Below are 72089 nucleotides of genomic sequence, written 5' to 3'. Positions count from 1 at the left end.
GCAATTTTATCATGGTTTGAATCTTCTACAGGAAGACGCAGTCTTTCTACATGAAGACGCAGATTTTCTACAGGAAAGTGCAGACTTTCTACAGGAAGCCCGAACTTTCTACAGGAAGCTCTGTTTTCTACAGGAAACTTCTTGTAGAAGTTTGGGACAACCTAGAATTAATTTTAAAAGGAGATCTAGCGACTATGGATCGGTTTGGACGCATGCAAGCCTCTGTTGGCACCCTTGCACATTGCTGTTACCTTGCTCCACCATCCTTGTCGACATGCAACCAAGTTCCCTGCACCAACAAAGCAGATCGATGAGTTCTCGAGGGAAAAGCCATTTTCAAAGATAAACAAGTGCTGAGATCTCATACCACAGGCATCAGAAGCTCCGGGAGCGTGATCGAAAGGCCAGATCCTCCGTTGTGCAACATGCACCCAAGGAGGAAGAACTGTTACGAGACACCCCGCGGGAATCCTGTAACAGTTAAACCTGCTAGAGTGGATACCATTCACAGCACCGCCATCTGCAATGAAACGCGGGCGCACGCAACCAAAGCATCCACTCCATCGTCGGCAACCTGTAACCATGAGCCTCCGGGTCTGTGTAAGTTCGCATGCAGCAGGTAGATCCACTCACCATCGTCCAAAAACTGGAAAAATCGTGTGCAGCCACGCAGGTAAGTGTCTCGACCCTTCCTTCCATCAAATCGCATGAATTTTACTTTGTATTGTTTGCACAGCGTAAAAGTGAATGGTTGAGCGGCCGTATGGCCAGTCGACTGGCCACGTCGGCTAGTTATGGTATAGTTGGATGTTTGGGTGGCGGCCACGACAAAGAGAATGAGCAGCACGCACGTGAGAACACTCCCGTCAGAAGCAGTGAGTTTAACAGAAAGAGGCGGCGGCAGATCTGTGGGAATGGATGCGGCAGCAAGTGAATACGCAGGCGAATGATGGATGACGTCACCCAACGGTCCGGCGGGGACATGTTATAGACATTTTTGTGCCTTACAGCATGAAGCATGAAATGTCGATAATCTAAGGGATCCAAAGTCCCTAAACATGTTCTTCCTACCCCTAGAGGAACAAGGTCAGCAAACCACAGCACTGAAAATCAGTTCTCCACCTGAAAACACTCAAAAACAAGCTAATTCTGGATCATGTCAACTGCTCCACTGAGCATCTGCGCTGAATGTCAACTGCTCCACTCTGTACCTGCGCTGAATGTCAACTCTAATGAAGGCTACCTGCGCTGGGAAGGATTGGCCAAGTGGCACAGTCATTCTGCAAGGTGTCAAATGCCCAGGAAGCTTCCAAAATGACACTTGGATCAGGGAATTCGCCTTGTGATGAGTAAGAGGATCTAGATCTCCAAGTGGAAGCAAGAACCTCCAAGTGGACTCAAGAACTGAAGAATAACTGAAGTGGGAGAGGACACTAGTCAGCTTCATGCCAGCCTCAAGCTGACTCATCCTTTCTCCAAAACTCCTATATATAGAGCTCTCTCATGAGGTCTAAGGGGTTGGAATCTAGTGAATGTAAGGAAGTGTTGTTGGTTTGAGTATAGAACTATTGGGTGATTTGCTTGAAGGAGGTGAAGAGGAGATTTCTTTCTGCTGGGAGGTGTTGCTGGATTGGGCCTCTTATGGTTGTAACACTCTCAGAACTTTACTTCTTCCATTAATAAAGCATTTGAGGTTCTTCTATATGCATGTGTCTCTGTGGCGTATTGATGCTTGTATATTTGATTTATTCTAATCCTTGAATCGATTATGGATGTATGCTTCTTGTAGTTTCCTTTTCTTGTGCTTTTGCAGGATCTTTGTGTAGCTGGGCCAGTGAAAGAGCAAGGAGCTGGGAGCAAGCAGCAGAGAGGGAAGATTGGATCAATCATTAGCGGAAGATAACGGTTAGTGGATCTCTTTCTCCTCTCTCTTACATCTCATAAAGAAGTAATCTTGAATAGCTTTGCTTTGATTGTTGCTGAGGTACTATCACCCTTAGAGTGGGATAGGATCATTCCGTATTGGATACTTTTCCCAACAACAAATTGGCGACTCCGCTGGGGATCGTATCTTGTTGGTTATTTGTGTTTTTTGCTATTCATTTCATAAACACAGGGAGTACCGAATCGAACTGCATTTGGATCTTTCAAATGCAAAGTAGAGGGCAGCTACTCTAGCTCAGTTTCTGGGCAAGTTTATGATTTGAAGAGCTGATCCACAAGGACTCTAATAAGCTCTTAGTGATATCTTTTCATCCTCCTTGTCATCCCTTAGTGTGTCCTTGACTGATAGCTTCTGATTTGGCCAAAAACTGTGAATTTTTGAGCAATCTGTGACCCGGAAACCAAGAGAAACGAAAGTTTCGTTCTTCAGTGCAAGCTGTGTGAAGGCTGTCTGCATTTCAGCACAGTTCCCGAAGGGGCTACCTGCGCTGAAGGTCAAACTGCCTGTGTTCCACCTGCACTGGACCAGTCTTGCCTTGTGCTACTGGGGTTTCCTGCTGTTTCTTGCCCTGTTTTCACTCTTGTTTTTGCTGCCTGTTACCAGTCAATGTGCCTATCTGAAACCAACTTTCCTTGCCACTATTCCGCCTCGGTTTTATAAAGAAACTGTGTTTGTTCTTTGTGTATTTCTTGTATCATTTACAGTTTCCCATAACGAAAGTAAACTAGTCTTGCTGTGACCTCTTAGATCTTGACCTATGATAAAGTGTCGTTTTGATCTTAAGAGTTAGTTTATTTGCTGTTCATGGCTGATTGAGCTTTTGCCTTCGTCTTTTGGTTTGAATTTATATATTTCTAGTGTCGAAACAAGTAAATCTTAAGGTGTCTTTTGATTTTGGACAAGCTTGTTTGCTTTCACTTGAAATTGAATTCAAAGTTATACAATAGCTTTCTTTTTGTGTCGCACAAACATTAAGAAAGAGAAAAGAAACACTTGCATTGTGCATGTGCATTATGACAGTTTGCATGTTGATTTAGGAAAGAATGCATTAGTGTGTGCTCTATGATCTGTGTGAAAAGATGTTATCTTTCTTTTCCCTCAGTAGTTAAGATTTTCAAAGTTGAAAGATTGAAAAGCTTGCTTATCATCTTAGACTGCATTTAGGAGTGTTATCATACATCTCGTGGTGATCCATAAAGGCAAACTGCTAAACAAGATCAACCTTAAAATAAATTGAATTTACATAACAACGCATTGAAACATAACGCAAACACATAGAGGTCTAAGCTAGAGACGTGTTCCGGCGTCGTTAAACGTGATATCTTAGCGTTGAGTGGTTGGGTGATTCCTCCACGGTGAAGCGATAAGTATCAATACGGACTTGTGCTCCCACGTACTGTCGCGTATATATTGGGAGACCCCTATAGGAATAAAGCCTTTATCCAATAGGAAACCGTGTCGGCCGCCCTACTGATCGCAATGCAGTGAACACAGCATTCACGAAGATTGACCACTCGTACCGTAAAACGTATTCTGTGGTTTTGTGAAAAGTTTGGCACACCCTCTGCCTAGAACTCCAGAGCAGTTTCTTTTGGCCTTTTTCAAACTCTATAACTGAAAAAGTCCATCCGAGCATTTGTCACTTCGGGCTCGTTAAAACATCGAAGGAGACTAGAGTCATCTTTAACTTTTTCTCGACTCTTAAAAAGTGAAAAAGCAAGTTGTGTCTAAAAGCGTCGGTATAAAATTTATTTTAAACGGAACATAATCACCTCCTATTCCCGCGTTGATCTTAGGTTGAGAACATGGAACGCCCCAACCAAGGAATTCCACATGATGGAAATCCTAGTCCATTCTCCTCTTGGGGAGAAGTTGGCGCGCCCCACATGGCCACATTGTCGCTTCCAGGACTGACAATTGGCCTACCTATTTGGCTATTCTCAACCAATGTAGTTCAGACCACCATGGTTCCTGAACAGTCGAGTAAACAGTTAGATGAATCCAGAGCTACCCACCAGCCTTCTACTTCATATAACTCTTCCTCTAATCCTTCATCTTCACAAGGTAGAGCAGGCAAAAGCCAAGCTCCCATGGAGAAGAAGGAGAAGGAGAAGAAGGAGAAGAAGAAGAAGGAGCCTAAGGCGACTGGGGGCAAGCAAAAGACATCTGACAAAAATCCACACACAGCACAGACCGGGCCTAAATTGCCATGTGTCATATGTAGAGGAGACCAATTCCATAGAGATTGTCCCTGTATTCCCCGGATACTAAGGGACTGGTCACCTCGTTTGCACAATTCGGGAGCATCAACCTCTGATAGCCATGTTGAATGCTTACCGTCAACCAGCGAAAGTGAAGGTTCAAAATAAAGAGGGGGAGCAAGATCCCCCTGCAAACTGTGTAAAGGCGATCACGCCATCCACCATTGTCCCTTCTTAGACGAAGCAAAGAGAGTTTTGGAAGATCGCCCGGTTTCACCGTTGAGACTTCCTCCTGGATACAAAAAACTCGTGCCAAGTCCTTCGTTGGTTGAAAATACAGCCGGCCCGCTCAAGTGGTCAGCTGAAGCGTCAGTCATTGAAAATGAACCTACTGAATCCAGACCAGACGAAAGTCTAAAGGTCGATACGGCAGTTGACCGGGTTCTTCCTTCAGAGGTTTCATCCTCAAATGACACCGTCACTGAAGATTCGTCTTCGAATGACACCCTCACTGAAGAGAATAAGGATGACACCATCCAGATTCTTTTCATCAACACAGATTCTGATGAGCATCAGGGCAATGCGCCCATTCCTTTATCGCAGGAAGGAACATCGTCAGGGTCATATCCGGCCGTGTATTCGATCCCACCACCAAGCAACCTGGTTGTGTCCTTTGATTGGAACCAACTAGGCAGACCCCGGTTACCAGCCAGTATACCATTCAGAATCATAGTCCAAATTTATAGAATGGTAATGGCTGGAACTATCATTGATGAAGGGGCATCTGTGAGTATCCTTTCCTCTATTGCTTGGAAAGCACTGGGTTCCCCGGCTCTTTTGCCTGAGATGAGAAATCTCTCGGGTTTTGATAAAGGAACCAGTCGACCGTTAGGGATCCTCCCCAATGTGCCTGTTACATTGAAAGGGAAGACCGTTCAAATGAACGTGATGGTCATTCAAGGACCCTTGGATTATAACCTACTCCTTGGACGAGACTATATATATTGCATGGGAGCTATAGTCTCCTCACTCTTTAGAGTAATGTGTTTTCCACACAAAGGAAGAATGGTCAAGCTCGTAGACCAACTTTCATTTCCAGGATCACGCATCGCAAATAGTCAAATACCAACCCTGAATGGTCTATTCACCCAAGAAATGTCTCCCCCCCCAGTCCTCCTTCCCGATGAGTGCGAGTGATTCGGAAAGATGGGACTGGAACCCAGGGGGCATGCATCCTGGTCTGCTTCGGGCAGAGGAAACCTTGGGTATAAAGTAGAATTTCCGCGAAGGAATATGACTAGTCCGTACCCCGTCCGTGGAAGGAAGAGGGGTTGTTCTAGAACAGGATTCTTTTGATAAGGTTACTTGTCTGACAAAGGTCATTCACCATTGTCTACTTCGGTAGACAGTGCCGAGGAAGTGTTTTCGTTTGATGGTGTTAACAAAACAATCTTTGGGTAACCAGAAAGAGGCAAGCCTCACCCTTTAAAACAAATGTTTTATCGGATAAGTAGGGGCAGCCTTGAAATTGTACTTTATATCTGGGGGCATGCAAACCTTTTGGAGTGCAAGCTAGGAGCGGTTATTTATCTGTTTTTGGGATTAGCCATTTCCGAACTTGCATAAAGAAAGGATGAGAGGGAGCATAGCTTATGTGAGGTGCAAGCTCTATAAAAATTGGAATCTTGCAGGAGACATTTCTTATCTTATGACTGGTATATCGAGCAGTTTTACCGCGGAATCTATGCTCGTTAAAAAATAGAAAAGCGAGATCCGAGCAGTTTTAGCACATAGTTCATGCTCGTTAAAAAATAAACATAAGATCGAGCAGTTTTACCGTGGAATTTATGCTCGTTAAAAAATAGAAAAGCGTGAGCAAGAGTTTCCTCCAGAGTTTAAGCTCATTTAAAAATGAACCTATTCCGGTAAATAACCATTGTGATCGTAAATTTATTAGCCATAAAAAGCCTTGGTCGTGTTTGCACTTGCGACCTCCATTCCATTTGGCCGATCGTTCACCCCCATATGATTGTTTACCCATTTTGAGGAACAGCTGTGAAGAGTGATTTCATTTAGCCATCCTTGTGACACTGCCGTGATTGGAAAATTCCAACCTGTACCTGGAATCTGCTGCTATCCCTGTTTATCACTCGTTCCTCAAAAGACAAGTCTTCTTTGAGCTCTTTTCTGCTGACTCATAAAATATGAAAAGTTTGCCGAGTTTTGGCCTTCCAGCTCGTTAAAATGACCGGAAGAGCTATCCCTCCTCTAGATTTTAATCTTTTTGGACCTGAGGGATTATTGCACAAAAAGGTCGAGCGCTTGTTTTATTCGGCTCGTTAAAAGTTATCGAAAACTCATCCCTTCTGTATTGTTTTATACTTTTTCGGACTTAAGGGATTAGATGACGAAAAAGGAATTTTGGAGTTAACTTTCTGTACCTTTTCAGACTCTCTAAAAATCAAAAGGACCGAGTTTTCCTTGTCGTTAGACTCGTTAAAATGATTAAATAGCGACAAACTTGTCTTTAGATGAGAACGAGTTTCCCTATCGCTAGGCTCGTTAAAACATAGCGATGGGCTTGCCCGAAGGGCAGGTTATAGAACAAGCATATGTTATCCTCCTCAAGCTTGACAAAAATAAAGAGGTACTGGTCAGAAATGACTGGGGAAAAATTGGGAGAACCTCGAAGCTTTAATGGTAGCAAGTCGCTCTTGAACATGACACTTTGTCCTCCATATCACATCGGGTTGGGTTGTTTCATTCACCGGTCTCATCACCATGGTCCTCGCCAAACCATCCACATTTGGGGTAATGCTACCGATCCATCACATCAGTGTCGTTATATGTTCAAGAGATGTTGTTCAGAAAGAGTCAACCGTGTCCCATCCACTGCCATACATTATCCTTCATCCACCCATGATCGCCACCCTGAATCATATTTCACAGATTGTTTTCATCTCCACTAAAATCATTAGCTCCGTTCCGTGTCACTGATGTGGGATTCATCAAGGCCCTCCTTTGATGGATCGCTTCTTGTCGACTTCAGCTCATTATCCAGGAAGTTGATCTAGGGACAAACCCCCCAGTACTTTGAAGCTTGCATGCCTCAATGGCAAGTTTCTCACTTCCGGCGACAGGTATACATCAATGACCTTTGACCAGAAGATTTTGCGTGGTGTTTGACGCCAAGTCCTTTATTCACACCACGTGAATTGTACTGCAGTACCTTGAGGGTCATTGTCATTATTGGTGATTCCTCTCGCGCTTGTTAACGGTTTACATTATTGACCGGTAATCAAGCGATGTCTTTCCATGTTCGACTTCAGCGCAATTCTCACATGGATCGACTTGTACTTAGAGTGAAGATCGAACGAGTTTTGAAGACCCCGGATCTAGTTTCATCCATCCGAGCTGCGATATATATTCAGGAAATATAAAGACATTTGATATGTACATCATTGCAGCAGATGATCATCCTACTCAAAGGATGATAATTTCAGCAGAGAATTAGCAGTCTACCGTCAGACGATCGTCTGTTCTATGTACCAAAATGAATTTATAAAGCTGAGCATGGGAATGCCCGCCTCAGCTAGATCATGAAAGAAGAATGAAAAATAATGTATTGTATTGTATTTTATTACAGGGCACCTCTCAGCGATTGAATGAACTTCGGATCCTCCTGATAAAGCATTTCACCCGATAAACGACCTCATACTTTAGGGGGCAACTGTTATAGACATTTTTGTGCCTTACAGCATGAAGCATGAAATGTCGATAATCTAAGGGATCCAAAGTCCCTAAACATGTTGTTCCTACCCCTAGAGGAACAAGGTCAGCAAACCACAGCACTGAAAATCAGTTCTCCACCTGAAAACACTCAAAAACAAGCTAATTCTGGATCATGTCAACTGCTCCACTGAGCATCTGCGCTGAATGTCAACTGCTCCACTCTGTACCTGCGCTGAATGTCAACTCTAATGAAGGCTACCTGCGCTGGGCGAGATTGGCCAAGTGGCACAGTCATTCTGCAAGGTGTCAAATGCCCAGGAAGCTTCCAAAATGACACTTGGATCAGGGAATTCGCCTTGTGATGAGTAAGAGGATCTAGATCTCCAATGGAAGCAAGAACCTCCAAGTGGACTCAAGAACTGAAGAATAACTGAAGTGGGAGAGGACACTAGTCAGCTTCATGCCAGCCTCAAGCTGACTCATCCTTTCTCCAAAACTCCTATATATAGAGCTCTCTCATGAGGTCTAAGGGGCTGGAATCTGGTGAATGTAAGGAAGTGCTGTTGGTTTGAGTATAGAACTATTGGGTGATTTGCTTGAAGGAGGTGAAGAGGAGATTTCTTTCTGCTGGGAGGTGTTGCTGGATTGGGCCTCTTATGGTTGTAACACTCTCAGAACTTTACTTCTTCCATTAATAAAGCATTTGAGGTTCTTCTATATGCATGTGTCTCTGTGGCGTATTGATGCTTGTATATTTGATTTATTCTAATCCTTGAATCGATTATGGATGTATGCTTCTTGTAGTTTCCTTTTCTTGTGCTTTTGCAGGATCTTTGTGTAGCTGGGCCAGTGAAAGAGCAAGGAGCTGGGAGCAAGCAGCAGAGAGGGAAGATTGGATCAATCATTAGCGGAAGATAACGGTTAGTGGATCTCTTTCTCCTCTCTCTTACATCTCATAAAGAAGTAACCTTGAATAGCTTTGCTTTGATTGTTGCTGAGGTACTATCACCCTTAGAGTGGGATAGGGTCATTCCGTATTGGATACTTTTCCCAACAACAGGACAGCTCACCCCCCGCGCCACGGATTGCGCCGATTCAAAATCTAATCGGCTAGATTGTGCGCATGCCTTTATCAACCACCACTTCAAACTCGAGTGGCTATTTTGATCTCCTCTGCACTTTGATACGCCGAGCTTTTGGCTACCAGAACGCCGGTGAAGCACACCTCGAGCGCAGGCCAACTACAGTCCTCCCCGAAATTTGCACACTGCTCCTACAGGAACACAGTTTCTACAGGAACGCAGTCTCTACAGGAACGCAGTCTTCTACAGGGAAGCGGGTGCCTCATGTAAAAAGGTGGCCAATTAAAGAGGTAACCCTGAACTCTTCATGCAACTGGTTAGTAAGAGTGGCAAGATCATCGTCCACAGTCTGGTCATAAAGATATCGGTGAAATTGTTGTTTGTTGTGCCTATACTGTCGTTCTACAGGATGTCAGTGTAATTAGACTGTGTTGAATTTTGTGGATTATGTGCATGCTCTGTCTCAATAGACCAAATCTCTTTCGCATTTGCCACCTTTAGTTAAAACAACCGTGTTCATCATGCCGGGTGGGTTTATAAGACGGGAACCCACTGATTCAACCAAATTAAGGGAAAACCAGGAAGTGGTAGAGCTCTTCACACGAGCACAATGGATGTCTTTTTGTGATAAGCTACAGGGTTACGATGATGAAGTGGCCGAAGAATTCTTGCAGGCTCTAAGGCCGAAATCCCAGACACTGGCCACAGTGAACTTCAGAGGTCTAAGCCTCAAGCTCACCCCGCAACATATCAGTCGGATCACAGAACTTCCTATGGGTTTGCCGTGGGATAAGGAAGAAAGAAAGCTGAGCCAGCAGGCAAAGAAAGAATTCTTTCCACCTGAGGAGGAATTCTCAGAGGACAAAAATGGGGTGCGAAGAACGAGTCTGTTGCCACCATGGAATGAAGTCAGTTTGCAAATCATGAAATATATCACTTGTGAAGGCCGTTTTAGCATCGTGTATGCATATCACTTTCGGTTGCTCACTGAATTGAGGCACCGGATTGATCTTCCTGTAGAACAAAAACTGAGCATCCCTTATTTCCTATTGTAGTCTATAATGGAGTGTGCCACAAAGCTAAAAGAGGGCATACCAGATCAGATAGCCCACCATGGGTTGATCAAGCTTCTTGTGGAGGATGCACTGCATTCATATAAGGTTCCCCTCTCATGGGAATCCTTCCGGAATTTGACAAAAGATGGAGACATTAAAATGTTGATCGAAGAAACGGGTTCCTCCAACAGTGAGGAACAAGAAGCAGTGGCCGAGGGACAGAGAGAAAAATGCCAAAAGACCCCGACCACAGTGCAGAAGAAAGAACAAAGGAAGAAGCATGAGGAAAAGGAGGACAAAGAAAAAGGTGGCACACCTATCTTGTCAGCAAGAGAAAAGAGGCTGAAGAGCAGAATGGACAAAGCTGAGGTGGTCCACGTCAGCCCAAGTACCTCAACAGCACCTGCAACCAAAGCAAAAAGCAAAACTCAGGCAGGTAAGCAAGCAAAGGTGGAGACACCTGTGTCTACAGGAAAGCAGAAACAGGCTTCTACAGGAAGCCCGAAAATCATTGAGAAACAGGCTCCTACAGGAAGCCTGAAGACAGAGAAAGGGTCTTCTACAGGAAGCCCGAAGATTACCAAAGCAGGGGCTTCTACAGGAAGCCCGAGAGTGGCTAAAACCGGGTCTTCTACAGGAAGCCCAAAATCGGGAAAGAAAGGATCTTCTACAGGAGGCCCGGAAGTGGGCAAAGCAGGGTCTTCTACAGGAAGCCCAAAATCTGAAAAGGAGGGGCCCTCTACAAGGAGCTCTGAGAGAGCAAAACGCAAGAAAGAGAAGGCTGGTATTCTCGAAAAGGAGGCAGCAGCAGCGCTGGCCGCCCTCAGTACACCTCCAAAGCCGAAGGAGAAGAGAGAGAGGGAGACCCCTCTACCATCTGAAGCCAGGAGAAGTAAGAGGATAAACACGGGCAAGCCACAGCCTCCACCCAGCAGCCAAACCATTTTAGGGGATGTCCCTACTTCACCCAGTGCAAGAACCCCCTCTAAAACATCAGCCACCCCCGAGAGGGGAAGCCCAAAAATAACTTCCTGGACACGAAAAATAGGCCAATCGCCTTCCGAAGCCTGGCTCAAGGAAATGGAAAAGGGGGAAGAAGCGCCACCCTCGTCACCACCAGGGGCAGAAAAGGCAGGGCCACCAAAAACAGGAAAGGAAGAGCATGCTTCGGGCTCTAGTTCTCGGCCAAAGACGAGGAGCCAGAGCAAAGTTGCTCAAGGATGAGCAAATAGTTTAGCTGGGGGGTGATGATGAGCCCCAATTTTTGGTACAATTTGGGCTCATTTGGCCTACTTGCTTTGCTCAAACCATTCATCTTTTATTGCTTATGCATTCATTTCTCGGTTTATTCGTGTTGTTTGTAGGAAGAAGGGTAGGCATTCTATCTACGTGACTAATACATGATGATTTCAGGGTTTTGGCATCAAAAGGGAGCAAAGACCACGAGAAAGGAGACAAGGAGACAGTAAGGTGGCACTGCTGGTTTTTAGGAGAGGATGTCCACAGTCTTGGGGACCTTCCTCGTGATTCCCACCATAGCTCTGAGCTCCAACCAATCTCCCCACCGAGCTTAGAGGCATCCAACCGTTCTACAGGAACAGCAGTTACAACTGTTCTACATGATCAGCAGTTTAACCTTCAGTTGGACAACCGAGCTCCACAAATCAAGGAAACCTGTTGGATTATCATTTTGCATAAATACTGAGGCCATAGCCTTTGATAGGAGCTTTTTGAACTTTTGCATTACTCTTGTAATTTCGAAGTACGAGCTACAGCTCGGTGTTGGTTCTTTTTGTAAGCCAGTTTTGGCATGACATCAGATTTTTGGTTATGAATAAAGGCAGGCAGATTTCGATCTCATTCTGAGTTTCTAAGGGAGCTATAGCTCTCAGGTTAGGGCCCAACCTGAGAGAAATAGACCTCCTCTGTGTTGTAATGTTATTTGCCTTTCGTTCCAGCACTTCGTTTCTTTACTTTGACATGCAATTCGAATTTACAGTCTGCTGATTTAGTTTTTATGAGATTGAATAGGATTAGTTTATGGTGAATTTGCTTCCAGTTTCTTAGGTTAGAAGAGGATAGTTAAAATTCATTGGAGCTCCAGAAAAAGGTTGTTAGAGATCACTGCCATCTCTGCTTAGGGATTGGGGTGCAGTCCATATCAACCACCAAAAAGAAACGCAGTTCTTTTCACGTCCATGCAAGCTGCAACAGTTACTTTAGTCGTAGATCCATCCATGCACTTTGGTCTTGATCATTACTTCTTCATTCCACTTCCATGCACGATTTTCTTTCACAAATTGCACTGCTGTTCATTGGTTCAAAATAGCACAGTTAACATAGGTTAAAGAGTTCTCGTTTTCGGTGACATTCATAGACAATTTGTTTCATCTACACTGCTCCACACCATTCCATTACCTTCCTCTTCTTGTCAACCACACCTGAAGCCACTCAACCGACCTCTGTTCAGCTCGTTTACCTTCCAGCTCTTCCATTACTCACGTAGCTCCATTTACTTAACCTTTCGTTGATCCCATCCTTCCAACCATCAACCCACTGCATGCACTCTTTCTCCATCTGACTTCTCTGCTCCTGAGCCATCACCAGTTCCATCTCCATCTCACCTATCCTCCCACACCACTCCATCACTTCACCATCTCCCAAAACTCCCACGGTCGAACATCCTGTAGAATTTCACAGACTTCCTGTAGAACCCCTGAGTTTCCTGTAGGATCCCCTGCAGACTTCCTGTAGAAGCCTGCAAACTCGGTTGCTGAGCATCCGAACGTGGTAGACTTCTGTGGACTGATGCTAGAGACCCTCTAGGACCTCTCCTAGCCATCCTGACCTTGCCCATGCTTTCCTTCCATTCGAACCGCTCCTGCACAGTCAAACCCTAATCAAAAGCATCATCACAATAAATCCAACCACTTAATGAAAAAATACAAAAACATGTCTTTTCAGATGCAAGTAGCTTAGATGCATGTATTTCAGCTCACTGCAAGTAATGGCATCATTGGTAGAAGTTTCATTCACAGTTTTGCATTGTAAGGGCCTAGCTAGTCAAATTAGGGTTTACTAGGGTTTTCATGCTTCGTTGGCTTTCAGTTTCTTTCTGCAAATAGATTAGCCTCCTTTGAGTTAGCTTTCGTCCATCACTCATAAAGCTTCTTCTGTGAGCATATAGAAGTTGGCTTGAGCCCTAGCGGACTTGTGCCAGCTGACCAAGTGACAGCTGCGACAAGAGCTAGTACTTGTGCATACAGCACCATCGCTTCCAAGTTTGTACGAACTACCGGGTTGATAAAATTAGAGATAGGAAGTTCCAGGAGTTGTAGCATTATTGCTACAATACTGGAGCCCACCAATATATTCCGTCCGCAACCCAGCTATTTATCGCATGTTCCTAAGGGTTAAGATTTTGGAAAGACAATTTGATTTAATTCAATACCAACATATTTCCAGAAACTTAAACACATTAACCGACTCATTAGCAAACTATGTGTTAGATAGACATTTGCGACATTTATAAAAAGAAACACATCATCAATGTTGTACATATGGATCACATAACTCAACCAGAATAAAACCCCGAAAATCAATATATATATATATATATATATATATAGATATAGATATATATATATATATATATATATATATATATATATATATATATAAGCTGTTTATGGTTTACATATAATGTTCTGTAACCAAGACAAAATCGGTCACATGACCCAAAAACTCAAAATGCTAGGGGGCACCCTAGTCTAGTGATGCTCATGATAGCACGTCACGGCCTGTGCGATCATGCGTAAGAGACGAGTCCATCGTCTAGGCACACCAGTAGTATGCCACTGCAACTGTAAAGGTAACTCGTCGATCCTCACATTTGGAATACCAAGAGTAAGGCTCTCAACCTGCTCCTGCACAGCTGTAAGGATCTCGGCCACATCAAGGTCACGAAGAATAACCCTCCCAGCAGTCTCCCCTGCTGGGGCAGCGGCTGGCGCTCTCGGGCGAACTGCTGGACGAACAGGACCAACATCTGCATGCACACATGAGTTTGATTAAAGTCTTGATAGAATAAAGCACAAGGACATTATAAATAAAAACAGTAAACAGTGATATGGTCGAAGATTTTACCAATAGCGCCCCACTGCTCGCCATCCGGCAGTACCAAATCCGGATCACCCCGGAAGTCCATGCCAACATATGGATACTCAGAATAGACCATCTCCTGACGCTCAAACCACCTGAAGAAGGTATCAGTGAAAGAAATCTGAGATTGACCGGCATGCCTAGACATGTGATCAACCCATCTCTGCATGCGTGGTTCAGTAAGAGAAGGCAAGTCGAGTGCAATGTACTGTGGCTGCATCAGTGGTATCTTCTCCAAAGCAAAGGCGGTCAAAATAGAACCAAACCCAAAGTTCTTCAGCTTCCCGTCCTTTACCTTGGTTAACTGACTTTTCATCTGAAGAAGTACTACATCACACCAGTTGAATATTTTCGGTTGGAGGCACTCCAAGGCATGCTGCACATAGGATCTGTTGGCTACGTGAAGAGACGCGCTACCAGCCATCCTACCAATAGTATACAAGATAGACCTGAGGGACCTGTCAGCAACCTCACGGATAACGATCTTGCCGTCTTTACTCGGCTGAGATCCTTCCCTGCAATACTGGCGGACATAATCTCTCGTAGAGTCACTCCCTCGGGCCGAACCTGACAAAGAAATGGGGGCACCCCGCCTCGACAAGCCAGTCAAGAAGTAAATGTCTACTGTGGTCAAGGGGATAGATTTGCCCCTAATCTGAAATACTTGGTTGATAGGATCCCAAGCGTCGAGCAAATACTGCAGTAGGGAGATCTGTTGTCTCATACTAGAGATACGGAAAAACTTCAGCAGGCCACAGTTTCGCAGCGCGTTCACCGTGACAGGATCATGTAGGGCAATCATGTCCTCTTCTTCATGTTCTCGTTCTCGCCATGTAAGGGTCATTTTGCTCCAATATCTCTGAAAAACAAACATGAGAGGAGTTAGATCCTGGATTTGATGAGAAACTGGCAAAAATTTCATCAAAAACTGTGCAACAAAACTCTTTTTCTGCGCCCAGTGCACCTGCCCAGTGTTCCACCTGTGTTGAAGGTCAAACTGCCTTCATACAGCTTGACATTCAGCGCAGGTTTCGAGTGAACTGGGTGCGCTAATGGCAGAGCGACCCCATCAAACCCCAGGGGCTCAGGAAAACAGGAAATCAAGCACAGAATGCAGAAAGGAAACCATGGAATTAAAGAGCTCAAGTTTAGCTCCTACCTGGTCCAGACGGCGCCGAGAATCGTCCACAGAATCTCCCGAAATCAGCTGATGAAAATCAAGGGGGAAGAGGCACCTCCAAAGCTCCAAAAAACCAAGTTCAAATGAAATGGTAAAATGAGAGGTAAAAACACTTTTTAATTGCTTTTTACGTAGTTCAAAGCAAAATATTAGGGTTTTAATCTCATTTTCAAGAAAATGTTATTCATTTCTAACTAGTTTGATGCAGCAATTGAAGTTACAGTACTATCTTTGAAAAGGGCAAAGCTAGTTATGGTAAAAAATCAAAATTAGACCATGTTATCGAGCAGTTTTAGCACATAGTTCATGCTCGTTAAAAAATAAACATAAGATTGAGCAGTGTTTTTCCGCGTTTAAGCTCGTTAAAAAATGAACTATCTTCCGGTAAATAACCACCGTGAATGTAACATTATCAGCCATTAAAGCCTTGGTCGTGTTTGCACCGTCACCTCCACTTTTCCATTGGCCGATCATTCACCTCCATATGATTGTTTACCCATTTTGAGGAACAGCTGCGAAGAGTGATTTCACTAGCCATCCTTGTGACACTGCCGTGCTTGGAAAATTCCAACCCTTACCTGGAATCAGCTGCTAACCCGTTTCATCACTCGTTCCTCAAAAGACGAGTCTTCTTTAAGCTCTTTTCATCTGACTCGTAAAATATGAAAAGATTGCCGAGTTTTGGCCTTCCAGCTCGTTAAAGCGAACGGAAGTGCTATCCCTCCTCTAGATTTTAATCTTTTTGGACCTGAGGGATTATTGCACAAAAAGATCGAGCGCTTGTTTTGTTCGGCTTGTTAAAACTATCGAAAATTCATCCCTTCTGTATTGTTTTATACTTTTTCGGACTTAAGGGATTAGATGACGAAAAAGGACTTTCGGAGTTAACTTTACGTACCTTTTCAGACTCTCTAAAAATGAAAAGGACCGGGTTATCCTTGTCGTTAGACTCGTTAAAAACATTAAATAGCGACAAACTTGTCTTTAGACGAGAACGAGTTTCACTATCACTAGGCTCGTTAAAACATAGCGATGGGTTTGCCCGAAGGGAAAATTATAGAACAAGCATATTTTATCCTCCTCAAGCTTGACAAAAATAAAGAGGTACTGGTCAGCAATGACTGGGGAAAAATTGTGAAGAAACTCAAAGAACTTTATTGGTAGCAAGTCGCTCTTGAACATGACACTTCCACTCCGTGCCTGAGTCGGGTTGGGTTGCTTCATTCACCGGTCACATCACCATGGTCTCGCCAATACCATCCATCTTTGGGGTAAATGCTACCAATCCATCACACAAGTGTCGCCGATATGTTCAAGAGAAGTCATCCAGAGAAGTCAACCGTGTCCCATCCACTACCATACATTATCCTTCATCCTTTCATGACCACCACCCTGAACCATATATCATCAGATCATTTTCACCTCCATCAAAATCATTTGCTCCGTTCCGTGTCACTAATGTGGGATACATTAAGGCCCTCCTTTGACGGATCGCTTCTTGTCGACATCAGCTCATTATCCAAGAAGTTGATCTAGGAACACCCCCTTCAGTACTTTGAAGCTTGCATGCCTCAATGGCAAGTTTCTCACTTCCGGCGACAGGTATACATCAATGACCTTCGACCGAAAGATTTTGCGTCGTGTTCGACGCCAAGTCCTTTATTCACACCACGTGAATTGTACTGCAGTACCTTGAGGGTCATTATCATTATCGGTGATTCCTCTCGCGCTTGTTAACGGTTTACCTCATTGACCAGTAATCAAGCGATGTCTTTCCATGTTCGACTTCAGAACATTTCTCACATGGATCGACTTGTACTTAGAGTGAAGATCGGACAAGATTGAAGACCCCGGATCTAGTTTCATCCATCCGGGTTGCGATATATATTCAGGAAAGATAAAGACATTGACATGTACATCATTGCAGCAGATAATCATCCTACCAAAAGGATGATGATTTCATCAAAATCATCAGTCTACCATCAGACGATTGTCTGTTCTATGTACAGAAAAATGAATTTATGAAGCTGAGCATGGGAATACCCGCCTCAGCTAGATCATGAAAGCAGTATGAAAATAATGTATTGTATTGTATCTTATTATAGGTCTCCTCCCGACATTGGAAGAACTTCGGATCCTCCTAATAAAGCATTTCACCCGATAAATGGCCTCATACTTTAGGGGGCAACTGTTATAGACATTTTTGTGCCTTACAGCATTGAGCATGAAATGTCCATAATTCAAGGGATCCAAAGTCCCTAAAGATGTTGTTACAGCTCCTAAAGGAACAAGGTCAACCAATGACAGCTTCTCCCAGAAGTTCTCCACCAAAAACCACTCAGAAACAGTCAATTCAGGATCAATTCAGAGGCTCCACTAGCTGTCTGCGCTGAAATGCAGAGATTACACTGGCTAAGTGCACTGCAACGCAGGTAGAAGCACTACCAGGGTGTGCTGAGAGGGAAATGACAAATGGCAAGTTCATTCAACGAGGTGGAAAGACCCTGGAAACTTCCAGAATCTTCCTCAATGACACTTGCCTCAATGAATTCGACTAGTGATGAGTAAGAGGTTCTCAACCTCCAAGTGGAAGCAAGAACTGACAGAGAGAAGCCACAAGTCAAAACATGAGCTGACTCATCCTCTCTGCTCACATCTATATATGGATCTCTCACCCAGAGGTTCAGGAGGCTGGAATTTTGTACTTTGCAGAGAATTGCTGTTGGTTTCAGATTGAGATTAGTACATTGGGTGATTTATGCTTTGTTGGAGGAGAGAAAGGGATTCCATTGCTGGGAGGTAGACGCTGGATCGGGCCTCACTTGGTTGTATCTCCTCTTGGACTTTATTACTCTATCAATAAACTATTTGAGTTTCTCCTACATGTTGTATATCAATGATGTTTTGTTATGCTTACATGTTTAGCTTAATCTGATCTTGAGATTTTTATGAATGTATATCTGTATCTTCTTGTAGTTTCTCTCTCTTGTGACCTTGCAGGAATTCTGTGAAGCTGGGCCGGTGAGAGAGCTGGGAGCTGGGAACTACTGAAGAGAGGAGCGATTGGATCGACAAACTAGCAGAAGATACAGGTTAGTTAGATCCTTCTTCCTCACTTGCATTTCATAAAGAAGAATACTCGAATAAGTTTACCTGTTTGTTGCTAAGGCACTATCACCTCTTAGAGTGGGATAGGGGCATTCCGAATTGGATACTTTTCCCAACAACAACATTGAAGAGTGGCTAATCAATAAAGTTAAGGATGAATTAAAGGGATGTCAATGATCCATGCACCACCACATGAAACTAGCATAAGAAATAGTCAAGACAATGAAAGTAAAACTTCCCAAGGATAAAATAAAGTTTCTTGTAATTTTTGTTGATACTTGATAAATTAATATTGATTTATCTAGCATGAGATCTTTTTTTGTTGTAGATTTGGGTGTGGATTACAACTTGGTAGTAGGAGATAAGTGGTATAATTGGAAGCCAAAATTAAACCATTAGATAGGAAAATTGAAGAGCTTAAGATTGAATTTCTTAAGTACAATATATGTCACATGGAAAAATTTATTCCTACTCCCACTCTGATGATAGAACCCACCTCCATGACTCCACCTATAGCACCATAGAAAAAGATTTATGAATAGGAGAAAAATAGGACAAATTTCAATAAGACCACTAAGAGAAACATGGAGTTTGTAATTACATATTTTTTTTTGGAAAAGCTTGACTTCTTTATGTGGCCCAAGAAGTGGGTAGAGTGTTACATAACACCATTTTCAAGGCCATTTGCATCATTCATTTATATAGCAACACTAAGGTAAAAAGATTCAAAATTTATAATGGAGTGTTTGCCTTGTTATTTGACTTATGTTCATTGAATAATTGAGAAGGATATAACCACTAAAAGCATTCCTTTGAGTCTTCAAGTGAGGAGATCGTTGGATCCTAGGAAAAGAACATAAAGGTATTGAGAAAGGTTCATAGCTTGTTGGATGACTTGGAAAAAAGAGAATCGAGCTTATTGAGAGCTTAAATGTTTCTATTACTTAACTTCGCAGTCCTAATGTTTTCAAAGATGGAGCTCTAATAGTTGAGAGGGATTGAAAAACAACTATTGATGTTAAGAAGAAATATTTTGGAAAAGAGCATGAAGGAAAGGAAAAGAGAACCAATATACATATGAATTTGGATCACTATGATGGTTGTAGAAAGTAATAGATGAAGAACTAGTTAGTAATTTATTAGGGATAATGCATTCAAAGTAAAAGAGGACTATATGCAATTTTTTGTTAAAAGTATTATTATTATGGACTCTCGCAAAGAACATGTCCTATAGATGTTGGCCCAATGGTTAAATCCTAGTCCCACTTGAGTTTCCTTGGAACAACCCTTATCCCCCGTCGAAGCCACATCAACCTTTGCCAAAAATGTTGTTTTTTTTCTACATTGGTAATGTTATTTAGTTCAATGTAGTTTGTTTCAAACCACACCAAAATATATATCAAGATAATATAATCTTAGTATGGCCTACAATTGAAGTTGAAGACTATATTCCAAAACCTTTTGCAAATTTCTAATATGTTGACTTTGAGTAAAGACTTGGAGTATTGGTGAGATGTAGGAATTCAATCTTATACATGTCATTCTTCCAGTGGTCTCATGTAAATAGCTAATTTCAACTAGGATGCACTTTCTTCTCATTGTCTAAATAATGTTTATTTTGCTTTCTTTCAAGGATATATGTGTTGAACCATTTTTGGAAAATCAAAGTCATTTTGTGGATTCCTCCATTTAATATATAAGACCACCTATTGGAGCTAACTTTCCTTTAAGTCTTGAAACATGCTCATGTCATTGAAATGCATGTTATGTCTTTAGTTATTCTTCTACGAGCATAGATTTATGAAAAATTTAACAATAAATGTGTATGGATTTAGGTACCTAATAGTTTACTACATTAGCAACTCCTCTCTTCTCTACTAGGGAGATTTATGTTTTAACTATTTTAACTAGTTCTAATTTAATGATTCCATGTATTAATCAAGATTTATCAGTTTTCTAATGCATTTATTAACAATTTTGTGGAATTGGAAATAACAATGTAGAATTCATTGCTTTATTACTTTAAGAACTACTTATGTGTATGAGCGAGTACCGATGTCCAAAAACTAAAGGAGTAAATTCTTAACTAGACATATTAATCTAGGGTTTTGTTTGTCTCCTTGGGCATTATAATGAAAGCTTAATTTGACTTGAAGTTTTCAATTAGATATACCAAGAGATATAAATAATGAATGTATAAAAATAATGAATAGTGACTTACAATTGGTGCCCACGCATAAATAAATGTGATGGAAGAACCTTGTGGCTTTTCATTCAAAATGTATGTCTTTTTTGTAGTGTCTTTGCAATTTGATTATGTTTAATTAAGGTACATAACATTGCCTACCCCTTTAGAGTTGCTTTGTACTCAAAGACAGGGTAATGATAAATATTGTTGGTGAAACTCTTATGTTTTTTGGAGATGAGGATATTGATATGGCTCAACATTAATAGGTGTTTAATTTAGTTTTACCTCAATTATTTGTTATAAGGCTTGTTTCTGATGGAAAATTCATGGGTAAGCCTTAAAATACCCTCTCATATTTTTGGGTTAACCTTTGAATTTCTAGGTGTTAGGAGTAGACTATTTTTGATACTAATAATCCATATAATGAGATTATACCACATATGTTGGTGCCCCTTTTTGAATGAATTTCTCTATTTTTTATGAAGATATAATTTGGTTGGTGTTGGTGCAAATTAATTGCTTGGAATAAACAAACAATTTTGCTCAACATTAAAATATCAACTTGGGTAAGTATTTTTGTTTCAAGGCTATCATGCACTATTTTTGCAAGCCACATTTCTTATCAAACAAATTGTACTTTTTTGGTGTAGTTAATTATTTAAGTGAAAGAAATCTATGGAAGGAAGTGAATCAAGAAATTCCAACGATGGAACGTAGTCATCCCTATTAATCTTGTATTATGTAATTAAGCATGAACTAGGATTAAATAGACTCAAAATCTTATGCTACAACAATAACACAAATATAAAACTAAGTGACAAGTCACCAAATCAAATCCACATCTAGCACTATACTGGCATAGGCCAGGTAAAATAAAATTGGCTATCTGAATTAAAACTAACACTTTGCTAAACAAGGTCGTGAGATACATGGACTAATCCATATCCTACCCTATTTAACATGGACCATAAGAGTGTGAATCAACCACGTGAATTATATAGAAAAAATGAATTTAGTTAAACCTAAATGAAAACAAACCCCTTACATAACATATAACGCTATTAAAATTCGCATATTAACTGAATAAAAATGAAATGCAATTATATGTAACTGACATAAGTAATGAATTTACTAGTTAAATAACAAAACTGTTACTATCAATTGCATGAAATCACTATGATCCCACGATAATATCAAATAACACAAATTATTGTAGTCTAAATATTATATTAAAATACCAATTAACATGAATTATTTCATTCCAATTATATATATCAAATTGTAGTCTAACTAACAATAATGATAATTACACAACAATAAATGTTCATATAGTGGGTCGTGCTCTAAAATAGAGTATCACTTAGTCATGCATATTGCAATTTAATGGTTATATTCTATACAATTCAAAGATTAAACGATAAGAATTGATTCTTTTTCTTTTAGCAGGAAGCCGATTTATACATTGTGCAAATGTTCCCAAATTAAATAGATGTGTTCGCATTGAATCATAGATTTAGGTTATTTTACATCATTGTTGAAAGTTACAAAGAAACTTTTGACTTTTCCACAAAATAAAGTGCATGGTTGTGCCTTTCTATCTTCAAATGGTCAACTTGAATCACCCAGCGTGGATCTTGAATGGTAGATGAAAAAGGTGACATGGACTATTTAGGAATCCACATCCATAACTTCATTGTTCATTGTGACTATCACTCTGCAACTTCTATACGCAAAATATGTTTTGTAGCTTCTGTGTTAGATTACCAAATCTGCAGCTTCTACAGTTGATGCATGTTTGAAATCTTTTGCAATAGGATCCTGAAGTGTGGTTCTACAATCACTCAAGGAAATTATCAAAAAGCACATGATTATCCTATCCATACATCCAAATGCTTAAAAAGATGCAAATAATAAAATTCAAAGTTACCTAGTGTCAAACTTGGAAACATGTGTCAAAAAAGTTAGACTTGATATTGAAAATGAGGCAAATAATAAGAAAAAATTATAAGAAACGTGAAAATTTCATGACCCAACATCACCCCCTATTTGAAGGGGTTGTCTTTCCTCATGCAAAAAAGGACTATTTTAATCTATCATCGGAGGACAAGGAGTCAGGGGGTAGAGGTTTAGAATGAAGACTTCTCCAATCGCAAGTCGAGTGCCTACTTCTTCTTGATTGTAAAATCCCAACGAGGAATGCATGATGACCTTGAAATTCGCTTTTGTTTCCACAGGGTGCCAAAAGATAGGAAAATGAAATCTCAACCCAATCCAATTAATGTTGTCAAACTTAAGACAATCAACATATGTCAATACTTTGTGATTCTACTCCTCAGTCAGGAATGCGGGAAAGGTTCTTTGTGCTTCTACTCCTTAGTCATGAAACTTTTTCTCTTCTTAAAGCAATATATCACCTTTAGTCTATTCAGGCTAATAAGACACAACTAAACTTTGGGATTCTTTAAAAGAAGAAACAAACGCGGGATTACAAAGCATCTTCTCAGTGGCCTTAATAATCTCTCCTAGTGTTGGTTTTCCTCTCACTCACAAGGGTTAATTTTTCTCTATATACTCGAATAGGGTCATTACATCCATCCACCTCAACTAATTTATTAAGAATGTTGTGAATGCTTGGAGTTGAGTGTCTCCTTCATGTTAATTGGGGTCCCAATCACACAATTCATCAAGGAGAAAATTATGTTGATATAACTCATAGAGGAGGTTCTTATCTTCTTCTTCACTATTGAAATATAGCTATAATAATTGGCCTTTATTATTAACATAGCTAGGGTTGTCTACTATTAGAGCCTTGAGTTGAAGGAAAATCTTGTGTTCCTTAAGGTATATTGAATACACTAGCGAGGGGAGTCTATTGGTCAACAACATATAAGCTATATGGCACATGCAGTGCTTGTTCTATTCAAGTTGTTGAGTAATGTGATTCATTTTACATACCTCAAAATGAGCCTTTCATAGTTTCCACTTATCCATTCATTATTGTGAATCAATTTCATCTTATTGTAACATCAACTCATTTACATGTTTTTTCAGAGTATCAATTTTACCATTTCAATTAGCCAACTTTTGCTCCAACCTATCAATTCCAAGGGATCTTCTTATTATCTCTATTGGAGGGCCCTCTCCCTATATATACTTTAGGTCATCTAGTTCCTCCATCTATATATTGGTGGGATATCTTCATCATTCACTGTCAAACTTCTTTTCCACTTCCACTTCCTCCTCATCTACATCGTCCTCTTCCACCATCACATCCTCCTATGTGTTCTCATTGACTAGGTCATCATCGTGTGAAGTTGATGGTGAAAAATTATTTTTATCAACAATGGATTGAACAAGAGAGTCCAACCCTTTCTTGGCTTCATAGACTTGTAATGTCAAATGTTTTAAGGCCAATTTTTGGCACAATTTTTGGCTTATCCTTTTCAAATTTTCAATGTTCTTTCTCATATTTTTGGAACCTATCTTAATATCATATGCAAAATGTGAAGACCATTTCTTGTCAAACAAAACCCTTTGTGTGCAACTAAATTTATTACAATTCTCGAGCAATGTAGCTACTAAGACATCATCTTTTGGAGTAATTTCTTCCTTATCTTGTTCCACCTCCTCATCTTCTCTCCCTTTCTTCTTCCTCATTTAACCTCCACCTTTTTCAAAGGGGAGAGTGAATAATACTCTATCTAAGCCTAGAAAAACCTCATATCCCTATAGAGTCACTAGTTAGGGTTTTTGAAATCTAAATGGGCTTCACTCTGTCTGAAAAAAGGGAGCCTTATTGTGTATTTGTATATTTTTACCGGTCTTGAAGTTTATGGTTTTATTTTGTAATGCTCTATGATGAAGGCTTTTATCCCATAAAATAGACCCAAACCCCCTAGGTTTCATGCAAGTCACTCTCAACCATAATTTATGGGTTTTGAAATCTAAATGGGCTTCACTCTTTCTGAAAAATGGGAGCCTTATTATGTATATGTATATTTTTACTTGTCTTGAAGTTTATGGTTTTATTTTGTAACGCTCTGTGATGAAGGGTTTTATCCCATAAAATATACCCAAACCCACTAGGTTTCATGCAAGTCATTCTCAACCATAATTTATTAACCTGTAATGTGTCAAACTCGTATAAAGGTTATTTACTTGTATAGACTTTGTACTCTTTGATTCCAACGAATGCATAAGGAAAAATATAATGCTAACATAACTTTGATGTCTCATGTGTGCTAAGAGTTTGAAATGGTGCCCATACAACAACTTGAATCTTCCCTCACAAGTGAGATATCACTATATGTATAGGGCATCCTCTAACCATGGTGCCATGAGTGAGGTCCTTAGTGTACCTTTCTTGTCACCTTGTAGCTCCTTGTCACCTATTGTGAATTCTTGCTAAAGAATAACTAAATATATGTTATTCTTTTGAACCAATTTTATCTTGTTGAAGGCATGCCCATAACCCTAGCATTATTCTATTTTATCATTTGGATAGTTACCCCTCACATTGTGGTAGCGAAGAGGTTGAGTGACTAGGAGAATTCCAATGTCATGTATTTATTGAAATTATGGAGTTGATGAAAATATTACATCTAATCTGCTTCTAAAAATATTCTTGCCACCTTTGGGTTCCTATGGATGACAGAGGTATATGTGGGTTCATTGTGTATGGGTGGTCCTTCCATGGTTGCCTATGAACAAGGGAATGCTTGGATAGTACATTTTCTTGCAGAGTGTTTGGCTTGGGTTAGAAAATTCTCCAAGGTATTCAAAAAGGATCAAGTTGGTTGGCATCATTAAATATTTAACTAATAAGATGAACATGTCATTACATAATCAAGGGGATGTGATAAGAGTCTGAATTATGATTGTCCCAAAGTGTGTGCATGGAATATGATTATTCAGATAAGGGTTGTGACATTTGTTATTTCATGTGACTACCATTCACAAGTTTCTCATTATAATAGGAATTGGCCACACATGACTATGATTTTTAATCAAACTTATGTGTGCCTTTCCATACTTGGTCATTAAGCTTCAAAATTTTGCAAATTAGGTATTGTCTCCTCACTTGAACAATATGCCAATTGTGGAAAGAGAGAAAAATCAGGTCCTACCCCCCAAAGGGTGAAGTATTTTTGTCTCCTTGATATATGGAAAGGGGTAGTTTGACACTGGTACCTTTGATAACATATTGGACAATTTGAAATGTGTTGTGGCTACTTCAACAATCCTCCCTAATTCCTCTCGGTGCCTTGTTCCTAGAGGGAATTGAGAGGATCACATCTTCAATTAAGTTCAGAAGTCACCTTACCACTACTTATAAATTATGAGCAACCCTCTATTGAATTGGAATAATGGAGGAAAACTTATGATTCAAACTAAGTCTTGTTGGCCATTCTAACAGTACAAAGACATTCTCCAACTCTTAGTATATTGAGGTGACCCTTAGAGAAGTCTTAAACTTAAGTTTTCTTGCAATTTTTGGTCATTTTATTTCTCTTGTAGTGCTACACTTATCCCTTATCTAGTGTTATATCCCTCCACTAAGCCTTATATTAACACTACAACCTCCAAAAAGGCCCTTTTTTGTCATGTTTTCTCAAATTTTTGTGTGTTTAGGCCATTGTAACATTGTACTAACCCTCATCCCAACAATATAGCATTGCACGAGACCTTAATCCAATTCTATAGTCAAGTTTTCATCCTCCCCAATCTCTATAGCTCTCTCTTGATCCTCTTCTTAGTTATGCAATCCAAACAAGTCACTCTTAAGATCATTTTATGGCCTCCTCCTTCACTGTAGTTTTGCAGTAGTCCAGTGCTACAGTGCTACACTAAGCATCATTATAATGCTACAACACCTCCTTGAGCTCTAGGACTGAGTCACGATGATTCCCCAAAGTTTTTTCTCTCACTTATGATGCCTTTCTTCAATCCTTCCTTATGGAACAATGGCTAAAATGAAGGTGGAATTCAAGTGAAAAAAGGATAAATTTACAAGTAACTGAAGATCACGAAAACTATTTTATCCTAGCCTTGTAGCCCTAGACTATTATTCCCCATAGTTTCCCACAAATTTCCCACCAAAACATATATGGTTTCATTCCCAAAACCAACCCAATACTCTTATGCTCAGATTTTGGATTATATCTTGACCAACTCTTTATGTTCAAGATTGCATACATAAATAAATTTTTACTTGCCCAAAAACCCTAGTTGTATCCAAGTAATATAGAGGAGATTCTCCATGGGAAAATGCATTTCCATCCAGTTGATATTACAAATGTTTTAACTGTGATTATTAAGAGTGTTTCTTATTTATCCATGAAACCAAGCCCCTTAGTTCTCTACATTTAGAACTTGTAAGATAATATGTATAATGGGTGCCTATTGCTTTGATTGACTATGCAAGAGATTTCAATCTAGCTTCTACTACTTTGGAGGGTAACCATTAAACTACAAGGAGTATTATATGTTATAAGTTAGCTAGAAGAATTTCATAATATTAACAATATCACTCCATAATGAGAAGATCAAAATGAATGATTGTTATCAATTGGGACCCAAGGAAGAGGCAATATCACCAAACAAATAATAGGAAGAGATATTGAAAGCAAAGGGAGTTGCTTTCAATACCTTCATTAATAATCTTGATAGAGGTAATGTAGTATACCTAGGGGGGATCATATGGGGTATAGAGGGAGGTACCCAAGGGAATAATGTGATGTAATGGACCATAGTTAATAAATAAATTGGTTAACCCACATTATGTAAAGGACCACAAGTAGTTAGAGAATAATATGATAAGCCCATTGTATTAGATGTATGGTATTAAGAGAGCCATGGTAATTACCCATGGTATTGTATGTATAAAGCCTATATATAGGTTAGAGACTCCCCATTGAGAGTTGTTGAGTATTGTTTTGTATTGAGAGGCATTAGCTTGTGGAGTGATCTCCTTCCTTAAGAAGTAGTTGTATGGTGTTACCTTACCTCAAGGGTTTGATTCATAAAGTGAAGAAATTTTATCTTATTTGTGTATTGGCTCTTGAAATTTCTTTGACAATAATTTTAATATTTTTGCAGTTACACTACAAGCGGTATCAGAGTTCTTTCTTGGGCAAAGTGAGAAGAAATATTTTTTTCATTTTTTGCAAGAATTTTTTGGGTGACGAGTTTACAAATTAGATTTGAAATTTTTGGTAAAAAAAAGTGCAAAAAAAATTAGGATATCTAAATTCCTTGCGAAAAAATACCCAAATTCAAAAAAAAAAATAGTCGAATCGTGGTCCGAATGAGGGAGATATCGCTGATTTAAAATCAGTTGTTTTGCAGAAATTTTTCTAACAACAATTCGTGGATGATGAATCTTCGATAATTTTTTGCAGTTTTTGTGCATACTTTCAGAAAAATAATTGTAGATCTGAGGTTCTCTTGAAAAATCACCCCATTTCAAAAAAAAAATTGGTTGAATTAGAGTCCAAATGAGGGAGATATTGTCGATTTTAAATCAGCTCTTTTTTTTCAGAAATTTTTGTGACTGCCAGACAATTGCATCGCAGATCTGAGTTTCCAGCATGTCCAGATCATGATTTCAATCACATTCGAAAATGCAGAATGGTCGTTTCATTTCCGAAAATAGGTTATAATAAGGATTCTGATCCATTTTAAATTTGCTGCATAAAATAGGTAATTTTTTTCAGAACCCTCATTCTACTTCATGGATTCTACTGAGCTAATTTTTACTGAAAAATATGATGGTCCTATTGTCGAAGAATTCCTAAAATGGGCAAAGTCACACTACCATATGTGGATATTGGAAACATATCTAAAATTCAAATATGAGGCTCTAAAATGGTGGACCTCACTTGCCTCTAAGATGGCACCCCTTTCTGATGAAGACTACGAAAAAGTCCTCTTGGACAAGTGGTCTGATGTTGGAAAGAAGGACACTAAGAGCCATAAAGGTTTATTCTCTACCAATATTTCTATATTACAGGTTCAAGGATGTATTATGAAAGAGAAGATAGTTGTGTCTATCAATCCTAGTTTCCAATATAATTTTGTCAATGTGAATTTGGCAAAAAAACTGTAAGTTCCAACAAAACATATTCAAAACACACAGGTTGATAATGGGGATGTTCAAATTTATAAATATTTGAATATTTCTATGAATAAGTATGTGTTGCATTCTAATTTTTATACTCCATATATGGACAATGTGGATGTTGTTTTGGGATACCCTTGGATGGAATCCGTTGGTACTATCAATATTAATGTGAAAAATAAATACTTGAAGCTCTAGTATAAAAAGAAGAAAATTACATTGCAGGATATTTCCATCAATAAACAGGTAGAGTCCAAGGAGGCCCAAGCAGAAAAATCTACATTTACTGACACATCAGATGAGGAGTTCATGGTGGAAGTAATAATGGAAGACAAGAAACAAAATCAGGTACCACAGAAGGAACCCGATACCACTCAGGCTCCATCAGGTGGGGACTTGAAGGAAGCTACACCATCAATTAACGCTCCAGTATATCGCCACCCGCACCACCTAGGAAGAGAACAAACAACAAGGTGGCAAAGAATTAGAAGCAAGGACGACAACACCTGGAAGGCACACATAGAGGTGTGATGATCCACCCACAACATATCAATGCATAGGAACCACAAGTACCAACTTCCATCTCAAGCAAGAGAGGCACCGACCAGATCGAGTGTTCACCTTTCTCTCGGATGGCTAGATGCACATGCATGGTGCTAATGGACTAATTTTTTAGTAGATCTTATTATTTCTGTTCTTCTCGTGTTTTGGGGACAAAGCATGCTTAAGGGGGGTGGAATGTAGTATACCTAGGGGGGATCATAAGGGGTATATAGGGAGACACCCAAGGGAATAATGTGATGTAATGGGTCATAGTTAATAAATAAATTGGTCTACCCACATTATGAAAGGGACCACATGTAGTTAGACAATAATGTGATAAGCCCATTGAATTGGATGTAAGGTATTGAGAGACCCATGGTAATTACCCATGGTATTGTATGTATGAATCCTATATAGATGCTAGAGACTCCAAATCAAGAGATGTTAAGGATTGTTGTATTGACAAGCATATGGTTTGTGGATTTTTCTCCTTCCTTAAGGAGTGATTATATCGTGTTACTCTACCTCAAGGGTTATCTGACGATATCAATAAAGAAGCATTTTCATTCTAGCAATCATCTCTTATGTTATGTTTTTGGCATGTTTGTAAGTTTATTTTACTTTTAGGTCAGATCTACTACATGCAACCTATATATTCTATTGAGTAGAAAATAAGCCTAGACTCATTCTTATTTTCACAAAAGAAGGATATGTTAGTGCTCTCCCAGGACATAGCAATGTACCACATGTTCATGGAGAGTTTTCTACTCAGCAAAATCAAATTGATTGCATCATATTGTGAAGTCTAGGTGGTATAGTACATCATGATGTTACCAATTCAATATCTAATCAAGTTGTAACAACATTTTGTTGATTTTTTGTAGCTATGGTCGGTCTTCATAATTTACAATTTGTACTTGTAAAATATAAATTATATTTTGTGAGAAAAAGTTCTTGTTGGTACTCTCAGACTTCTCCAGCCCCCTCAGCAATTCATCCACCTGTAAAATTTAGTCTTTAATCCCTAAGCCTGCTACTCTTCATTTTCCCATTACACAGAAGCAGATCCCCAAAGTTCTCAGCATCAGCAAGAGGAAGCAACTTCACTGGCATCCTAACAGGAACACTATAACAGTCAAGAAGAGAGATCAAAGCAAACAACTAGAAGGCCATCAAAACAAAAAGCACAGAAGCTCTCAATCAAAGAATAGAGATCCAAAGAGTAATATATTGGACAGTCCAACAAAGATGTCTTGCAACCCCTTAGAAAAAGTGGAAAATAACGAGAGTTGTGCAATGTGTCGTGCTAACAAATTCATGATAGGTCGATTTATACAAACTCTCAAAGATCTTCATTCAGAGATGAAGAATATAAACAACTATAAACAAATTGAAATTGAGAAGCAAAGAGAAGAGATTGAAGAGATGAAGGACAAATGCAAGCATATGGAGGATGCAATAGACTACATCAACTCTTTGAATCAAAGCCAGCAAGGAGAAAATTCCTCCAGATACAGCATGAAAAAGGGACAGCAACCAGAGAAGTCAGTGAACCAATTTTGGTGAACAACATGCATCCATCCATCAATGCTATGTAAATTTTGTTTGCTGCTTGGGAATTTTGTGAGACAGTATGCTTTTTTTAATTTTCAGTTCTTTAGAAACAAGGTCTCACAAGCTGAGGTAGGGACTGTGTTCCCATCTTGTACCTCTGGTAAAGACCATTTGCTTTCGGAATGTAATAGGACTTAGTCCTTCTTTTGTTCGTTTTATAATACAAAAGTAATTGACCGTGAAATTTTTTTTTATTGATTTTATTATTTTATAAGGCATGTTCTTCAAGGCCATTTTCAAAAGAAAGAAATTGAATTTTTAAATTGAATTTTGGACACCATAAGATGCCAAGTCGGCCTACTTAGTGACCAAATTTAGCTTATCCCCATGAGGCACCAATTTGGACTCCTTCCTATGCACATATATAAAATACAAATTATCCTTCTAAAGGCACAATATGAACACACATAGAAGAGATCATATGATATGATCTCTAGCAAAGAAATAAGAAGAAAAGGAGTCTGGAATTGATGAGAGAAGTCAGTCAAGACAAAGTCGAGACATCTGCAACTTTTCCCTGTGAACTAAGCCAAGCTTATTATCTTTGTGGAAAGGAAGTGAAGGTATGTAACATTATCTTTGTGGAAAGAGAGTGAAGGTCTCTAGCATATCTCTGTAGAAGAAAGTGAATATCTATGGCATATCTCTATGAACACAAGCCAAGGTCTATAATATATCTTCTATGGTGAGGGCCAAATATATCTTCTGTGGAGAGGGCCAAATATATTCTATGGAGAAGACTGAATACTTATGGAAAAGAAGCCTACCATCCAGTCATAATTGTTTTTGGATTGAAGTTGTGTTCAAGCTTGATTTTTTCTTGACCAAGCTACTCAAGGATGATCTAGTGGAAAAGTGTTTCCAGGAAAACTAGTGTCTTTTCGATCTGCTAGTCCCACTAGGATTGACAGCTATCCTAGAAACAAACAATCAAAGCAATTTTTGATTTCCTTTATGTATGATAGATAAGAGAGAAGCAAAGGGACCAACCTGGATCTTCCGCTTGACTCCTTGCTTGATTTCTCTCCCCCTTGATAGAGCTTGCAACTCCTCTCCTACTTGTCTCGCTTAGAGAATACTTGTAGAAACAAAGTAACAAAACACCATCAAAGCATCTCGATCTATTATATCATAAACAATGCAGAATCAGAAATACATTGAGCATACAATGGCATTCATAAATAACAAGATTCACAAGTACACGATTGTATGGAGGAAAACTCAAAGAATTTTATTAAAGTAGAAGGGAGAATTACAACCCAGCTGTCTGATCCAGCATCATCCTCGTAGCATCAAAGCCCTCTTCACCTCATGAAAAGCAAGATCACCCAACAATACATTGCTCCTTCTCAAAGACAAACTATCAGCACTTCCTTACAAATTACAAACTTTCCGCCTATAGATCTCTTAGATGAGGGATCCATTTATAGATGTTTGCAAAGGTGTGAATCATCTCTGGGTTTTTGATTAGTGTCATTCCACTTGTAGTTCTTGGTTCCACTTGGAGATTTCTTGGATATCTTACTCATCCCTAGGCGAATTCAGAGAGGCAAGTGTCATAGAGAAAGTTTCTAGAAGATTCCATGAGCATCCACTTAGCAAATTGTCTTGGACATTTGTCCATCCTCGCTCATCGCACCCTACAAAAGGCCTCATTAGTATGCATCACACCTGCCTAGTGTAGCAGTCAGTATGCATCGCACCTTGACAGTGGAGCAATCAATATGATCCTGTTTTGGCCAGTTCTTAGTGGTTTTTCAGGTGGAACTTCTGGGGAATGATGTAATCAGTTGACCATGATCCTTTAGGGTATAAGACAACACTTTTATGGGTTAAAGAGCCCTTGGTTTATCGACATATAAGATTGGGGTTGCAGTGCCCAAATATGTCTATAACAGTTTCCCCCTAAAGCATGAAGTCGTAAATCTTTTGATGTAAGGTGAAATGCTTTATCATGAGGATCTGAGGTATTCGAACTGGAAGGTGACCTATATAAGATACAATACAATACATCATCATCATATTATTTTCATGATCTAGCTGAGGCGGGCATTCCTATGCTCAGCTTTATAAATTCATTTTCATGTACATAGAACAGATAATCGTCTGCAGTTGCAGACTGATGATTCTTCATATGGAGAGTCATCATCCCTTAGCTTGGATGATCATCTGTGTAGCTTATGTGTACATTTGATGTCTTTATATTCCTGAATATATCGCAGCCCGGATGGATGAAACTAGATCTGGGGTCTTCAAACTCATTCAATCTTCGCCTAATGTACAAGTCGATCCATGTGAAGAGATGTTCTGAGGTCAAACATGGAAATACATCGCCTGATTACCAGCCAATAATGTAAGCTATTAATAGGCGCGAGAGGAATCAACGATAATGATAATGACCCTCAAGGTACTACATTACAATTCATGTGGTGTAAATATATGATCCGATTTGAACACCACGCAAAATCTTTCGGTTGAAGGGCATTGATGTAAACCTGTCGCCGGAAGTGAGAAACTTGCCATTGAGGCATGCAAGCTTCAAAGTACTGAAAGGGTTGTTTCTAAGTCAACTTCTTGGATAATGAGCTGATGTCGACAAGAAGTGACCCGTCGTAGGAGGGCCTTAATGTATCCCACATCTACGACATGAAATGAAGCAAATGATTTTCTGGAGGTGAAAACAATCTGATGATACAAGGTTCAGGAATGGCGGTCATGAAAAATGGAGAGTGAAGGTATTGCAGTGGATGAGGCATTAACTGGATGGTGAATTCTCTAAATGACTTCTCTTGAACATATCGGCGACACTGAGATGGATTGGTAGCATTAACCCCAAAAATGGATGGCATGGAGGACCAATGGTGATATGACCGGCGAACGGAATAACCCAACCCGACTCAATCATGGTGATGGAGTGAAAGTGTCATGTTCAAGAGTGACCTGCTACCAATAAAGTTCTTCAAGTTTTCTTCCCTTTTTCCCCAGTCATTGCTGACCAGTACCTCTTTATTTTTGTCAAGCTTGAGGAGGATAACATATGCTTGTTCTATAATTTTCTCTTCAGGCAAACTTGTCGCTATGTTTTAGCGAGCCTAGCGACTGTGAAACTCGTTCTTGTCTAGGTGGACAAGTTTGTCGCTATTGTTTTAACGAGTTTAACAAGAAGGATAGCTTGGTCCTTTTCATGTTTAGATAGTTTGAAAAGGGACAAAAAGTAAACTCTAGTAGTTCTTTTTCGTAGCATAATCCCTTAAGTCCGAAAAAGAATAAAATAATACGAAAGGGATGAATTTTCGATAACTTTAGCGAGCCAAAAAGACAAGCGCTCGAACTTTTTCATGAGATAATCCCTCAGGTCCGAAAAGTTTAAAATGTATGGGAGGGATGGCACTTCCAATCACTTTAGAGAGCTGGAAAGGCCAATAACTCAACAACCTTTTCATATTTAGCGAGTCTGGAAAGAGTTTAAAGTAGAATCATTTTTTGAGGAACAAGTGGCGTTTAGGGTAGCAACTGGTTCCGGGTAATCTTAGAACTTCTCAAAACATGGTGATGTGAAGAGGGTGGCTAACAGTACCACTCATCACATCTGTTCCTCAAAAAGGTAAACAATCAAGTGGAAGCGTATGATCGGCCAAAAGAATGGAGGTGATGGCGAGAACACAACCAAGGTTCAAAAGGCTGATAGAATGGCAATCACAAAGATTATTTACCGAAGGTGGGTTCATTTTTTAATGAGCTTGAACTTTGGGGGAACATATGCTCAGCGGTGGGTTTATTTTTTAATGAGCTTGAACCTTGTGGAAACATTTCTCATTGTTCCTTTTTATGTAAGCTAGGAACAACCAAACTAAAAAGCTAAAAAAACTAGAAAGCTAAGGAACTACTGAGGTTAGGTAGGATGGTTTCGTCTGCGGAACAGTTTAAACACTTCCTTTGCTTCGTCTGCAGCGTAGAAAAAGGTGAATGGTGGATCAGACCAATCACCTAACCTAAGAAGTTGAAAAAACTAAAAAGCTAAAAAATGAAATTGGTCGTTTTTTGCTTGCATAAAAAGGTTTGCATGCCCCCAGGCATCAAGAAAAGGAGAGTCTCCAGGTAACCATATGGAAGTCACTACGGTTAAGCAGGATTTTTTTTTGTCATAGGAGCCGACGAAACACTCCCTTGGCTTTGTCCATCAAATAGACAAAGGTGAATGGTGTGAGATAACACTTCCAATCACATAACCTACAGGGGAACCTATCTTTTCAGCTGGGTTCGTCTCAAAATAGACAAGGGTGCATGCCCCCTAAGCTTCATTACATTCACCGGACTACTCGCGGTAATTAGGTGGATGGAATGAAGGTTGAAGAGACACTCTTGACACAAAAGGACCATTTAGGGATGATGTTTGACTTGAAGCTGTGTTTGAATCGGGAAATGAAAGTTGGTCAACAGTGATAATTTTGCCTTCATGCGGGAAACACATCACTCAAAAGAGTGTTGAAACAATAGCTTCCATGTTGTCAACATAGTCACGTCTAAGGAGTATATTGTAATCTAATGGTCCTTGGACTACCATTACGTTCAAGTGAATGGTTTTCCTTCTCAAAGTTATGAGTAACTTAGGGAAGATCCCTAACGGTCGACTAGTTCCTTTGTTAAAGCTTGACAAATTCTATGTAACAGGCATAAGCGATGGCGAACCAAGCACTTTCCAAGCAGTTGAGGAAAGGATACTCACCGAAGCCCCTTCATTTATGATAGTTCCAGACACGACCATTTTGTACACTTGTACTATGATCCGGAATGGTACATTAGAAGGAAGGCGGGATATCGCTAGTCGATTCCAATCGAAGGAAGCGACTAGACTGCTTGGAGGGGGTATCGAATAAACTGTTGAATTGACCCCTTGAGTAGCGGGAACTGGGGGGTTCTCTTCCTGTTGTGAAGGAATGGGCGGATTGCCCCCAAGTTCATCGAACTCTGAAGTGACAAAAAGAATTTGAACAGTATTGTTCTCACTCTCTTTAGGAATGGTATCATCTAAAGGTGGATCTTCTGAAGGTAAAACTGGGTCGATTTCCATCTCGACCTGTTGACTTTGGTCCGGTATGGACTCAGAAGATTCACTTTCAACGATAGGTGTTTCGATCGACGGTTGAATTATGCCAGTCGGATTTTCAACCAGTAAAGGACTTGAGGTGAGTTTCTTATATCCAGATGGAAGTCGCTGCAGTGAAGCAGGACGGTTATGCAAGACTCTTTTGGCCTCATCCAAAAAAGGACAACGGGGAAGGTGATGGTCCCCTTCACATAATCCACATGGAATTTTGACCTTTCCTTTCTGTCCATGAACTTCATTTTCACTAGTTGATGGTGTGCTATCAACATGATCACCAGAGGTTGATGACACCGGATGGTGCGAACGGGGAGACCATTCTCTCAAGATCCACGGAAGGTAAGGACAATCTCGATGAAAATGGTTTCCTCTACAAATTACACAAGGATATTTGGGAGATTTAGTGTGTGGATTTTCACCAGATGATTCATGGTTGCCCCCTTACTTAACTGACTTCTTCTTCTTCTTCTCCTTCCCTTTCTTCTTCTCACCAAGCGAAGAGGAAGAAGGGGAGGGAGAAACAAACGAAGAAGAAGGTGAAGGGTCAACTCTAGTATTAACTGGTTACTGATTCGATTGCTGAGGAATTACGGTATTTTGAACGATAGAGGTTGAGAATAGCCATACCGGCAGGCAAATTGTGATTCCCGGAAGGGACAATGTGGCCATATACGGAGCACCAATATCTCCCCAAGAGGAGAAAGGACTAGGATTCCCCTCAAAATGGATTCCTTGATTGGTAGACTCCATTATCTCAGCCTAAGATCAACAAAGGAACAGGGATGTTATTCCAAATTTAATAAATTTCAATGACGCTTTGACACAACTTTTCTTTTTCAATTTTTAAGAGTCGAGAAAAAGCTAAAGATGACTTTAGTCCCCTTTGATTTTTAATGAGCCTGAAGTGACAAGTGCTCAGATGGACCTTTTCTTTTAAGGAGTCAAAAAGGAACAAAAGTGACTACTCTGGAAATCTAGACAGAGGGATTACCAAACCAATCGCAAAACTGCAATATACACCTTGGTGGTAAATTAAAGAGAAATTACCAAGGACTTCTGTACGGCAGTCAATCTTCCAGAATGCTGTGTTCGATGCATTACAATCGATAGGGCGGCAGACACGACTTCTTATAGATAAAGGATATAAGCCTATTGTGGTCTCCCAATATATACTCGATGGTACAGGGAGCACAAGTCCGTGCTATCACTTGTCGTATCAAAGAGGAGGAATCACCCAACCTTCGATGAAAACGATAGTTACTAGATCTTACGACGCCAGAACACGTCTCTAGCCTAGACCTCTAGATGTGCTGCGTTAGGTTCCAAAGCGTTGTTAAGTTCATTGAAATTTATTTTAGAGTTGATCTTGTTTAGAACTTTTCCTTTCAAGGTTCACCGCATGATGTAGATGTAAAAGTCCTAAATATGCAATCTAAAATGATAAACAATCGTTGTTTTTTTTTTTTTTTTAGCAATGAAAATCCTGGCTACTAAGGAAAGAAGACTACAATTCATTCAAATAGAGAGCAAAGAGCACACACTAAATGCACTTTTGCTAAATCATTTTTCACACACAGTCTAAATGCAAATGCAAATGCAAATGCATGTATTTGTTTTCCATTCCCCTTAATGTGAAGAATGCGAAAAAGGAAAACTAAGTATAGATCTGAAATATTTTCTTCAAAGCAACATTTTGACAATTTCTTTTTCAAAATGAAAGGAAGACTTAAACGACACTTTTCGATTTTGAATAGAAGATGCTTTTGACACTTCAAATATCAAAAAATCAAATCAAATACATGACAAAAAGTTTAATCGACTATCTAGAGAAGGAAGACTTTACAACAGTCCTCTTTTCGACACAAAACGACAGTTACGACACTTTTGTACCAAAACGGCAGATCGATTCAAGAAAATTTTCGAAAAAGGATCATAAATGATGGAAAAATACATAAAAACATTTACTAATCTTAATCAATGGAGGCTGGTCTATGTAATGCAAGGAGGCTTCAACAATGAGATACTGTTCATAAGTGGCAAAAAACAATTAAACAGAGCTGAAAACAAGGACAAAAAGCCCAAATTTCAAGGAGAGAAATAGGATTACTTAGTCATTGCACCTGTGCTTCACAAAAACAGGGATGCATCTCACCTGCTGCACTTGGGAAGTGCGATGCATACTGGCTTCCAGTGATAAACAGTGCGATGGGCCAGGGAGCGCAACTAAGGTGGGTTTTTGCTCAAAGTTGTAGTTGATTTCAGTGATTTAAGCTGAGCTATGATGGACAGTAAAGAGAAAAGTACAGAGGAATGATCTTGGGAGGTTACTGAGCTACCACAAGGGCGTTTAGAATTCTTGCAAGTCAAATGTTTAGTTCATAAACTAAACCGGAGATTGACTGAAGAAACATTCATCTACTATGCACTTGCAGAGCAAGAGCAGTTCGAAGGCTATCTGGCTAACTTCGGGCTCCATCTATAGTTTATAAAGAAAACAACAATAACAAACAAACAAACTATTCACTCCCCAGTGAGTCGCCATTTTGTTTCTGGGAAAACTAGTGTCTTTTCGATTTGCTAGTCTCACTAGGATTGGCAGCTATCCTAGAAACAACAATCAAAGCAATTTGCAATTTCCTTTATGTATGATAGATAAGAGAAAAGCAAAGAGACCAACCTGGATCTTCCGCTTGAATCCTTGCTTGATTTCTCTCCCCCTTAATACAGCTTGCAACTCCTCTCCTACCTGTCCCGCTTAGAGAATACTTGTAGAAACAAAGTAACAAAACACCATCAAAGCATCTTGATCTATTATATCATAAACAATGCAGAATCAGAAATACATTGAGCATACAATGGCATTCATAAATAACAAGATTCACAAGTACATGATTGTATGGAGGAAAACTTAAAGAACTTCATTAAATTATAAGGGAGAATTACAACCCAGCTGTCTGATCCAGCATCATCCTCATAGCATCAAAGCCCTCTTCACCTCATGAACAACAAGATCACCCAACAATACATTGCTCCTTCTCAAAGACAAACTATCAGCACTTCCTTACAAATTACAAACTTTCCGCCTCTAGAGCTCTCAGATGAGGGATCCATTTATAGATGTTTGCAAAGGTGTGAGTCATCTCTGGATTTTTGATTAGTGTCATTCCACTCATAGTTCTTGGTTCCACTTAGAGATTTCTTGGATCTCTTACTCATCCCTGGGCGAATTCAGAGAGGCAAGTGTCATAGAGAAAGTTTCTAGAAGATTCCATGAGCATCCACTTAGAAAATTGTCTTGGACATTTGTCCATCCTCACTCATCACATCCTACAGAAGGCCTCATCAGTATGCATCACACCTGCCTAGTGTAGCAGTCAGTATGCATCGCACCCTAATGGTGGAGCAGTCAGTATGGTCTTGTTTTGGCCAGTTCTGAGTGGTTTTTCAGGTGGAACTTCTGGGGAATGATGTAATCAGTTGACCATGATCCTTTAGGGTATAAAACAACAATTTTAGGGGTTAAAGATCCCTTGTTTTATCAACATATAAGATTGGGGTTGCAGTGCCCAAATATGTCTATAACAAAAAGGAAAAGGAGGTATGACTTGGAATCTTCGTGATTGTCTTGTGGAAGCATCTTTCTAGTTATTGTGGCAATTAAAATTGACTTTGATATCTCTCTTATTGAATTGAATATTTCTCTAAGAAGAAGGTTGTTGGGTTTCCCCCATAGTGGGTTTTCCCAAGGTAAACACCATGTCTCTCTTATGCATTGTGATATCTACTACTTCATTGTATTTATGGTTGAGTTTATGAATGTGTAATTGCTTAATGATACATTGAAAAGTGCTAAATAAATACTCACATCATTGGAATTAATTATTAAGTTCACAAATAAAGTTCTTAAATAAATTGCACTAAAAAATACAACATGGTATCAAAGCTTTGGTGAAGGAAGGATCTCTGAGATCACTCTTGAAGAAAACTCATAGGGATCACTATTGTTGAGTCCTTATTGTTGATCTACATCCATGGATTTTATGAAATCAGAGGACAAGTTAGAAGGGGCTTCAAATTTCAGAGCTTGGAAAGTTAGGATTGATATTATTCTTCCAAAGAAAAAAGTCTTGGATATTGTGAAGGGAAGATTGTCGAACTGGAAGATACTATAGGAAAGGAGAAGTTCAATGAAGATGACATCACTACCATGAATCTTATTGTGGATTCCATTAAAGATAACCTGATTCCCTACATTCCAAAGCTTGAATTTTCAAAGGCAATGTATGATGCCCTAAAAAAGCTATTTATAGTCAATAACATTGGTCAACTCATGAGTTTGAATAATGAAATTCACGATATAAGTATGACAAATGAAAACAATGTGGCTTCATATTTTGTAATAATCTCTCAAATAAGAGACAAAATTCAAGAAATTGATGAAAACATTTCTAAGAAGGAAATTGTGACTACATCGCTCAATGGACTACCTAGATCATGGGATGCATTTTGTAGAGCTAGAAAAAGGGTCTCTTTCACCTCTAATTACCTCACATTAATATGTCAATCTGGGAGCATTTGGTTATTTCAAAGAGTGACTCAATCTGAGGCTATTTGTCAGAGTAATGCTAGTAGTACAACGTTCTACAAAAATACAAGAGTAAACGATGCTTGTCTATGACTAAGTTACTTCAAACGACTAAAGCACACACTCTTAAAGCTAGGCAACTTTATCAGTCAAGGGTTCGACAGCAATAGCCCATCCCTTTGGAAACTGATGGAAAGGAAATTAGAGCATGGACCATGGGTCTAGGAGCGAGGCAGTAAATGCCGAAGCTCACTATAGCCACAGATCGTCTCTCACACCAAATGCGAGTAAATGAAACAGCAGATAAAAATGGAACGGCAAATAGGAAATTGAACAGCAAATCTAGAATGGAACAGCAATGCTTAAAATGGAACAGCAATTCTGAAATGGAACAGCAATCGTATAACTAAACCTCGCGAGCAATAATCAAACTTTATCCTGTCAACTCAAATGCACTCATTGTAATCGAAACTCCAATCTTTCATTCTCCAAGCAAATCACGCAACCAACTAATGGAACAGCATTAATTACTAATTATGGAACAGCATGTGGAAATCATACACACACAACTCTCTGGAAAAGTAATCTGATTTAACACCAATCATCAACAGGAATTACAACTGTGTTTCAAAATGGAACAGCATGAATCCTGAATCATAAAGAACACATCTTTCAGATAATTTCCTTAACACAAATACACAGCATAAAAGCTCCGTAACAAAATGATAACAATGTTCAATTAAGTCTAATAATATTGAATCAACTCTGAAAGTATTGATGATGTAATGCAGAGTCAATATAAAGAACCTTAATGAACGAATCTTAACAGAGCATATGATGTAACATATAAAGCATATCAGATTACCAACTAATGACGATAAGCAAACCATGCAGAAATCAAATCGTAGTGATACAGAAGCAAGTGTCCTCCGGGGCCGGGCCCTTAGCCTCAAGGGTACACCGCTTTAAGTTAATCCAGACGCAGAGATGAGATAATCACCAAGTTTATATTAATGCATAAAACAGAAAGTACAATGAGCCAAGTTTAATGAGACTCGATGATCAAAGTTCAATCTTTAACAAAAAGTTACATAAAAGCATTGTCCTCAAGACTAACAGTGTCGTCCCTTTATATAAGGGTAAGGGTGGAGATGTCTAAGCAATAAGATAAATAAAGTAGTGATCCCTCAGGATCGAAGATCCTGAGGGATTCGCCAAACTGTTAATCCTTAATCACTTCTTTTCTCCTCCGCCGAGCTGGTGCCTTCTCCTCCTTTTCTTGACCGGTTTGCTTCAACCTGCTTAGCCTTGTTTGCACTTGGTCCTTCGTCAAAGGGACAGCAGTTACCCTGTTCTTGTCTTTTTCTTTGGAACAACAGCTCCTTGTTTTTACCCTTTCCTGCACAGGAGAATGAAAACTATCAGCGGTTAAGTTTTGCATACTAATTCCACATATTTTATCAAAATTCTCTATTGTTTTCCACATTCATGATGTAAAAGATTCACAAGTCCTACTGAAAAGCCATTGAAATGATCATTAAAAACATACCTTTTTAGTACTCCACACACCTCCCTGCATACCCTGTTTCATGCCCTCATGAAAACATTGTAGTTGACATGCAAAGCAGTGAGAGAATAGGCTGGAGAAGGATTCTCATGCAGAGGCCTACAGCCATGGTGAGTGACTAGGTAGTCAAAGAACTGGCCTGTTTGACCCTCAGGCATCTCATATAGGGCTTGATATCCGGGTGCAGGGTGCCAGATAATTGGACTGCGGAATCTATATCCTAACCAGGATGGCCCTGCCCTCAAAATGCTTTCGCCATAGAGGTTCAAACGGTTGGTAGCTAATTGAAAATTCTCATACTTAAATGGCTCCCTGAGCTGGATGTTTGGATTAGAGATTCGGTACCGGAATTTGGCTGCATCAATGGCGAGGTCTTTGATAGAAAGAAAATATTCTAAACTTTGTCGAATGAGTGCCTCGTGCATGGGTCCTAATGTTTCGATGACACCCGGAGTTCTCATAAGGTTTCTATGTGCTTTCCATAACCGTACTGGGTCCCTAGGCTCAGCCCTTACCCACAAGTCTAGGCCATTTTCCTGTCTTTGGAAAGTGTTATAGGCTTTGAGCCATTTAATCTGATTAACCCCGAATGAGATGAATGCTTGCAATTGAATGTCCCCAACAAAAGGGCCAGGGTTCAACTCAGTCTCCTGATCTAGCACGAGGTTATGCAAATAAAATTCACATAGCAATCTCTGGACCTTCACCCCATAATGTTTACAACAATCTATAAAATCATTGACAGTGTTAATTTGTATCGGGGCGCCTGCTTTAATAGCCTTTATTTTTAATTGTAAGTATCGTTCCAATAAAAACAGAGCATAGTTTTTGGCAGGGGCCCTACATGCTAAAACGTCATTGTATAAAGAACACAAGGTATCCATCTGTTTGATAACAGTATCTAGCCTACGGGTTACCTTTGCAACTTTCTCTTGTTCCTTTTGCCACCCTTCAAAGGCCTGGCTTTCGGATTGGTTGACGTTCCTTAGTTGTTGTTGGAGTTCTTCATACTTCTCACGAGGGACTGTTTGCTCTCTAAGCCTCTCCATTTCTTGCTGAGCCTGTTTCAATCCCTTGTGCAAGGTCCTCGTCTTTGGATCTCTTTTCCATGCATCAGTGGAGGCCGGGAGTTTTACCTGAAATTTCTTATTGCGTTGTTTCGAGTTCAGAACCCTTATCACCCCTGAGGGTGGTGCCTCTGTTTGAATCTCCTTGTTGTCCTTTTCTTTTTTAACACGAATACCAGCTTGCAGTTGTTCCTTTTCAAATGGAATAGCAGTCTGTCCCTCAGCGTCATTTGGAATAGCAGCTGGACCTTCAGCTTCATTTAGAACAGTAGCTGGACCTTCAACTTCATTTGGAACAGCAGTTGGATCTTCAGTAGGGTTTTGATCAACAGAGCGATTTTTGGTCCTCCGCCTTTTTATCCTACGGATTCTTACTACAGTGGTCATCTTTTTCTTCCCGGCGGTCTTCCTTGTCCTCTGCCTCGCTTTCAGGATCCTAATCTATTGGTGGAGCTGGGCTATTATGCTCAATAACCTCCGCTATTCCTTTCGTCATTCTCTAATTTCCAATGTTTTATTAGAAGGAACAGCAGGTTTTCTGTTGCGTTCTAGGCCGTGACTAGTCCCTGGATCTTTCTCCTGGGGTGCTTCTTCATTGTTTTGTGCTGGCTGTTCTGGGGTAGGAACCCTAACTGGTATCGTGGCTTCGTTCTCTATCCTTACTTCCTCTGGAATTTCCTCTGGTGCCGTGGGAATAGATTGTTCCCGTTCAACGTGTCCTATCTCCTTTTCATCATGAACAGGCAGATTTCCTTCTTCTACCTCTTCTCCATGTGGTTTTTCTGGTGCATCTTCTTCCTAGGGTTTGTCACGGAGGTATGATGGAGTGGAAGGTTGGCCATACTCACCCATATTGGCCAAGATTGCGGCCAATTCCTCTTCTCCCACTAGGTCTTGTGGTGGGCTACCTACCTGCTGTCCCATTTCCTCCTCTTGCCTGGATTGTCCAGCTTCTGCCTCAAGATGCTCAGCTTCCATTTCAGGATGCTCAGCTTCTGTTTCAGGAGGCTCAGCTTCTGTCTCAGGAGGCTCAGCTTCTGTCTCAGGAGGCTCAGCTTCTGTCTCCGGAGGCTCAGCTGCTTCATCATTTTCCTCTTCGGATTGCTCAGCCTCCTCGGCCTCTCCTTCCTTTTCTCCTTCGACTTGTTCTTCTTCTACTTCTGGTCGTGAGGGTTGCTCGTCCTCAATTACCACTAGCTGGCTGGTGCTTTCCTGGAGTTTTTCCAGCCTTCCTCTTATCCGGGCTAACCGGACTGATTTTCTGCGTTTCTCTGGCTGTTCCGGTGTATCAGTGTCATGCTTACGCTTTGCTGATTCCTGGCGCGTTTCTGGTCGTTCGGATGTGCTCGCAACATATTTTTGTTTTCTTAATTCTCTGCATTTTTCCGGACGTTCTGGTGTGCTTGTAGTATGTTTACGTTTTGGGGAAGGTGTTGTCGCTCTCCCCTCAATTATTGCAATTAATTCTTCCCAGCTACTTTGCTGCTGGGTGAGGCTATGACTAACTATTAGTTGGATTAATCCATGGTGGCTGACAACTGATTCTACATGCTGTGCCTTTTTCAGGCTTCGTGCGACGTCATGAAGTAAAGAATTCAAAAGTGCAGGAAGATTTACAGAGCATTTCTGCTTTAGAACAGCTAAGAGTTTAAGATGTCGTGGCCTTACCACGTCTTTTCTCCCCTCGTAGGTGATGTAGCTTTGCACTGTTCTTGCTAATTCTGCCCAGGGTTCTCCTAGCGTTGCCGACAGAACTCCCTTCCCTTTAATCGTTAAGCTCTGGCCTTCGTCCTGGAAAATTTCCATGATCTTCTGGAGTCTTTCCTTCTTTAATGTCCATACAGGTCCGGTGGCTGGTAGTCCCGAGACTTCTGCGATTATATCGTCGGTGACCGCTATCCGCTTCCCCCTCACTGTGGAGTGATCCTCCTGTAGGTTCTGCAAAAATTCCATCGCCACTGTTTCATTGGACTCCTGCAGGCGATTGAGATAAGTCAGCCATTCTGCTCTTTCCAGGATCTCCCGAGCAGCAGCGAAGACTGTCAACTCCTGTGGTTCGCTTCGAATTGCCCTGCCTCCCATGGTTTCACTATGGATTCTCAATGGAACAGCAACTGCTTGTGCTGTTTGAAACACAGAGAGGGTAGTAATCGTCGGATTTAGAAAAAACACAGAGTATGCAACAGAAATGACTTATGAACAGCAACTTGTGTAGAAAAAAATAGAAATATCATGTCGTTAAACCGTGTCATTTCCTGGTACACTATCTTTCCTGAATAGTGAGCTGACACATAACCTGGGGAATAATGAGGTTAACCTCCCCCCCCCACAATGCGATAGGCTGCCCCAGCCATCAAAGAAAGGAGCGGCACCCGATCTGTAACCAAGTCATAAAGGAACAGCGTATGAAAATATGCCATGTTTAGAAAAACAACGGATTGCCGAAATCGAGGTGTAAAGTTGGATCGCGTATTACGTAAGACGCTGCTGTGATATGATGCGAGGCCGGGGGATAGGACATCTGTCGTACTTGCCAAATCTCAAGTGTTCATTGTCACCTCCTTTGCCATGATTGGTGTAATAAATGTTCATGCGATATATAAGTCGGGAAATAATGTATGATTAGTGCCTAGGATATAAGAAACAAAAGAGTATTAGTATCCTTCCTATTGGTGTAATTGATGTCACTTCGATACCATTAACAGTGCTCTGCTGCCGACAGGTGTCCATAACCTTGGCAGAGTTGTTTATTTCACCCTTGGAACCATGATCCTTTATGTGCATATTAAGGAATGTGATGTCAAAGTGTAGGCCATTATGTTGGCTTGGTAACCAGTTAGCCATAATGCCATTCACGAGGAGGGGGCGAAGAGTGGGCAGGCCGACTCGTGATGAGACCTCCTGTTCCAAGGTTTGTTTATTTGATATACCTTTTGGACCATATCCCTGGTGTGGTGGCCATAGTGGGAATGCCACTTCACTTCCATCCTCATGATCATGGTAGGCTGGCTCTTGATGAGACCCCCTATCCTGCATTTGACAATTTATAATTCATTTGCTTTTTTCTTTTTTTTTTCTTTTTTCATAAAGCATTTTTCCTTATATATCCACAAAGGGTGGTTCAACACTCCTTAAGAGTAGGAATTGTGGAAGAAGTCTTATCATCTCAATAGGAGGATATAAACCCTTTGCTCTTATTCCTGAACAAAAATCAAAGGGAAAAAAAAAAAGAATGGCATGATAAAGATAACCAATCAGGGAAAAATTAGTAGGACAATGACAACAAAAGATAAGTATGTCCTTCCTTCTGTCCTCTTACCAATACATAGCCTTATAAAGATAGCGATTTATAATTTCCTGATTTCAGTATGTTGTGATTTTGTATTCATTGCATAAGTGCATAGCTGTCTCTAAAAGACTTTGAAAGAACAGGGGCAAGAAGCATCCTCAAACTTGGACCAGCAAAAGGGATAAGTTGTTTCACAAAGAGAGAAAAAGTATGCTAGAACAATAAAGGAGCATAGGTCTCAAAAGTGCAAATGTCGTTCCTTTTGAAAAAGGAACAACAGAACACAGCAAATGTCGTTCCTTTTGAAAAAGGAACAGCAGAACACACCAATGTCGTTCCTTTTGAAAAAGGAACAGCAGAACACACCAATGCCGTTCCTTTTGAAAAAGGAACAACAAAAATCAAAATGTTGTTCCTTTTAGAAAAGGAACAGCAAGACAAGCGAACGTCGTTCCTTTGAAAAAGGAACAGCAAAAATCAAGAGTGTTGTTCCTTTTGAAAAGGAACAGCAGAAAAATCAAAAGTGTTGTTCCTTTTGAAAAGGAACAGCAGAAAAATCAAAAGTGTTGTTCCTTTTGAAAAGGAACAGCAGAAAAATCGAAAGTGTTGTTCCTTTAGAAAAGGAACAGCAGAAAAATCAAAAGTGTTGTTCCTTTAGAAAAGGAACAGCAAAAAAATCGAAAGTGTTGTTCCTTTAGAAAAGGAACAGCAAAAAAATTGAAAATGTTGTTCCTTTTGAAAAGGAATAGCAAAAAAATCGAGAAATCGGCATACCAGGGTGTTCGAATGGCAATAGAAAACAGATGTTCGTCCGGAAATTGATCTTCAACTGTTGTTGCATCAATTGGCTTTGGCATTCTTGAGAGAAAATAGGCTACAGGATTCTCTTTGCCATTGTGATATCGAATTCCTGCAATAAAATCAACCATCTAATTATTCTGGCATTTGTGACAGGCTTATTTACTAAATATTTTATGGCGGAATGATACGTATACAAAATAACAGGATAGCCTGTAATATAATGTCTAAATTTATTGACAGCATGTATTACAGCTAGGAATTCTTTTTCAGTAACAGTGTAATTTAATTTAGCAGGGGATAAATTTTTGTTGATGTAATAGATAGCATATGGTTTTTTATCCTCTTCCTACCCAAGGACTGCGCCAATGGCTGTATCTGAGGCATCAGCTGATATCTGAAATGGCAGATCCCGGTTTGGTCCTCGCAGGACTGGGGCTGTGGATACAAGCTTCTTTAAATCCTTGAAAGCACGTTCACATTTTTCTGTCCAAAGAAAATCAACGTTACCAGTTAGTGCATATAAAGGTGCAGCAACGTGTGAATAATGTTCTATAAATCGTCTATAATATCCAAAAAATCCAAGAAAGCTGCGTACCTCTGTTTGAGTAGTAGGAGTGGGAAAAGGCAAAAGTATTTGGATTTTGGCCGGGTCTACCTGAATGCCGGCTGCTGAAACATAGTGTCCTAGAATAAGTCCTTCAGTCATCATCATGTAACATTTTTCATGGCTTAAGCAAAGCCTGGTAGCTATACAGCGTTGTAGGAATTTTTCTAGGGTATTTAGTGCTGGATCAAAATCATCTCCATAGGGTGTAAAGTCATCCATATATACTTCAAGTCCATCATTTATTAAATCTACAAAAATGCTAAGGATAGCCCTTTGGAATGTGGCGGGAGCATTACATAGGCCAAAAGGTAAAACTCGGTAGGCAAATGTTCCCCAGGGACAAGTGAAAGTTGTTTTGTCCTGGTCTTCAGGGGCAATCTGAATCTGATTGTATCCACTGAAGCCATCCAGGAAGGAAAATAATTTTTTTCCTGCCAAAGTATCTAGCACTTGGTCTATGAATGGGAGAGGAAAGTGGTCTTTTTGTGTTGCTTTATTGAGTTCCCTGTAATCCACATAGATTCTCCATTTCCCATTCTTTTTTGGTACCACCACAAGCGGAGAGACCCATTTACTGTCAGAAATAGGATAAATAAAATTGACATCTAACAGTTTCTGAAGTTCTGCTTTCACCACATCCTTTAGATGAGGATTAAGTCTTCTTTGCGGTTGACGGATAGGTCTAGCATCTTTTTCTATATAAATGTGGTGTGTACACAATTGTGGGTCGATTCCTTTCATATCAAGGTAATCCCATGCAAATGCCTGTTGATATTTCCTTAACAGATGGATGAGCTTAGTTTCTTGTTCAGATGTGAGGTTGGCATTGATATTTAAAGTTTTTCCTGGTTCAATTTCCACAATTTTACTATTTGCGACAGAAGTAACAGGTATTGTTTGATCATGTGCGTCTTTCAGAGGATCTTCTTCTGATTCATTATCAAATGCTGCTTCTATCATGTGAGATTGTGTGCAGGATCCGGCTTCAGTCTGACTAATGAAATTGTTAATGGCATCATCTTCTGTTTGATCTTTAAAATCAAGTGCCTCTTGTATAGTCAATGGAGATCTAATGTTATCAGTAAGGTATGATACAGGATACTTGTTAGTTTTAATTATTGTGAAACTTGGCTGCGATGGAGGGTATAGAGCCAAATTCTTAATATCAGGTCCTTTAGTTATGGTCATATATCCTTGCCGGCAACCAATGTAAGCATCGGCGGTGGCAAGCCAAGGCCTAACTAGGATTAGCGGGTGTCCATCAAGTCGGGTTCTTGGATTAATTATCAGGAAATCGGTCGGATAATCCCAGGAATCTACAGAGACCATGACATCTTGTAGAGTACCTTCTGGTCTAACCACAGATCGGTCGGCCAATTCTAACAAAGTAGAGGTAGGTTCTACAGATGTAATGTCGAGTTTTTGACAGGTGGTGGTTGTTAAAATATTGATTGCAGCTCCTAGATCAACTAAGGCATTAGACAAGGTCTGACCGTAAATTTGAACAGTTACAATTGGATTTCCTGGGTCTTCATATTTTGATGCGGGAGCATGTGGCTCAGAGGGGAGAATCTTCCAAATTATTCCAAAAAAATCCAAAAAAATTTATAGGCAAGGGAGTGGGGTCCTTTAGCCTGCAATTTCTATGCTTTCTTAGTTAAAAATAGAATAAATTCTAGCAATAAATCATGCTATTTGTAACAGAGCTTTTCAAGCTTTAAATCACCTGTAAAGCATGCTTTTCTTTGTATCGGATAAGGACCAAGAGGGCCTATCCTTAGTTATAAATAAAGAGGCAGCAAAGCTCTCGTCAGACAGAGGAGAGGGGCGAGTGCCATAGTATTATGTTGAAAATTGTTCTCTCAGTGTCTCTTATTAATGATTCTGTTTATATATGCATAGATTATAGATAGTGTCGACAGTGTTTGAATGGCTCTAATTCCCCACGCTATAATATTGTATATTGATCATTGAGGCACCTTTCCTTTCATTCACGTTTATAATGCTTTGAACCTTATTTTATTGTGGCGCACATATCTTCTGGTTATAGCGAGAATTATTGTAATTTTCATTAAGTAGTTGTAGCAGCGTTGAGAATTCATAACTGAAGTGCTGACCATATCAGTCCAAGACCATATCGGCGTCAAGAAGCTCATTGAAACTGTATTGAGTGCCGCTTTACAAAGCATTCTGGTCCGAACAGAGCATAGCATGATTAAGGCGAATTCCGGATTTAGCGAATTGATATAAATTACAGTATATACTTATCGCTGAGTCCATCATTCGGAGGTGGAGAACTTATTAATTGAACCGACCGGCGATAAGCGGAACTGGCGATATATTAAGGCTGCGTAATAATGTATCGGGTCCGTTGAGAACCATCGTTTGAGCGATCGCCGGATGGTATATACATCGGCCAAAACCAACGAAAAGGACGGAGGTATATATAGCCGACTGATATATATATATATCGACCCTAAAATCGTATAAAGAGAAGAGATATATGTAACCGTCAGTCATAATATAAGAGTCTTTGTCCATGGAAAAAGCTAGCGCATAACCATCGTCGTTACAAGAGGGGGTAAAGGAATTCCGTGGAAATTCCGTGGGTATATATAACGAAGACATATATATATGTTGCGTGGGCAATTATAACATGGAGGTGTATATAAATAGAAGTCCACAAAAAAAAAGGGATATCGCTTTTAAGCCGCCACCGAGAGCCACGGTTAATTAGTAAAGCATGATATTGGGACTTTGGAAATGAAACATCAGTTTAATGACTGATGCGGCCAGTCCAGAAGAAAGGGAAATTAACCAAGGCATAGAGGAACTTGCTGACAGATTGGGGAAATTGACTCTAACGCCTGCACCCACGCCATCATTAGTGGTATCAGAGCCCACAACTGACATTGAATTGAATCTCAGGAGCAGAAGAAGGATGGCTTTCAGAGTTGGAAGAGGATGAGGACGTGGTGGAAGAGGACGACCTGCTGCAAATGCTGAACTATTGGAAACAGTGGAAGAGCTGCGAGCTAGAGTGGATGCATTAACTTCAGATAGAAATATAGATGATGGAGATGTCAGTGAGCCCGAAATTGAAGCTGCTGAAGAGGAGGAAGCTGTACAGGTTACTCCTGAGATGAGATTCTTTCAGTCAGTGTTAAAATCCACCGCCAGGCCATGGAACCAATTAGTACCAGTATATCAAGGAGGATTGAATCCAGAAGAATTGATCGACTGGATCAACAGCATGGAGAAATTCTTCGATTACGAAGAAACATAGGATGAGAAGAAAGTAAATTTTGTTGTCACCAAGTTAAAAGGCCATGCAGCACTCTGGTGGGATGGTGTGCAGGCGGAAAGGAAGAGACTTGGTAAGCAGCCAATCAAGAACTGGAGCCGAATGGTAGCAAAGTTAAGAGGTAAGTTCTTGCCAAGTAATTATCAGCAAACATTGTTTAGACAAATGCAAAATCTTAGACAGAGAGCTTTAACAGTAAAAGAGTATACAGAAGAGTTTTATAAAGTAAGCATAAGAGCTGGAGAAGCCCAAGACACAAATGAGAAGGTGGCTAGATATATGAATGGCCTCAGGATGGACATTCAGGATGAGATAAGCCTGTTGTCTCCTAAAACAGTAGAGGAAGCTTATCAGATAGCGCTGAAAGCTGAGGAAAAACTCATGAGGAAGCAGTCTGCCAAAGGGAGAGGGACTTTCAGAGGAAAAGGAAGTCAAGGTGGTAGAGGTAGATCTACAGTACCTAGAGATGGAGCTAGCAGTAGCTCAACCCAGCATGCACACAGAGAAGGTGATGCAAGAGGCAGAGGGAGTTTTTTCAGAGGAAGAGGCAGAGAAATAAGATGTTACAGGTGTAACAAGCTGGGACACAGAGCTTTTGAGTGCCCATAGAATGCAGACACAAAGCAGAGGAATGCAATTGTTGCTCCAGTTGAAGAAGAGGCACCAGCGGCAGCGGTAGCAGAAGAAGAAAATACACCAGAAAGAGGAGAATCTCTGGTGGTTAATAAAGTTTTACTTAAGCCAGTGAAAGAAGTGGCTGCTGAACCACCACAAAGGAAAACTTTATTTAGGACAGTGTGTAAAGTCCAAGGGAAATGTTGCCAGATGATCATTGAAAGTGGCAGCACTGATAATTTGGTCTCTACAGAAGTAGTGGAGAAATTGAAGCTGAAGACAATGAAGCATCCAACACCTTATAAGGTGTCAAGGTTACAGAAGGGACATCAACTGTTGGTAAGTGAACAGTGTGAAGTGGAATTTCAAGTGGGCAAGTACAAAGATAGAATTGTTTGTGATGTGATGCCTATGGACGTGTGTCACATATTGCTTGGAAGGCCTTGGCAATATGACAGAGGAGCCATACATGACGGGAAGCGAAACACCTACAAGTTTGGAAAAGATGGTGTTAATCATACATTGTTTCCTTTGCAAGAGGAAGACGTACCGGAACAGAAGACTGATAAAAAAACTCTGTTACTTGGAGGGAAGGAGTACTTGAAGCAGATTGAAGAAAATGAGGTAAACTTTGCTGTGATTTGCAAGCCCAAGATAATATTGAATTCTACTAAAATTTCTGAATTACCCATTGAAATTCAAGAAATGCTGGAGAATTATTGTGATATTATTGTTGATGATTTACCTAATGAATTACCGCCAATCCGAAAAATCAGTCATCATATAGACTTGATTTCTGGAGCAAGTCTACCTAACAAAGCAGCATATAGAATGACTCCTGCAGAGAATGAAGAAGTTAAGAAACAGGTGCAAGAATTGCTTGAGAAGGGGTTGATTAAAGAAAGCCTAAGTCCTTGTGCAGTGCCAACAATGCTGAGCCCGAAGAAAGATGGAGGCTGGAGAATGTGTACAGATTCAAGAGCCATCAATAAGATCACAATCAGGTATAGATTTCCATTACCCAGAATTGAAGATTTAATGGATTGTTTATCTGGCACAAAATATTTTTCAAAGTTAGATCTTAAGAGTGGTTATCATCAGATAAGGATAAGAGAAGGGGATGAATGGAAAACCGCTTTTAAGACCAATGAGGGATTATATGAATGGAGAGTGATGCCTTTTGGGCTGTCCAATGCACCAAGTACATTTATGAGGCTTATGAATGAAGTCCTTAAAGAATTTATTGGTAAATTTGTAATAGTATATCTGGATGATATATTAGTCTATAGCAGATCCAAGGAAGAACACTTGAGGCATTTAAATTATGTTCTACAGAAGCTGCAGCAAGAAAAATTATTGTTGAATCTGAAGAAGTGTTTATTTATGAAAGAGGAGCTGGTGTACTTGGGATTTGTTATCTCAGCTGAAGGATTGAAAATGGATCCAGAAAAGATCAAAGCAATTGTGGAGTGGCCTTCACCCAAGAGTATTTTTGAGGTAAGGAGTTTTCATGGTCTTGCTAGTTTTTACAGAAAATTCATTAAGAATTTCAGTAAAATTAATGCACCTATTATTGAGACCATAAAGAAAGATAAACAGCCATTCAAGTGGACTGCTGAAGCAGAGAGAAATTTTCAGCTGTTGAAGAGGAAAATAACTGAAAGGCCTGTTTTTGTTCTTCCTGATTTTAACAAAACTTTTCAAGTTAAGTGTGATGCCAGCGCAGAAGCGATTGGAGGAGTTTTGAGTCAAGAAGATAGACCAATAGCTTACTTCAGTGAAAAGCTAAATGAGGCAAAAAGGAAGTATTCTTCTTATGATAAAGAGTTTTATGCAGTTGTGCAGGCACTAAAGAAGTGGAGGCATTATTTAATGTCGAAAGAATTTATTCTTTATTCAGATAACCATGCATTGCAGTTTATAATGCAGTAGCCAAAACTCAGCCAGAGACATGCTAAATGGGTAGAATATCTTCAAGGCTTTCATTTTGTGTTGAAGCATATAACTAGACAGTCAAATAAAGTTGCAGATGCCTTAAGTAGGAGAAGTGTATTGCTGCAAGAAAGTCAAATCCAAGTGTTGGGTTTTGATTTTCTTAAGGAATTATATAAAACCGATTCAGATTTTAAGGAAGCATTTGAGGCTTGTGAAAATCCTGTTTTGGCAGACAGGAGCAAGTGGCTGGATTATTTTATACAAGATGGACTGTTATTTAAGAAAAATCAGCTGTGCATACCCAACTGTTCAATGAGAGAAAATTTAATCAAAGAGAAGCATAGTGGAGGACTTGCAGGACATTTTGGTAGAGAGAAGACCTTTGAACAGCTCAACAGATTTTACTTCTGGCCGAAAATGAAATCTGAAGTAGAGAAGTATGTAAGGAATTGTAAAGTCTGCCAGTATGCAAAAGGAAGGAGCCAGAACACAGGGTTGTATATTCCATTGCCAATTCCAGATAGGCCTTGGGATATGGTAAGTATGGATTTTGTGCTAGGATTGCCAAAGACTCAAAGAGGCTATGATTCAATTTTTGTGGTAGTGGACAGATTTTCAAAAATGGCACACTTTATTCCATGTTATAAAACTAGTGATGCTTCTCATATTGCTAACTTGTTTTTTAAAGAAATTGTAAGATTACATGGATTTCCCAAAAGCATTGTTTCAGACAGGGATTCAAAGTTCGTTGGACATTTCTGGAAGACACTATGGAAGAGGCTGGGAATTAAATTAAATTTCAGTTCTGCCTATCATCCACAAACCGATGGACAGACTGAAGTTGTGAATAGAAGTTTAGGCAATCTTTTGAGGAGCTTTACTGCAGAGCATCCAAAGCAATGGGATCAAGTGTTACCACAAGTTGAATATGCATATAATGATTCACCGAACAGGAGCACAGGACAAAGCCCATTCCATATTGTTTATGGAATGCACCCAAGGGGAATATCTGAATTAAGGAATCTGGGAAAAGAAGAAATAAGAAGTGCAGAAGGTGAAGACTTTGCTTCAAGAATGTAGGCGATACATGAACAGGTGAAACAGTAGTTACAGGAAAGCAACATTCAATATAAAACCAGAGCAGACATGAGGAGAAGAGAAATGAACTTTGAAGTTGGAGACTTGGTTTTAGCACACCTCAGAAAAGAGAGATTTCCAAAGGGAGAGTATAATAAGTTAAAATCCAAGAAAATTGGACCATGCAAGATACTGAGGAAATTCTCTGCAAATGCTTATGAGATTGAATTACCACCTGGTGTGGGAATATCACCAATTTTTAATGTTGCAGACCTGTACAAGTATGAGAATGAAGCTGCAGATGATAAAGCACAGGATCAAGAGACTCCAGAGATTGACTGGGTAAAACAGTTACCCACAGCCAAGAATTTACAGCCAGAAAGAATTCTGGACAAGAAAGTGTATAAGAAGACAAGGGCACGAGAGTATTTCCAGTATCTGGTGAAGTGGAAGGAACAGCCGATTACTGAAGCTACTTGGGTTACAAAAGACATTCTACAGAAATTGGGAAAATCTGTAGATAAGCTCATGGATAGGAACCCATGAAGAATTTTGTCCTCAGGAGTCTAATGCGGGAGCATGTGGCTCAGAGGGGAGAATCTTCCAAATTATTCCAAAAAAATCCAAAAAAAATTACAGGCAAGGGAGTGGGGTCCTTTAGCCTGCAATTTCTATGCTTTCTTAGTTAAAAATAGAATAAATTCTAGCAATAAATCATGCTATTTGTAACAGAACTTTTCAAGCTTTAAATCACCTGTAAAGCATGCTTTTCTTTGTATCGGATAAGGACCAAGAGGGCCTATCCTTAGTTATAAATAAAGAGGTAGCAAAGCTCTCGTCAGACAGAGGGGAGGGGCGAGTGCCATAGTATTATGTTGAAAATTGTTCTCGTAGTGTCTCTTATTAATGATTCTGTTTATATATGCATAGATTATAGATAGTGTCGACAGTGTTTGAATGGCTCTAATTCCCCACGCTATAATACTGTATATTGATCATTGAGGCACCTTTCCTTTCATTCACGTTTATAATGCTTTGAACCTTATTTTATTGTGGCGCATATATATTCTGGTTATAGCGAGAATTATTGTAATTTTCATTAAGTAGCTGTAGCAGCGTTGAGAATTCATAACTGAAGTGCTGACCATATCAGTCCAAGACCATATCGACATCAAGAAGCTCGTTGAAACTGTATTGAGTGCCGCTTTACAAAGCATTCTGGTCCGAACAGAGCATAGCATGATTAAGGCGAATTCCGGATTTAGCGAATTGATATAAATTACAATATATACTTATCGCTGAGTCCATCATTCGGAGGTGGAGAACTTATTAATTGAACCGACCGGCGATAAGCGGAACTGGCGATATATTAAGGCTGCGTAATAATGTATCGGGTCCGTTGAGAACCATCGTTTGAGCGATCGCCGGATGGTATATACATCGGCCAAAACCAACGAAAAGGACGGAGGTATATATAGCCGACTGATATATATATATATATATATATATATATATATATATATATATATATATATATATATATATATATATATATATATATATCGACCCTAAAATCGTATAAAGAGAAGAGATATATGTAACCGTCGGTCATAATATAAGAGCCTTTGTCCATGGCAAAAGCTAGCGCATAACCATCGCCGTTGCAAGAGGAGGTAAAGGAATTCCGTGGAAATTCCGTGGGTATATATAACGAAGACATATATATATGTTGTGTGGGCAATTATAACGTGGAGGTGTATATAAATAGAAGTCCACAAAAAAAAAAGGGATATCGCTTTTAAGCCGCCACCGAGAGCCACGGTTAATTAGTAAAGCGTGATATTGGGACTTTGGAAATGAAACATCAGTTTAATGACTGATGCGGCCAATCCAGAAGAAAGGAAATATAACCAAGGCATAGAGGAACTTGCTGACAGATTGGGGAAATTGACTCTAACACCTGCACCCACGCCATCATATTTAATGGGTGTTTCTTTCCCAGATAATAGATCAGATAAAGTACCAACTACTTGGACTCTTGGATTAGTTGTTATATTCCTCCTTGGTTTCTTTATGCACAATTCTTTAATAGTTATTGCGTATATAGGAATATCTTGAATGGCTTGGAGGAACGGGATTTTTATATACAAATTTTGTAATTCCCCCAGAATGTCAAAGTCAGGATACTGTAAAGTTTGAGGTATGACTAAGCGTTTTGGGAATGGGGGAGAGGATGTGGTTGCTTGATTATGAGACTGCTGCTTATTTACATCCTCTTGTTGCAACTGATGTTCTCTTACTAACTGATCTTCAATATGAACTGTTTTATCTCCCTCATTTTCAATGATACGTCCAGATCGTAATTGAAGATCGTTACACTCCCGCAGATCGGGTTCTATTTCGGGTGATTCTATGATTTGAAGAGATTAGACTGGTCTGTTATTTGGATTGGGGTTGGGTTGGGCTGGGAGTTGCGGTCTCAGATTAGACTGGGGATTTTGTTGTAGAGCTGGCAGAGTAGGTTGAGGGAGCGGAATAGTTCCTACTGGCTGTTGCATCGGTATTTGCCACTTTGTCTGCCAGGGTGAACCTTGTGAAGTAGGAGGAGTCCACTGCGGAGGATACGGGCTATTTTGCCAATATGGTGGAGTATAAGGGAAATTCGGCCAACCAGATTGGTTTGGCTGATTCAGCCACGGGTTTGAAGAAGGAAACGATGGTGGTGACCAGTTTGAAAATGGGGGTGGGGGCTGATTTTGCCACATATTATATTGTTGAGCATTATATTGTGGAGGCTGAAAAGAAGAGGTTGGGTCTGAAAACATACCAGATTGTCTTGGCTGCCACTGGCGGCGTTGGTTGATCAAGTACACTGATTCTGGTTCTTCCTCTTCTTCCTTGTATACTGATTTTAATCCAGGAAGTGAGGGGCAGCTTTCTGTAAGATGATCGTTTGTACAGATGGCACATGTTTGGACTGTATCCAGTGGACACTCCTTGTGACTATGTTTTTTTTCTGCATCGGGGGCAGAAGATTGCCAAATTTTGTTCTGCCTCCATCTACTTCTGTTTGGCCTGCATAATATCAAGTTGTGTAGTTAGTGTCCCTAGAATATTAGTTTTAAAATTTTCTAATAAATTTCCAATCTCCACACGCGTTACTCCTTCTGTTGATATTTTATTGTCTCTTGCAAACCGATCATATTCTCTCGGTTTTATTCTTGTGCTGCCTCTTGAACTCCTGATACATAAATCAATAATGTCAGCAAAATTCTCTTGATAAATATCCCCTTTTCCCATGATGTTTAATGTTTCAATCCACTGTTCCTTCATGCCCCTTATCAATGTATTTTTTAACACATTATCAGGTAAAGGTAGTGATGCATAAGGAGATCTTTGTAAATTGTATTGAAAACGTTCCACATATTCTTCTAATGTTTCGTTCAGTTTGGCTGTCATTTGGAATATTTCGTCTTTCAATTCTCTAGACCTACAATAAACCTGATATTTTTTTAAGAAGGATTCTTTCATTTGATCCCAATTGTTGATGACCCCACGACCTAGTCCCATAAACCATCTTAAAGCAGCCCCCTTTAATGTAGAGGGGAATAATTTCAATTTCTGGGGATCGATGGTGTAATCATATCCCCTACACAACACATCAAATTCGAATAAAAATGCATCCGGATCTTCTGATGTGAGACCGTGAAATGTAGGAATATGTTGAAGAGGGATAGCTTTCATGGGTACATTTGCTGCAGAATCCACTATAGGATATTGTAATGTAGAGGTTTGAGTATTTGGCTGGTTCTGAGCCATAGGGTCGAATATATGCCAATAACATTCTGGGATATCTAGGAGGGTATTCCTAGGTTGAGAGGGAACGATTTTAGCAGGGATAGTTTTAATGGCACTTCCTTTATCTGGGATAAGAGGAATACCTGATGTCTGAGGAGATTGGATTTCTTCAACAATGATTTTCGCAGCGCTCCCCTTATCTGGGCTATTTAATGGTTGATCTGTTCCAATGGGAGATTTTGGTTCCTCGGTTTCCCCTATTTCTCCTTCTCCTTCACAAAAGTTGTTGAAATTCCCTTCCTACAATAGTTCTGGAGCAGAATTTTCAATTTCCTGAAAGTCCTGTTCTTCAATTTGACTATGCACCTCAGCAAAGGCTACAGATGGTGATCCTGTGGCCTGAAGGGAACTAGTAGGCTATTTAGAAATGATTTTCCTGGGACCTACTGATGGCTGAGATTCTATTTTCTTATAGATTTCGTCTATGAAAGTTGTTCGGTTAAGGGTCACCGGCCCCTTAGCTTTTTCGGGTTTGGATGAAAGCTTAATATTCTTTTCTAGTTTTTTCTGCTTAGCCATGCACTCAAATGAACTACTAAATTCCATTCAAAAAAAGCAAGAGCAAATCTGTTAGGAAAGCGGACAGTGGAGCAGGGCTTTTACATGCTCTGCACGCAGGTTCTTACCTTTTGTTTTTAAGATCCAACTCTTCCCTAGCAGGTTCGTACACTACTATGAAAAAGATAAATGGCTACACTCTTTCCCTGGCAACGGCGCCAAAATGTAGAGCTAGAAAAAGGGTCTCTTTCACCTCTAATTACCTCACATTAATATGTCAATCCGGGAGAGTTTGGTTATTTCAAAGAGTGACTCAATCTGAGGCTATTTGTCAGAGTAATGCTAGTAGTACAGCGTTCTACAAAAATACAAGAGTAAACTAATGCTTTTCTATGACTAAGTTACTTCAAACGACTAAAGCACACACTCTTAAAGCTAGGAAACTTTATCAGTCAAGGGTTCGACAACAATAGCCCATCCCTTTGGAAACTGATGGAAAGGAAATTAGAGCATGGACCACGGGTCTGGGAGCAAGGCAGTAAATGCCGAAGCTCACTACAGCCACAGATCGTCTCTCACACCAAATGCGAGTAAATGAAACAACAGATAAAAATGGAACGACAAATAGGAAATTGAACAGCAAATCTAGAATGGAATAGCAATGCTTAAAATGGAACAGCAATTCTGAAATGGAACAGCAATCGTATAACTAAACCTCGCGAACAATAATCAAACTTTATCCTGTCAACTCAAATGCACTCATTGTAATCGAAACTCCAATCTTTCATTCTCCAAGCAAATCACGCAACCAACTAATGGAACAGCATTAATTACTAATTATGGAACAGCATGTGGAAATCATACACACACAACTCTCTGGAAAAGTAATCTGATTTAACACCAATCATCAACAGGAATTACAACTGTGTTTCAAAATGGAACAGCATGAATCCTGAATCATAAAGAACACATCTTTCAGATAATTTCCTTAACACAAATACACAGCATAAAAGCTCCGTAACAAAATGATAACAATGTTCAATTAAGTCTAATAATATTGAATCAACTCTGAAAGTATTGATGATGTAATGCAAAGTCAATATAAAGAACCTTAATGAACGAATCTTAACAGAGCATATGATGTAACATATAAAGCATATCAGATTACCAACTAATGACGATAAGCAAACCACGCAGAAATCAAATTGTAGTGATACAGAAGCAAGTGTCCTCAGGGGTCGGGCCCTTAGCCTCAAGGGTACACCGCTTTAAGTTAATCCAGACGCAGAGATGAGATAATCACCAAGTATATATTAATGCATGAAACAGAAAGTACAATGAGCCAAGTTCAATGAGACTCGATGATCAAAGTTCAATCTTTAACAAAAAGTTACATAAAAGCATCATCCTCAAGACTAACAGTGTCGTCTGTTTATATAAGGGTAACGGCGGAGATGTCTAAGCAATAAGATAAATAAAGCAACGATCCCTAAGGATCGAAGATCCTGAGGGATTCGCGAAACTGTTAATCCTTAATCACTTCTTTTCTCCTCCTGCCGAGCTGGTGCCTTCTCCTCCTTTTTCGGACCGGTTTGCTTCAACCTGCTTAGCCTCGTTTGCACTCGGTCCTTCGTCAAAGAGACATCAGTTACCCTGTTCTTGTCTTTTTCTTTGGAACAACAGCTCCTCGTTTTTACCCTTTCCTGCACAGGAGAATGACAACTATCAGCGGTTAAGTTTTGCATACTAATTCCACATATTTTATCATAATTCTCTATTGTTTTCCACATGCATGATGTAAAAGATTCACAAGTCCTACTGAAAATCCATTAAAATGATCATTAAAAACATACCTTTTTAGTACTCCACACATTTGCTGTAGGTATAAGTAGCAGAAAGGAACCTCCATCTTTTGACGAACTATGGACCTATTGTGCTCAAGAAGAATCAAGATATCAAGGGATAGAAAGGAAGAATATTCTCAAGCATATGCAACTTGTTTTAAGAAGGCTAAAGGAAGAAGAAGTTTGGCCTTCAAGAAAGAAGGGATTTTGATAGAAGACCTAATCCTCAAGGAAAGAAAGATATGTCAACACCATTGTGACAAATTTGGTCACTATATATACCATTGTCCTAAAATATCAAATGAAAAAAAGAAAAGAGAATTACAACATGTTTCCACTGGCATTGATGAACATCCAAAGAAAGCTAAAGCTAAAGACTCAAGTAATAAAGATTTATTCTATTAAGTTGGAATTAGCAACATACTTTATGTATCAAATTTTTTGTTTCCTTTTCATGTTTAAATAGATAGAGTAGCATTCGTTGATAGAATAGGGTCTGCTAGAGTAATTAAGATTCATAAAGGAAGGATTAAGGATCTTTCTAAACTTGTAGATGTCAAAGACTGTTGGACTTGCAAAATAGATTCTTAAATATATAAGGATTAACAAACAAAAAAACTTTAGGGTTTATGAAGAAAACCCCAGATTGAACCATCACTTGTGTAAAGAGCATTCTAGGGTTTTGACATTTTGATATCTAGGGTTTGTAAACCCTAGCCATCTAAAAAGGACTTGAATAAGAGAAACCCTAGGATGAGACATTTCTATTGAAAGAAGAAACCCTAGGTCATGCAAGGAAGGTATGTCATCATATTGATGTTGAACTTACGAAGATGTTGCTTTTCAAGATTAATGCAAGAAGTATAATATTGAGAGGGAGCTGATACTCTTCTTAAAAGATAAGTATTATCTCTCTTTTCTTCAATCATTACTATTGTTGTTTTCTCTAGTAATTAGTCTCTTGCTTTTGTATACCTTGTTTGGTTGTAACTATTTTTCCATGACCTCCTAGTGAGGATTATAGGTACATGGTGAAGGTTGTCAGTTTTAACAACAAATGGTAAAAAGAACAAAGCAACGCTTATGATAGGATTTGGATTTAGAGGGAGAAATCTGATCATCAAGTTTGAAATATGTCTTGAAGGAACACCTTGTCAAAAGGAATCATAGGGAGTAGTTGAGGATGAAATAGTTGACTATGTTATAGATTAAGAGGGAGTTTGCGAATGAATTTGATATAAAGGGTTTTTGTTTGATGTACTACTTGAGACTGGAAGCTTGGAATGAAGCTGCTAGTGTTAGTGATGTAGTGTAGAAGGAAGTAGTGAGGCTCTGATATATTCATACTAATGAGCAAAAAGTTGATATTTTGATAAAGCCTTTGTCCCTGATGAAGTTTATGTACGTCAAGGAGAAGCTAGGATTTGTTGATACCTCCCGAGTTGAGAGGGAGTGAGGATGATATTGCATCACTGTTATGGATTCTCCCTATTTCATGCACTTTGACCAAGATCAGGGAGGTTATCCCTATTTCAAGCATATTGACGGGAATTACGAAGAATGGTTTGATAGATTACATATCATCATTCTTCTTTTGTCATGTACTCTGATCAGAATTAGGGATGTTATCCCTATATCAAGTACATTTACCATAATTAGGAAGAATGGTTCACTGGACATACAGTATCCCTAAGTCAAGTGTTATGACCAAAATTAGGGATGTTATCTACGTGTCAAGTACTGTAACTGGGAGTAGGGTGAATGATCTAGTAAAGGCTAATCATTTAAGTGGATGCCTTTCAGTGCCATTAGAGAAATTTTGAGGTAAAAAATGGTCCTCAAAACAAAAATGTTCAACCAAAATAAACTTTATAAGAACCAATAGGATTCAAGATGATGATGCCAACCATGGGGGATGATTCACCATTTTTAGAGTAAAAATTAAAAAAAAAAAAAAAAAAACAAGAAGAAAAAAAGTACTTTTTGAACTCGTACTTTCAATTTATATCCTTATGGTTTTACTCAAATTTCAAGTAGGAACACTCATTGGATGTAATTTAATTCCTCATCTAAGGAGTACCCATGTTTCATACTCTCGATGAACCCTGTTGTTGAAATATGGCAACAAGAATATTCCAATTTAATTTCTCCTTGAATTAAATTGTGAATTAAAATTGAATTTAGTCTTAACAACTACTTGGAAATAATTAATTAATTTATTTTAAATTAATTAGTTGGAGAAATTCAAGTTAGAATTCTTTCTGAAGTCATGCAAGAGTTATCCCTTAAATTAAGGAGATAAGATTGAGTTATATTTGAGTTGTAATTAGTTAACTTAGTTTACTAAGTTAAGTCCAGTTAAATTAGTTCCAAACTATTTGAGGAACTAATAGTGAGTTAACAGTCAGTTGATGCATTAATGCACTCAACTAGTGCTACTCCAATTAACTGAAGATTCCCTCATCAAAAACTCATGCATGTCTATTCTGAGAAAGACCCAGTTGAGATTAATGTTCAAGGACAGTGTACTATCAGTTGCATGTGTTTTCTCATGGAGAAAAATCATGCATGCAGTCAAGGATTCATCCTTGAGGATTGCGTAGTTTTGATGGATTGGTTTTCCACTTGGTAAGAGGCAAATAATCCACAAGGAACAATGCAAGGAAATTGGAGCTTGGAGGGCAAAGAGGAAGGTTGGAGAGAAGCCAAGATTGCCTGTGAGCATCTATGAGGATTGTACTGAGAGCTGGCTAGTTGTGAGAGCTAAGGCTTTGTATAATTCCTAAGTATTTCCACCATGTATGATAATACAATAGTGTGGAGTTTTTAGCTGAGGCTTTCCCCAAAGTATTTTCATGTGTATTATGCCATTGATTCTTCTTCTTCTAGTTATATTATTCAACTTGATCTTTAAGCTTCTGCAAATTGATAGTAGAAGTAGGTTATAGTATTCTGCTTTGATTTATATTGCATTATCGGGTTAACCTACCATCAGATTTTCTACATGGTATCGGAGTTGTGAACATTATACTGAGAAGAGAATTCGAAGTTTGAAGTTCGGGGTTGTAGGTGCAAATCAAATTCATATCATACTTCAAGGTTAGCGAATGGTGTTCTATGGCTTGAGACTCGAGTATGCCTTGGAAGGTAGCTCAAATTACATAGCATGGAAAGATAGAATGGAGACTGTATTAGAATACAATGGCTTGAAGGAATTAATTGATCAAGAAATCCAAAATCCAGCTTCAACTAATGCACAAGAGTTGCCTGAGTGGAAGAAGTGTGTGGCAAAGGCGAGATAGGTCATCCTTGAGGGAGTTTGAGACCATATTGTCTCGAGTCTCCATGTGAAGGATACTCCATTTTCAATGTGGAAGAAATTGAAGTTCCTCTACTAGAACAGTAGCGACCAGAGGAAATTGGTGCTCAAGGATAAGCTTCGAAGAATTAAGATGGAGAAGGACGATTCTATTTCCACATATGTGAAAAAGCTCACCACCTGAAGAGATGAGCTTGGCAGTGTGGGAATAACTACTGCCGATGATGATATGGTGAGCCTCGCTCTCCTTGGCCTTCCAAAGAGTTGGAATAGCTACCAGGACTCTGTGAATGGAAGGGAGAAACTGTCGGACTGGGAACGACTATGGTCAGATCTTATGCAGGAGGAGATTATGAGGAGCACACGAGATGGTTCTTCATCCAAGGATGATGATGAAGAAAATCTAGCCTTAGCAAGTAAGGCAAGGAAAGGGAATGGGAAGGCTTCCCATTTCAAATTGAATTCTTCTCATGGAGGGAAGAAGAGTGACATGTCTAAAGTAAGATGCTTTAATTGCCACAAGATGGGACATTATGCAACTAATTTCCCATCGAAGAAGTCTAATAAGGGATCCTCGAAAGGATCAGAAGGTGAGGCATTAGCCTCTCAGTTCAAAATGGACTTTACCCTCATCGCATGCATGGTGTCATCGATGATGGGTTTTGTCTAGTATCTTGACAGTGGAGCCTCATTCCACATGACCGGTGATAAAAATTTATTCAATGCCTTGGAGGAGAAAGACCTCAAGATGCACATAAAGATGGGTGACGATGGAAGGTATAGTGTTTCAGGAGTGGGCATGGTTGCTTTTCAGAGGGAGCATGGAGATCCTCTCACCTTGACAAATGTGATGTATGTGCCTGGACTAAAGAAGAACTTGGTATCGGTCATGATGTTGGAGGACAAAGGCTACAATGTTGTCTTGAGTAAAGGAAATGCGTTCCTAAGACACATAGACATGGGTCAGACCAAGAGGATATGGATTCGGGTGAAGAATCTATATAAACTAGAGGTAGATGATTGTGCAGCATTGAGTACGAAAGTAGAATTGATGCAAAGCCAAGACATTGGCGAGTTGTGGCATAGGTGGTTGGGCCATTTGCATCATGGGGCTTTGAAGATAATGCAACAGATATCTACAAGAATTCCCAAAGGTAAACTTGAGCAAGTTGACACATGCAAAGGTTGTACCTTGGGAAAGTACACCAAGTCTTCCTTTCATGATCGAGACAGTCGAGCAGAGGCTATCTTAGAGCGAGTTCATACTAATTTGTGTGGACCATTCTCAACAACATCCACAGCGAAGCAAAGGTATTATGTGATTTTCATTGATGACTATTCTCGTAAATGCTAGATTTATTTCATGCATAAGAAGGACCAAACTTTCACAAAGTTTTGTGAGTTCAAATCTTTGGTCGAGAAAGAGTCAGGGAAGAAGATCAAGGCCTTGAGAAGTGACAATGGTGGAGAATATGTCTCTCAAGAGTTTAAGGACTTCTGTGTAGCGGAAGGAATTATTCGAGAGTTGACGACACCTCATAACCCACAGCAGAATGGGGTGGCCGAGAGGAAGAACAGAACTATTGTAGGGGCAACACAGGCAATGCTGCATGACCAAGGCCTACGACTTCACTTGTGGGTTGAGGCATGCAACACAACGGTCTATTTGCAAAATAGAATCCCGCATCACATACTTAGGATGAAGACACCAGAGCAAGCTTTATCCTATAAGAGACTAGATGTGGGTCACTTCGGGTTCTTTGGCTCATCGGTATATTGCCATGTGACAAAGGATGCACGGAAGAATCTTGAGCCGGCAGCAGAGTTGGGGATATTTGTGGGGTACACTGATACACCTCACAACTATCGGGTGTACTTGCCTACCAGTAGGAGGACATTGGTTCGCAGAGATCTCAAGTTTGATGAGCAGAAGGCCATGTGAGTTTCCCTTGAGAGCGAGCTCCAACTATAGGCTGTGGAGGAACTGTTGGTTCCTAAGGAGGAGGAGCCTCATACTGATGCGGAGCAGACACATGCAGAGGTTCTAGGAGTGGAGACATCCACTCAAGTAGAGTCTTCCAAAGATGGATGGAAGCACACAAGAGAAGCTAACAGATTGTTGGAGGATGCGAGAGAGAATGTGGGAGAACCATCTTCTTAGCACAAATAGAGGAGGTCATTTGAGAGGTACACTTGATACATGGCCCTTGCTGGGAAATGTGTTGAGACTGAGCCATCTTCCTTTGAGGAAGCAATGCAATAGTCGATTTGGATTGATGCTATGGTGGAGGAGTATGACTCCATAGTTCGTAACAGTGTTTGGGAATTAGTTCCGAGACCGGAGAACAAGTCATTTGTGAGTTCCCATTGGCTTTACAAGGTAAAACAAGTTACTAATGGTAGTGTGGAGAAGCATAAGGCAAGATTTTTTGCCCGTGGATTTTCATAGGTCAAGGGGATTGACTATGATGAGACTTTTGCTCCTATAGCAAGGTACTCATCTATCAGATCTATGTTGGCACTATTAGCACAGATGGGTTGGAAGATCCATAAGATGGATGTGAAGATTGAATTCCTTAATGTCCAGATTGAAGAAGAGGTGTACATAGAGTAGCCGAAAGTTTTTGAGACCTTCGATCGTGAGTCACATGTGTGCCAACTCAAGAGAGAGTTGTATGGGTTAAAGCAAGAAACTCGTGCTTGGTACACCAGGATAGACAATTACTTCACTGGGTTGGGCTTCACAAAGAGTGAAGCAGATGCAAACCTGTACCACATTGTCATGAAGGTAAGTTGTTGATCATCGTACTTTATGTTGATGATCTCATATTCACTGGTGATGATCAATTGATCATGTCTTGCAAGGAGGATCTTGCAAGAGAATTCGAGATGAAAGACATGGGTCTCATGCATTACTTCCTTGGCATGGAAGTGTGGCAGAAGGATGGGGAGTTTATTGTGTCTCAAGGAAAGTATGCCAACGAGATACTCAAGAGATTCCACATGGAGAAGTGCAAGCCCATGCAGACTCCTCTAGTAGGTAACTGGAGGAAGGAGGTTGCTAATTCAAGAGAAGTGGTAGAGGCTAATATGTACAGTTATCTTGTGGGTTCACTGATGTACTTAGTGAACACACGACCAGATTTTTTCTATGCGGTGAACTAGTTGAGTCAAGCGATGGTTCAGCCTACCAAGATGTTTTGGAAGGCGGCAAAGAATGTATTGAGATACCTTAGAGGCACATCTCAATATGGATTATGGTACAGACGGACAGAGGGAGTGAAGCTACAGGGCTTCACTGATGCAGATTGGGCAGGGAGTCCATCAGATCAGAAGAGCACATCAGGAGGGATTTTCAACCTTGGTTCAATGGAAGTTTCTTGGTACAGTAGGAAACATAGGTCGGTTGCTCTCAGCTCGGCAAAGGTAGAATACATGGCTACAAGTTAGGCAGCATGTGAGGCCATCTGGATGTGGAAAATCCTAGTTGGTTTGTTTGATCAGAGGATGGATCCAACTATGATCTATTGTGATAATCAGAGTTGTATCAAACTCTCTGAGAATCCAATATTTCATGATAGGTCCAAGCACATCGACATTCAGTATCATCATCTCAGATACTGTCTAGCGAGGAGGATCATGTTGCTGTAATATATTTTGACAGAGGAGAAAGGTGCTGACATGTTGACAAAGGCATTGTCAAAGTGTAAATTCGAGTTCCATAGAGACAGGATCGGGGTGGCAGATGATCCCTTTCTTGTTGAGAGGGAGTGTTGAAATATGACAACAAGAATATTCCAGTTTAACTTGTCCTTGAATTAAATTGTTAATTAAAATTGAATTTAGTCTTAATAGCTACTTGGAAATAACTAATTAATTTATTTTAAATTAATTAGTTGGAGAAATTCAAGTTAGAAGTCTTTTTGAAGTCATGCAAGAGTTATTCCTTAAATTAAGGAGATAAGATTGAGTTATATTTGAGTTGTAATTAGTTAACTTAGTTTACTGAGTTAAGTCCAGTTAAATTAGTTCCAAACTATTTGAGGAACTAATAGTGAGTTAACATTCAGTTGATGTATTAATGCACTCAACTAGTGCTACTCCAGTTAACTAAAGATTCCCTCATCAGAAACTCATGCATGTCTATTATGAGAAAGACCCAGTTGAGATTAATGTCAAGGACAGTGTACTATTAGTTTCATTTTTTTTCTGATGGAGAAAAATCATTCATGCATTCAAGGATTCATCCTTGAGGATTGCACAGTTTTGATGGATTGGATTTCCACTTGGTAAGAGGCAAATCATCCACAAGGAACAACGCAAGGAAATTGGAGCTTGGAGGGCAGAGAGGAAGGCTGGAGAGAAGCCAAGATTTCCTGTGAGCATCTATGAGGATTGTACTGAGAGTTGGCTAGCTGTGAGAGCTAAGTCTTTGTATAATTCCTATGTATTTCCACCATGTATGATAATACAATAGTGTGGGATTTTTAGTTGAGGCTTTCCCCAAAGTATTTTCATGTGTATTGTGCCATTGATTCTTCTTCTTCTGGTTATATTGTTCAGCTCAATCTTTAATCTTCTACAAATTGATAGTAGAAGTAGGTTATAGTATTCTGCTTTGATTTATATTGCATTATTGGGTTAACCTACCATCAGATTTTCTACACTTGCTACACAAAAAATGAGAAATACATGAAAAACGTTATTGCAATCACACTTCTTTTTTTGTGTATTTCTCATTTTTCATGTAGAAAGGTCCATCAAAAGTATGCAACATGGGTACTCCTTGGACGAGGAATTAAATTCTGCATCAAACAAGTGACATTGCTTGAAATTTGAGTAAAACAGTAGGGAGATAAGTTGAAAATACGAGTTGAAAAAGTAGTTTTTCCTTTCTTCCCTCTAAAATTTGATGATATAATCTAATCTTATTTTATTATTTTCACTATTATTTTATAATATTCCTTAGGAGGCCCATTTTAGACCTCAAAATTTCTCTAATGTTTGTCTTGGTCACTCTATAAGAGTGGGTGCCTTTTCAGCATCATGCTCAATTACTCGTTGAGTGAGCCCATAAAGCATTGCGGCATGAAGTGAAGCCTATGGAATCAGGATGTGGATGTCCTTTAGGGTTTAGTAGTGGTGAGGAAAAACTCTGTGGTGTGAATATGTGAATTTCTTCTAGGGTTTTTTCCAACCCTATGAAGTTGAAATGAGGATGTTCCCTAAGGATTGACTGTGGTTATGGAAAACTTGTACTAGTATGTATACCATGAAGTTGAGGTGTCGACCAGATCATGGTGACTAGTTGATATTGATGTTGTACCATAGGCTAGGTGTGTTAGTCTGAATGATGGTACCCAATGCATATTGATGTTATACTATAAGCTAGGTGTGCTAGCCTGGATGATGGTACCTAATGGATGTTGATGATGTGCCATATTGTAGGTGTGCTAACCTAGAATAATGGTACTAAGTGGATATTATGATTGTTATAGGTCAACAGTATTAACCTAAATGATTACGATGTTGATGTTGTGAGTTGTACAACCTTTTTCTTAGAGAAATTATTTCAACAGAGAACATCTGGATAGTCATTATGAATACCTCCCTAGCTAAGAGGGAGTGTTGAATTTTTTTATCTATGGTCAATCTTCATAATGTAAAATTTGTAGTTGTAGAATATAAATTATATTTTGTGATAAAAAAAAAATATATATATATATATATATATATATATATATATATATTTAACATGTTCTTCATGCTTGTGATAAAAGAAAATTTATTAATTTGATTATTTTATAAGGCATGTACTTCATGGCCTTTTTCAAAAGAAAGAAATTGAATTTTGGACACCACAAGATGCCAAGTCAGCCTAACTATTGATCAAGTCGGCTCAGCCCCATGAAGCACCAATTTGAAACCCTTCCTATGCATATATATAAGACACAAATTCTCCTTCCAAAGGCACAATTTGAACATACATAGAAGATATCATCTGATCTAATCTCTAGCAAAGAAACAATAAGACAAGGAGGCTGAAAATGAGGAGAGAAGCCAATTAAGACAAAGTTGAGACATCCACAACTTTTCCCTATGAATCAAGTAAATTTTATGAGGTATTATCTCTATGGAAAGGAAGCGAAGGTATGTTACATTATATTTGTGGAAAGAGAGTGAAGGTATGTAACATATCATTGTAGAAGCAAGCGAAGGTCTGTAATATATCTTATGTGGAGAGGGTTGAATATAAATTATATGGAGAGGGCCAAATATACTCTCTGGAGAAGCCCAAAAACTTGTGGAAAAGAAGCCTACCATCAAGTCAAAATTGTTTGTGGATTGAAGTTGTGTTCAAGCTTGAGTTTTAATGTGATGTATCTTATGAAGAAGACTGAATTTTGAAGCATCTTGATGACCTTGACCGAGCTACTCAATGAGGATCTTATGGACAAGAAAAGGGAGGTATGAATTGGCATCTTCATGGTTTCCTTGTGGAAGAATATTGTTGGTTAGTGTGACCATTAGCATTGAATTTTATGTCTCTCTTATTGAATTAAATATTCCTCTAAGAAGAAGCTTGTTGGGTTTTCCCGCAAGTGTATTTTCCTAGGGTAAACATTGTGTCTCTCTTGTGCATTATGATCTCTATTGCTTCATTGTCTTTATGGTTGAATTTACAAATGTGTAATTGCTTAATGATACATTGAAAAGTGACAAATAAATACTCACCTCATTTGAAGCAATTATCAAGTTCATAAATAAAGTGCTCAAATAAATTGCACTCGAAAAATAAACACTTTCATCCTCATTTGTAGCAGTTTAAAACATTTTCCTTTACTATATTGTTAAATAATGGAAAGATAAAGAGTTGTAACTTACCCCAGAGAGGTCCAATGGTTAAAAGGGGGAAGTTACTAAATCAACCTATAAATGTTGTAGAACTCTTGGTATGAGGAAATTTTAGAAGTTGTAATTTTATGAATTCTTTATTTTACTATAGACCATAGTTAGGAGGTTTGTACTTCTAGATTCATGCTTAATGTTAAGTAGCCTTGAAAATCCATTACTGGAGTTGTATTTTGCATGCATCTTGTCCTTGTTTCTAATTATTCATAAAGAATGCATGTATATGTGTGCTTTGTGGGATGTATATTGTTATATTATGGACTATTCTATTACTTAGATAGTGTTTCTCACATGTTTGCTAGTTTAGTTATGCAATATCATGTATGAGCACTTGATAGATCTAGATGTTGACTATTCTTGATTTATTTTGGAAAGTTGAATGCATATTGTTTCCCTGGATTACATCTAACTATTCAATTGTGTGTTTAGTAGCTCATTTCTTCGTATTTATTCCCCGTCTCTTCACCATTGCTATAGTGTAGATCATTTTCATCTTAATGCACTAGTTACTTTTAGTTTATAATCTCCATACTCCCTACTATGTCGATTTCCTATATCACAAAGCATTCTTAAAAACCAATAATGGTTACCAGGCTAGAATCTAAATGGGTCTCTTATCCCAAATTGTATGAGGTCTAATAGGGACCTCATATTGGGGAGAACCCCTTGATTGTTATTGGTTCATTTACCCTTGTCATTAGAATGTATGAAATAAAAGAACACATACTTTTCCTTTACCTATATAAGTGATGCAATGGAGGTTCAAATGTACTTTTATT

The sequence above is a fragment of the Pinus tabuliformis genome, chromosome 8 (genome assembly GCF_031772625.1).
Source record: "Pinus tabuliformis cultivar Carrire ecotype Pingquan chromosome 8, CPIR1, whole genome shotgun sequence".
Classification (NCBI taxonomy): domain Eukaryota; kingdom Viridiplantae; phylum Streptophyta; class Pinopsida; order Pinales; family Pinaceae; genus Pinus; species Pinus tabuliformis.
This window is presented reverse-complemented; position numbering follows the sequence as displayed.